Genomic DNA, 72,089 nt, shown 5'->3' with positions numbered 1-72,089 from the left:
GTCTGGCGAAAAGCATCTGGATCTGCAGATCTCCTCTGCTGCAGTGACAGACTCTGCTCTGTACTACTGTGCTGTGAGGCCCACAGTGACAGCAAACCCACAGTCTCTGTACAAAAACAAGCTGACAAGCTGCTGGAAGTTTTTCCACATTGTTGTACTTAACTTTGTACCTCCACTAGAGGACGACATTAACTGCAAAAACCAAAGAACTCATCATAGACTACAGGAGAAAGAAAACAGAGATCCCATAATTAATTGTCAACGGGGACTGTGTGGGTGGCAGACTTCCGCTTCCTGCGAGTCTACATTGAGAAGAGCCTATCCTGGAGCGGGAACATCTCTGAGATGCTGAAAAAGTCCCAACAGAGACTGTACTTCCTGAGAATACTCAAGAGGAATAAAATCACGCAAAGACTGCTGGTGTCCTTTGACCGTGCCTCCATTGAGCGCATACTAACATACTGCATGTGCGTATGGTACACCAGCTGCACAGCAGCATAGAGGAAAATGCTCCATAGGGTCATCAACACCGCCCAATCGATCGTTGGCTGCTTTCTCCCCACACTGGAAGAAGTTCCTGTTGTCTCAAAAAAGCCTGTAACATCATAAAGGACACATATCATCCTGGTCACACCCAGTTTGAACTGCTGCCTTCAGGCAGACAGTACGGATCAATTAATGGAAGGACAAATAGACTCAAACATAGTTTTTATCCCACTGCAATAAATGTGCAATATGGAAGCTGATGTGGAATAGATCTATGCAAATGACAGAAAGTATGCATGTCTGTAGATATGTGCAGTATGTTTATACTGTTTTTATGCAAAGACTGGATGTGTATGACCATGTGTGTTCATGTATACTGCTAATGCTGCTATGTTTTTATTTATTCTTTTTAAATAACATTAGGACTTACATTATATTTATTAGGACTTACATTATATTTTTTATAACTCAATGAATTGATGCACTGACTGGAGAGCACTTTAAATTTCGTTGTACATCTGACAATGACACTAAAGACCTATTCTATTCAAGTAGGCGGGGCACTACTTCTGTACTGTATTCGACCATTCAGTCAATAATAAATGCTGATGTGAAGAGAACAATTCTCAGGCTGAATCAACATATCCACCAGAGGGACACACACACTGTTAAACTTCAATATTTTTCATGATGTAGTGTAGAATCACTTTACCATAGAAGTGTAACTAGGAAAAGTCAAAATACAGAGCTAGGAGGAGACGGAGAGACTCAGGGAGGAGCCGAGCTGTTACTGAACTATAGAAGAGAGAGGAACTTCTATATTCAACAGAGATCAATACACAAACTATCAACATTACCTTTATTCAACATGCTGTCACTGCAGCATTGTGTGTTTTCTATGCTGTTTCTTTCCATTATAACAGGTATGTTAGATTATGCAGCATGAACAAGTTTTATTCCAATAACATCTGCATGTGAATCATTTGAGCATTGTACAACATGAAATAACAGTTATCTCTTCCTTTAGGTATCAGCTGTGAAGAACTAACTCCAGTCCAGAAAGAAGAGAACAGTTTAGAAGGCAGCTCTGTTACTCTGTCCTACAAATACTCCAAAGGTTCTGCTGATTATTTCTTCTGGTATCGACAATATTCTGGAAAGCCACCAGAGTTCCTCATCTCTCATCTGGAATCAGGAGAAATAATGCAAAATACAAACTCTGGACTGTCTGTTTCAGTGAGTGAGGATAAAACCAAAACATATCTTCAGATCTCCTCTGCTGCAGTGACAGACTCTGCTCTGTACTACTGTGCTGTGAGGCCCACAGTGACAGCAAACCCACAGTCTCTGTACAAAAACACAAGCTGACACACTGACAAGCTGCTGGAAGACTTTTTTCTACACTGTTGTACTGAACTTTGTACCTCCACTAGAGGGAGACATTATCAAGTAGGAGGTGAACTACTTCTGCACTGTGTTCAACCATTCAGTCAATAATAAGTGCTGCTGTGAAGAGAACAATTCTCAGACTGAATGTTGAACATCAGCTAGTTTCTCCTGTTGATTTAAACCTTGTTGTAGAGATGGAACATTGGCTGTGGATTATTCTTGCTGCTCTTTTCTTTGGTAAGATACAATGAACAACATGTTTCTTCTTTCAATAATTTTCACAAATAACAGACAAAAAAGCAAAACTGATAATTTTTGTTGGCTTTTAATAACTATTTATTTGGTATATTCTGATATCAGACAGGAGTCAGTGAAAATATGTGTCTGAATGTCTGGCAAGATAAAACTCAAACTGCTGACAGTTCTTCTTTAAACAATTATCTTTATTCATCCATCTCATCTTCTGCATGTTCTCTTCTTCCCCAGAGTGTAAAGGAGAAGACAGAGTGATCCAGCCAACAGGAGATGTCATTACTACTGAAGGAGAGATAGTTACTCTTGACTGTACATTTGAGACAACTTATCCAAGTCCATATTTATTCTGGTACAAACAACAAGTCAGTGATTTCCCAAAGTACATGCTGAAGCGTTTCTCAAAAACAGAAGAAAATGCTCCAGAGTTCCAGATGGACAGATTTGATGCAACAATCAACAAGACATCAGTTCCTCTGAAGATCCAGAAGCTTCAGCTGTCTGACTCTGCTGTGTACTACTGTGCTCTGAGGCCCACAGTGACAGGAAACACCAAAACTCTGTACAAAAACCTTTGGAGCAAAGACAACACAATACTCCACAACATCCACCAGAGGGAGTCACACACTGTTAAACTTCCATCAATATGTAGTCTAGAATCACTTTACAGAGAGACTCAGGGAGGAGCTGAGCTGTTACTGAACTATAGAAGAGAGAGGAACTTCTATATTCAACAGAGATCAATACTACCTTCATTCAACATGCTGTCACTGCAGCATTGTGTGTTTTCTTTGATGTTTCTCTCCATTCTAACAGGTATGTTAGATTATACAGCATGAAAAAGTTTCTGAGTATCTGAATGTGAATCATTTTTTTAGACTTTTACACCTAATAACAGTTATCTCGTCCTCTAGGTATCAGCTGTGAAGAACTCACTCCAGTAGAGACAGAAAAGAACAGTTTAGAAGGCAGCTCTGTTACTCTGTCCTACACATACTCCAAAAAAGCAACTGGTGCTGATTATTTCTTCTGGTATCGACACTATCCAGGAAAACCACCGGAGTTTCTCATCTTTCTCTTGGGAACGAAAAATGCTGCAAAGTCAGGACTGTCTGCTTCAGTAAGTGTGAGGGAGGATAAAACCAAAGTAGATCTGCAGATCTCCTCTGCTGCAGTGTCTGACTCTGCTGTGTACTACTGTGCTCTGAGGCCCACAGTGACAGGAAACACCAAAACTCAGTACAAAACCCTTTGGAGCAAAGACAACACAATACTCCACAACATCCACCAGAGGGAGTCACACACTGTTCAACATTTATATTTTTTATGATATCGAGGAAAATTTTGTTTTTCCTAATCATATTTTTTTGTGATTCCATACCTGTTTAAGGTTAAAAAAAAACATCTTACAATTACATTTTTTTATTTTTATTTATTTAAAGAATGTCCACTGTAGTGGACAACAGGATCATTTGAGTACAAAAAAAAACAAATTTGCTAGATGTGGAGTCATTATTTACATGAAGATAGTCCTGATGTCCACTATAATTGACATTCATAAAATGGCAAATTTTTCAAAAGATACATAATGTAATTTCTATCAGAACTCAATATATGATTCCTAACACCTTAATGAACAAGAAAATATATGATTATCATAGTAACAAAACCATAGACAAATAATATTTGACTCATCTCTTATCTTTCCATAAAATGTGCTTGTTCAACACAGTCTCACTCCCTACTCGTCAAATGTATGACGCATGGTCAAGGACCCTGGCGTCAAGTTTCAACCAAATAGGGGTACCCTTGGTGTTATTTTTCGACGAGGGGGTCCGTCAGATAGACTTCATGTTATTCCCTCACCGTCGGATATCGACGAAAGAAAAAAACACGCCCCCGCCCCTTAACTCAAAATCTGTGACAGTTATTGGTATTTTTAGCCCAATAACCGCTGTTTTAATCAACAATATTCACGAGATAGTATCATGGTTTATATGTATTTCTTTTTATGTTATTATTTCGGTATATTTCGGCCAGGGAAGCAGGATTGCTTTTTTGTTGATTTATATTTTTTAAACTATAATGCTACATCTATCAACATTTATTTAGATGTTATCATTGTATTCATTTCTTTACTTTAATAATATTATTTCGGTCTTATTACCGGTGAAATATTACAGTATATGCTGTAATATAGAACATTACGATATGATCCGATAGGCCTATCCCCCAATGCAATGCGGCCATTCATTTCAAAGAATCGGGCAGCGATCAGCTGGTCTTTAACGTCAGGATCGCTTCAATATACATATATACAGTCAGTGGTCAGTATCTCTTCAATATACATATATACAGTCAGTGGGCAGTATCTCTTCAATATACATATATACAGTCAGTGGTCAGTATCACTTCAATATACATATATACAGTCAGTGGTCAGTATCACTCAATATACAATATATATATATACAGTCAGTGGTCAGTATCTCTTCACAATATACATATATACAGTCAGTATATCAGTCAATATACATATATACAGTCAGTGGTCAGTATCTCTTCAATATACATATATACAGTCAGTGGTCAGTATCACTTCAATATACATATATACAGTCAGTGATCAGTATCACTACAATATACATATATACAGTCAGTGATCAGTATCACTACAATATACATATATACAGTCAGTGGTCAGTATCACTACAATATACATATATACAGTCAGTGGTCAGTATCACTACAATATACATATATACAGTCAGTGGTCAGTACTACAATATACATACAATATCAGTATATACAATATAAATATATACAGTCAGTGGTCAGTATCACTTCAATATACATATATACAGTCAGTGGTCAGTATCACTTCAATATACATATATACAGTCAGTGATCAGTATCACTTCAATATAAATATATACAGTCAGTGGTCAGTATCACTACAATATAAATATATACAGTCAGTGGTCAGTATCACTACAATATACATATATACAGTCAGTGATTGTGTCACCAGCAACAACACGTTGCTCAGTTTTGTTCCAGTAAGTTATGAACCATAATAACGTTTAAACGAATCCGCGGAAAACTCCGGAAGTGACGTAGTACGTCCCACTCAGCGGATACGAAGATAAAAATATATAATATTCGTAATATTGATGTTTTTTTCTAACGTTGTATTTGAGGAGTTAAACAATAAAGATAGTTATAATAATAAAATACAGTTTCATGTATTTGTCTCATATATTGTGTGCTCGGCCGGCCGGCGGGCCATTTCCCGGCAGACAGCAGAAAGAGGAGCCGAACGAGTCCCCCCACCCACCCCGGAAGAACTACAAGTGCTCAAGCTTTGTAACAGCTTCTGTGGCGTTTCTTATGGGAGTTGTAGTTTTAAAGTATGTTGGTATATTTCTCATAAGTAGAAGTTGGCAGTGTATAATTTTGGATACACCCTGGGGTTTTTTGGGATGGAGAACACACTGGTGTCATCAGATTTTAAAAATCAAATCGTTATATAGGTGAATATAGCTTATTACCATATTTGATAGTGCTTACAGTGGATAAACTTTGGTGACCATATCTACATGACAGCTGAGGTCCAGAGCTTTCTATAACAGCTGGTTTTATGTGTGTAGAACCTTCTGTTGCTAAATGACAGGCCTTCATACATGGACTGGGTTCAAGGTTCAGAGGTCAATATTTCAAAGCAGGAGTACTGTATCCTCTTCAGACTGACATATGTTACTCTCCAGGTTGAGACCTTTCCAACGATGTGTTTGCTATAGTCCTATGACAACGTTTTAATTTTTACACATCATGGAGACCACTTAGCAGGAGATACTTTATTGTCCCCAGAGGGATATTTGCCTTGAGTTCAAATGCTTCACAAATAACACTTGACATATTGTTTTATCATACAGCTGACATACTTAAAATAAAAAACAACATGAACTAAGTGATATAGGCTAGACTGAAGCACATCACACAGCAACAATCTATTGCTCATCTTTCACAAACAGTGACAAGAGCAACACAACCATGCTTCATATCATGAAGCTATTGCACACCCTCAATCTCAAGCAACATTATTTAAAGTTTTAATTGAGGTAGGTCCAAATTAGGCCTATATCATCATCAACGTTTTTATAGTTTAGAAATGTTAAGTTTACCCATATCTTCTGCCAGAGGATAAGAGCTCATACTTGGCATGGAGAATAAAGATAGAGCAGACCATATTCTGTGTGCTTGCCTGGAGAGACTGGTTTCTATTCCTCTACACAACCTTCATGAGAGTCATAATAAAATTCTCTGTAATGCAGCCTTGTATAACATAAACCATCTGATTCACCGTGGGTGTCTGCTCTAAATGATAACACACACTTTCAACACGGGCCTTCCAGCCAAAGGTGCATGTTGTCCATATGAACACCATTGGGCCTATAGGAGCAGAGCCGATGGATTGGTTCATCATTTATGACCTCTGATATCCTCTGACCCAGCTCTATCTCCAGAGTTACCTCAACTTCAGTTTCAAAGGGGGGGGCACCAAGGAAAAAAGGTTGGGAACCACTGCTCTGACCCATGTCATGACCCTTTTCTCAGCTTGTGAAATGGTTGAAAGAGATGTGTGAGTTTTGTCTTTGTGCAGTAGTGCTGAGGTAGAAGTGTGCCAAAAATGCCATATATATACAAATGTTGTATATGTATACATACCCAAACAAAGCTATATACATCTTACTCAGTGAACAAAAACCTCGGTAACAATCTGCTTATCCTTTTAATTTCCTGAAAATGCTTCTTAAAACTAGTCCCTTCTTAATTTTGAAAAGGTAGTCTCAGTAAAGGCTACAAAGGTTAGGATGGCTACAAGCTGTAACCACGGTGATTGATATGAGGATCATGTTCTGAATATAATAATTAATATGTTAGGCCTACAATAAATTGATATTTCAAAAAAGTAATTTATTTAAAACAACTAATAATGCAGTGTGATTTTAAATCAAACTAAGTCCCACACATAAATATACTCATGTTTTTCCCCTTTAGTCTTTGCTATTAATATTCATCAACTGCAAAATTAGAAAATTGCGTTTTTAAATAACTATGTATGGAAAATAAAAAAAAAAATGCTTCTCTTTGTATATTGTTTTTCACAACAGTACAATTCAAAACAAATGCAAATTAGTCAAACAAGCCATTAGGCTGTATTTCTAAACACTCAACTGTAGGTTTTTTATATAGTATATATAAGGCAAATCAAAGTGCTAAATATAAAACACAATTTTTTCATTATTAGTATTTTATTGTGTAAATTCTCACGTACAACGTGGAACATTCTTTCACAGACGAGATGTGGAATTTCCACGTCACTTCCGCGGATTCGTTTAAACGTAGACAAATACATGAAACTGTATTTTAATATTATAATTATCTTTATTGTTTAACTCCTCAAATACAACATTAGAAAAAAACATTAATATTACGAATGTTAGGCCTATATATTTTTATCTTCGTATCCGCTGAGCGGGACGTACTACGTCACTTCCGGAGTTTTTCGCGGATTCGTTTAAACATTATTATGGTTCATAACTTACTGGAATAAAACTGAGCAACGTGTTGTTGGTGGTGACACAATCACTGACTGTATATATGTATATTGAAGTGATACTGACCACTGACTGTATATATGTATATTGAAGTGATACTGACCACTGACTGTATATATGTATATTGTAGTGATACTGACCACTGACTGTATATATGTATATTGTAGTGATACTGACCACTGACTGTATATATGTATATTGAAGTGATACTGACCACTGACTGTATATATGTATATTGTAGTAATACTGACCACTGACTGTATATATGTATATTGAAGTGATACTGATCACTGACTGTATATATGTATATTGAGGTGATACTGATCACTGACTGTATATATGTATATTGAAGTAATACTGATCACTGACTGTATATATGTATATTGTAGTGATACTGACCACTGACTGTATATATGTATATTGAAGTAATACTGATCACTGACTGTATATATGTATATTGTAGTGATACTGACCACTGACTGTATATATGTATATTGAAGTGATACTGACCACTGACTGTATATATGTATATTGACTGTATATATGTATATATGTATATTGAAGTGATACTGACCACTGACTGTATATATGTATATTGAAGTGATCCTGACGTTAAAGACCAGCTGATCGCTGCCCGATTCTTTGAAATGAATGGCCACATTGCATTGTGGGATAGGCCTATCGGCTTTGAATGCTTCCTGCTCGGATCATATCGTAATGTTCTGTATTACAGCATATACTGTAATATTTCACCGGTAATAAGACCGAAATAATATTATTAAAGTAAAGAAATGAATACCATGATAACATCTAAATAAATGTTGATAGATGTAGCATTATAGTTTAAAAAATATAAATCAACAAAAAAGCAATCCAGCTTCCCTGGCGAAATATACCGAAATAATAACATAAAAAGAAATACATATAAACCATGATACTATCTCGTGAATAATGTTGATTAAAACAGCGGTTATTGGGCTAAAAATACCAATAACTGTCACAGATTTTGAGTTAAGGGGCGGGGGGCGTGTTTTTTTCTTTCGTCGATATCCGACGGTGAGGGAATAACATGAAGTCTATCTGACGGACCCCCTCGTCGAAAAATAACACCAAGGGTACCCCTATTTGGGTGAAACTTGACGCCAGGGTCCTTGACCATGCGTCATACATTTGACGAGTAGGGAGTGAGACTGTGTTGGCTTGTTCCTATGCTGTCCATTTTGGATTGAAAGATAGAGGCGGTTCCCGGCCTCCCAGCCAATCAAATAACACATCACTGAAAAGCCCAGGATGTCCTCTGTACAGTCCAGCAGGAATTAAGAGACTTGCACAAACGATTCCAAGGAGAGGAATGAAACTCAAATGTCTACTACAGTGGACATAAGTCAATGGGCTGGGTCTCAGGAGGATATCGAATCACTTTACTTTAGTAGTGTAACAGAGAAGTGAAAATACAGAACTATGAGGAGACGGAGAGATTCAGGGAGGAGCTGAGCTGTTACTGAACTATAGAAGAGAGAGGAACTTCTATATTCAACAGAGATCAATACACAAACCATCAACATTACCTTTATTCAACATGCTGTCACTGCAGCATTGTGTGTTTTCTCTGATGTTTCTTTCCATCCTCACAGGTATGTTAGATTATGCAAAAGTTTCACTCCACCTTTTACTGAATGTGTAGTATAAATGAGTTTTAATGGTATAACATTGCTTTCTCTTCCTTTAGATATCAGCTGTGAAGAACTGACTCCATCTGAGAAAGAAAAGTACAGTTTATAAGGCAGCTCTATTACTCTGTCCTATAGATACTCCAAACAAGCAACTGGTAGTGATGGTATCGTCAATATCCAGGAAAACCACCAGAGTTCCTCATTTCTCACATGGGAACACAAAATGAAACAAACTCTGGACTGTCTGTTTATGTAAGTGAGGATGAATCCAAAATGGTTCTTCAGATCTCCTTTTTTCTACACTGTTGTACTGAACATGGTTTTATTCTTTTCTAAAGATTTATATGAACTGCAGTTCAGAGCAGAAATCTCTGAACAGTTGAACTGTGTCTTCTCCTCTCAGCCTCATGAACAGTGTTCGTCTAATGACTTCATTTTCTCTAATTTCCTTTTTTCTAAATTCCTTTTTTTGATGGTTCAAACACAAGACAACATGACAACAAATAAGTGGTCACTGGACACTGAAACACTAACTAGAAAATGCATTTCCTGCAGGAAATGCATGGTGTTGAATAGCTGAATTGCTAAAGTTAAACTGGATGAACAGCTTAAATCCGTAAAAAGGAAATCGGTTTAATAAGTATGAATTTCATTATAAAGTTGAATAACACCACTAATACCAAATAATGTATTTTCTAACTGAAATTATGAGTAAGTATGGAAGACTTACAAATGCTGTGATAAACATTGATGAAAATGCGGACATATGTAACAAATGGTTTGAAAAATCTCAAATGCATTGCACTACACTGCTGAACAACTTGTACGTTGGAAGCTGAACTGCACATAAGTTAAGACCTGAAATACATTTGTAGAAAAGCTGGAAGCTAAACTTTAATACAGTCAAAAGTGGAAGTTTCAATAAATTGACTAAACAATTTATTATCAGCCATATCCATTGCATAGAACAAACAAGCAGAAACAGAAAAACAGAGACAGAGAAAGAGAGAGAAGAGAAGAAAGAGAGGAAAGAGGAGAGAAGGAGAGAAGATAGAAGGAGAGGAAAAAGAGACGAAAGCTAAAAAGAGAGGAAAAAAAGAGAAAATGTAATCAACTTTCAATTTCTATATATGTCAGTGGTAACACGCCTCTGGAGCAAATATGGGTGTAAATGTCTTCCTCAATAAAATTAAAAATAAAGAAAGAATTAATAAAGAACCGAATAACAATAGTTGGAATGCTGCTGAATCAGCATTCCCACTAATAAAACTCTGAAATCACTGGTAGTTTATATTCCATGACATCATAATTCACAGAAGAACTCACTAGAATCACAGTTTTACCACCAAAGTTTTTACCATCTTAAAGGAGAAATCCGGCGCAAAATGAACCTAGGGGTTAATAACATATGTGTACGACTGTTTTCTTGGATCTGTTTTCATGCTAATCGAATGTGTCTCTAGCTTGAAACAACCCTTAGATGCATGACCTACCAATACTTACACTCTTCCATGAGTGGGGTCAAAAATGACCCCTATTAGAATGAATGCGTTTTATGTGGTAAACTTAAGAAATTTCTTTCTTAAGTCAAAAAACTACTTACTACTTAACAATAACAAAAACACACACACACACACACACACACACACACACACACACACTATATTTACATAGTGTGCATGTCTAAGGGCAACACTGTCTCACAGCAGTTCGTGAAATGGTCACGTTATTTTTAATCTATTGATTTGTGTACACGGACACGATTATCTCGTTTATTTTATGTGGTCAGCACATAATGGGAAGGATCTATACGGAGGTTGGGTTTCAGAAAAGAAGCACGGGTAAAGGACACGCCAGGGCGCGATCCCCGGTCTCTGGGATGCCGACACACCACAACAACGGGACGGTTGGGGTTTACGTCCGGGACGAGAATTCTGGTCTCCGGGGTGAAAGTCCTGTGTTGTTTGACCCATCCACTACCCCAAGCACCCTCCTTATGTGGATTTTCGGCATTTCATACTACTTGCTACTGTATTCGTGCTGTGATCACGAAATATGCTTACCATTGAAATTCATTAGTTTAAAAATCGTCCTCACCAACACGAAAAAAAATTAGAAAAATGTGTCCTTGTACACAAATCCATAGATTAAATAATGTGACCATTTCACAAACTACTGTGAAGTGCTGTAAATGCTAGCAGGTTTTAGAGCCACTATGAAAAATAATAAATCATATTGAAATCATTTTTGCTCTACTGAAAGCGCATGAAATCTTGCAAAATGTGCTTGTCTGAATAGCTTGTAACTATTATTTCATTCCATAGACTAAACGTTTAATTGATTAAAAATAACCATAATGTGCAGCCATAATATTTACAGTTTATGGTTGCACCCCAGCTACTGACAGGAAATGTTAACATGCCAATATTTAGTTTCATCAAGGCTGACTGTCATCGTGATATATTGTAATTGACTGACACAATGTTGAGCACTGAAATTAATTTTCAACTGGAAATGTCAAAGTGCCAACAGACCTTTCTGACATGTTGGTGGTTACCGGTTAGATATTATATAACTAACCACATCACTGCCTCTTGAAAAAACTACTTACTACTTAACAATACTTCCAACTTAAACTTCAAAGTATGTGTATAACTTAACTCATGGTAAGGGTATTAAAGTAAAGTAAACATGAAGATATTTTGGTAAGCACTGTTTCAAATAAGAATACACTAATGCACTGTTGGTACCAGTGATCAGATCAGTGATTGGTAGAGAGTATTAAAAATAATGTTAACATTTAGTAAAAAAAAACTTCAGGGTGCTGAGACTGCTAGCATTAGATGTGTGGATCAACAGTAAACATATACCTGACAGTCAGAGTTGATAAAAATCAATGGCTCCTATGGTTAACCTTTGAAATTCCATAGAAAATGCTTGGGATCATTTTTGACCCCATGTATGGAAGGCAAGGCAAGGCAAGGCAATTTTATTTGTATAGCAAAATTCAGCAGCAATGCGATTCAAAGTGCTTTACACAAGACATAAAGACACAGTTAAAAATATCATACAAATTGGTAACAGATGAAGAAACAGTTATAAAAAATAAATGAATAAAAAATAAAAATTTAAATACAAAAATGAATTTGAAAAAAATATAACAATTAGATACAAATCCAAATGGCCTCATGTCAAAGACAACATATTTGAGGAATACATGGAAGATTAAACGATAACAAATTAAAATTACAAAGATATTGCAAAAAAGCATTTAAAGGTTAAAGGGGTACTATGCAGTTTAAGCCATTTCGCTTTTTGCTCGCAGGTTTCTCTATATAGGGTACAAGCGGCCGAAATGGTTTCCTCAGGAGGGTGGCTGGCGTCTCCCTTAGAGATAGGGTGAGAAGCTCAGTCATCCGTGAGGAGCTCGGAGTAGAGCCGCTGCTCCTTTGCGTCGAAAGGAGCCAGTTGAGGTGGTTCGGGCATCTGCTAAGGATGCCCCCTGGGCGCCTCCCTAGGGAGGTGTTCCAGGCACGTCCAGCTGGGAGGAGGACTCGGGGAAGACCCAGGACTAGGTGGAGGGATTATATCTCCAACCTGGCCTGGGAACGCCTCGGGATCCCCCAGTCGGAGCTGGTTAATGTTGCTCGGGAAAGGGAAGTTTGGGGTCCCCTGCTGGAGCTGCTGTCCCCGCATAAGCGGACGAATATGGATGGATGGATGGTTTAGAGCTCCCCCTAAAGGTTTCTCTATAGAGCCCCCCTATAGGTTTCTCTATAGATCCTCCCTACAGGTTTCTCTATGGATCCCCCCTACAGCTTTGGAATAGATATTTGGCAGCTCCGATGTTTACTCATGTCTGACTCCTCGCTCGGTCGTTTTTTTCTGCTCACAGGCGCTAGAGGGGAGAGACCACCATTCAACCCAAAAAAAAGTCATATAACCATTACAATGACTCCAAAGCTGTTCAGGTAAGGTAAATTATGCTAAAAATCTGCATAGTTCTCCCTGAATTGAACAAAAACAGAAGATTCTCCAACAACTCATCTTTGAGTTTGACCTCTTATGGCTGCAGAGGACCAACAGACACTAAACTGTCACTATACATTCAAGAAAAAATTCTCAGTTTACTTTCTAAAAAGAAATATGCAAAGGCATGTACAGGTTCACTACAATTACCACCTTTTATATGTTAGGGAAGAAAGTGAATCTGCACCAGCTGTAAAACAGGAACCATGTCAGCTGAAAACTACAAAGAACACTTCACACAAGACATGTTACACTAGGAAAGGAGAGAGGCACAACACGTGTTAGGTGTAAAGTAGTCAGTAGGGGGAATAACCCAGGGCTGTGATCAGGTTCCTCCTTCTAATCCACCACCTTAGTGTTGATGAAGACTAAACAGAGAGATCACAGCCTTCTTTATACTTGCTGTAGCTCAGAGTTACTCCACACTGCAGATATGAAGCCTCTGTTCATCTCAGTGTTGCTGGCTGCTATGAGCCTTGGTATGAACACAACTCTGTTTCTTTGATATCAATCCAACATTGATATGATTCTTTAACAGCACACTGATTCTGTTTGTTGCTGTTTTACAGAATGCAGAGCACAAAAAGACAACGTGCTGCAACCAGAAGGAGATGTGACTGGTACTGAAGGAGAGGCAGTAACACTTGGCTGTCAATATAACAGCAGTACAACTAATGATTATCTCTACTGGTACAAACAGGATGGAAACAACAGCCCCAAATGCATTCTTATGCGCGTTCAAGGGGATGAAGGGAACACACCAGACGAGTTCAGGGAGAGATTTTCATCCACACTGAATTTCCAGCCTAAGATCAGTTCCTCTGAAGATCCAGAAGCTTCAGCTGTCTGACTCTGCTGTGTACTACTGAACGCTGAGGCTTCTTAAGTAGGGGCCTGACCACAGCATGTTTAAAGGCAGCTGGGACAGAACCTAAACTAAGACAAGAATTTAAAAAAGTAAGAAGACTTGACCCAATGGTGCTATTGAAAACCTCCATCATCCTGGTTGGAACCATGTCTAAGGGACAGTAGGTAGGTTTCATGTGTTGCACTACCTCAGTAAACACAGTCACAGAAACTGGCTTAAATTCCTCAAACACAGCAGAGTGCACAGGAGCAGCAGGTACAAACAATTTAGACATAAAACTTTATGAAAGTATGAGAGTGCAGAGTCAGAGTTAATAAGTTCAGTAGCACTTGATAAAAACATGGTATAAAAATTAATACATGATTGAAAAGGCATTCATGATTTGGGTGAATTTAATTTATTATAACTCTATTTGGAACTTGACTTAGGGTTTCACTCGGTACATCCTTGTCTTGACTTGGGACTTCAGTGAAATAACGTGACACTTAGTTGTGACTTGCAAAACAGTGAGTTGGTCCCACCTCTGCCCTCAACAGATGATGAAGAGGAAGGACCAATGATGTGAAGGCCCAGATCCATCAGAGTATCAATGCTCTTCCTCTCTCTCCTCCCCTCTCACTGCAGACATGAAACACTGGCTGACTAACATCCTGATTCTGACTCTCTGGCTAGGTAACTATTTAAACCTTTTGATTGTTCACGTTAGATCAATCATCTTTATTGATTTATCTCTTCCTCTGCATGTTCTCTTCTTCCCCAGAGTGTAAAGGTGAAGACAGAGTGACCCAGCCAACAAGAGATGTCAGTCCTACTGAAGGAGAGACAGTTACTCTTGACTGTACATTTGAGACCAGTGACACATTTCCCTATTTATTCTGGTACAAACAAGAAGAAAATGATTACCCAAAGTTGCTGCTGCAACGTGTAAAAACTGATAATTCCAAAGCGCAAGAGAGAGTTGATGCAACAATCAAGGATAAGTCCTTTCCTCTGAAGATCCAGAAGCTTCAGCTGTCTGACTCTGCTGTGTACTACTGTGCTCTGAGGCCCACAGTGACAGGAAACACCAAAACTCTGTACAAAAACCTTCGGTGCAAAGACAACACAATACTCCACAACATCCACCAGAGGGAGTCACACACTGTTTAACTTCAGTGTATTTTATGAGACAATCTGGATTCTTTTCACGACTGTGTAATATTATAAACTGCCCAGAAAAGCCCATTGTTACCACCAAGTGAAAACCATCATATACTTTGTTGCTGCATGAATACCACCTGGTGGTACACCAATGTCACATGAATGACGACCTCTCCTGAGTCACTGTAGCATCTAAAACAAGACTGCCCAATTTGGGGCCCTGCGGCAAAGTTTGGCCTAGGCTCCCTTTGTTTTGGCCCACCATGGCATTTGACATGCTCATGCTTATCTCCTCTTATAAATGCTGTAAAATCCTAACCGTAATGATTAGTAATGTCCGATGATTTATTACATAATAAGTGCTGCTGTTCCAGACCTTTCTACAACTAAGTGAGACTAGAACTGAGATTTTTCTTGCCCCTAAACTTTTTGTAAAATAAGTGTAATCAAAAAATGCTAAACCATCGGTTAGGAATACTGCTCAAAGTCAAAGTATAATATTTGATGCCAAGCTTTTCTGTGAATATCAGCTGACTCAAGTTGTACTGTGACTTTTTTCCCATAAAAAAAAATAAATAAAAATTTTACAAAAGGCTGCCACTAGTCTGTTAACAAGGAGGAAGTGTAACTAAGAGGAGTAAAAATACAGAGCACCAACAAGCTGGAGAGACTCAGGGAGGAGCTGAGCTGTTACTGAACTATAGAAGAGAGAGGAACTTCTATATTCAACAGAGATCAATACACAAACCATCAACATTACCTTTATTCAACATGCTGTCACTGCAGCATTGTATGTTTTCTCTACTGTTTCTTTCCATTCTAACAGGTAAATTAGATTAAGAAGCTTGAAAAAGTTATTTATTATGTGTTTTGCAATGTAAACTAATAACGGTTATGTCTTCCTTTAGGTATCAGTTTTGAAGAACTCACTCCAGTCCAGAAAGAAGAGAACAGTTTAGAAGGCAGCTCTGTTACTCTGTCCTACACATACTTGGAATTATCATCTAGTGATTATTTCTTCTGGTACCGACAATATCCAGGAAAACCACCGGAGTTCATCCTCTCACACTCTGCTTCAGGAGGAGTAGTAAACAATTTAATTCCTGGACTGGAGATTAAAGTGAAAGACAAACAAATCCATATGAACATCTCCTCAGCTAAGGTGTCTGACTCTGCTGTGTACTACTGTGCTGTGAAGCCCACAGTGACAGGAAACACCAAAACTCTGTACAAAAACCTTTGGAGCAAAGACAACACAATACTCCACAACATCCACCAGAGGGAGTCACACACTGTTAAACTTCAGTATATTTTATGAGACAGTCTGGATTCTTTTCACTAATGAAACACAGTTGTGATGAAGACTTGAAGAAATTAAACTAATTCAACATCTGAGTCTCCTCCTACTGACTGCAGAGGTGGCTTCATCACAGAGAACTGTTTGATTCCAGCTGGGAACATCAGACCAAACAACTCACAAAACTTATTCATCCTCAACATTCAAAAACAGCATTTCACCTCTACAGACATGGAAACACTCACTGTAATTCTGTTCTGCTTCACTCTCATAGGTACTTATGTTTTTGATTATAAATCCTGAAATACAAAGACATTTTCAAAGTTTTACAGATCCACTTCAGATTTTAAATGGAGTTCAAAGTTAAACATTTCAAAAATGCAAATCTAGATGTCATTACTTTATCACTAATAAGTGTGATGTTTTTCAAATGTTAGATCTGTGACTTTGGAACAGAAGTGTAAATCTAACATGTTGTTTTCCTCACTAGGTAACACGATGGAAGATGATATTACTGCCAGCAGTGCTGAAGAGTTTTCATCAGAGGGCCGTAGTGTTACTCTGTCCTGTACCTATTCAGTTAAAGTCAGAAATCTCCAGTGGTATCGACAAGATCCTGGATCAGCTCCTCAGTTCCTTCTCCTGATCACTGATACAACATCGCCTTCAGTAGTGGAAGCAAAACCTCCTCACCCTCGACTGAAAGCTACACTGAATGAGGAGAGAAATCAAGTTGATCTGCAGATCTCCTCTGCTGAAGTATCTGACTCTGCTGTGTACTACTGTGCTCTGCAGCCCACAGTGACAGGAAACACCAAAACTCTGTACAGAAACCTTTGGAGCAAAGACAACACAACATCCACCAGAGGGAGTCACACACTGTTAAACCTCAATATGATGTAGTCTAGAATTCCTTTACCTTAGAAAAGTAACTGAAAGAAGTGAAAATACAGAGCTACAAGGTGACGGAGAGACTCAGGGAGGAGATGAGCTGTTACTGAACTATAGAAGAGAGAGGAACTTCTATATTCAACAGAGATCAATACACAAACCATCAACATTACCTTTATTCAACATGCTGTCACTGCAGCATTGTGTGCTTCCTCTGCTGTTTCTCTCCATCCTCACAGGTATGCTAGATGATGCAACTTGTAAAATGTTATTCTAATAACAGCTGAATGTTAATTATGTATTAAGTCTTTTATAACATGTAATAACAGAGTTATGTCTTCCTTTAGGTGTCAGTTTTGAAGAACTCACTACAGTTGAGAAAGAAGAGAACAGTTTAGAAGGCAGCTCTGTCCTGCAGATACTTGGAATTGTCACCTGGTGATTATTTCTTCTGGTACCGACAATATTCAGGAAATCCACCAGAGTTCATCATCTCCCACTATGCATCAGGAGAAGTAGGAAATATTGTTATCCCTGGACTGACGATTATGATTAATATGGAGGGCACACAAATCCATATGAACATCTCCTCAGCTAAAGTGACAGACTCTGCTGTGTACTACTGTGCTGTGAGGCCCACAGTGACAGGAAACACCAAAACTAGACTATGGGGTTCCGATTGTGCCAAAATTAAGTCGACATGCAATCTGTCTATGCTGTGTGTCGTCTTCCATGTCTATGTGTCTGTTCACTGTTTATGTCCATGTCTGTCTGTCTGTGCTATGTGTCGTCTTCCATGTCTATGTGATTGCCCACACGACTCAACTTTTGTCTCTGTCAACTCAACTTACTCCTGTCGTCTGTCCTTGTTTCTATGCGTCGTGTCACTCTGTCGTTGCTTTATGTTGTTTCACTCTGTTGTTAGCAAGAGCTAACGTTAGCTAGCAAGAGTTCCGGCAGTTGATGTCACGCAATCCCAGCATGCACCAGTCAATATCAAAACACTGCCATCGGAGCTGAGACAGAGTTAGCTAGCTAGCTACGTTACTAGATAGTTGTATCTATTGTAGATAGTTAGCTAGATAAATAGATAATGTATTGATCCCAAGGGGAAATAATTTGCTGCCTATTTCAATAAACGCCTTGATTCAGCATGGGGGATAGCTGCTGTGCGCCGGGATGCCAGAACCATCGGAAATAAAAAAGATAATAGAAGAAGAAGTAAATGGATTGCTTCCATAAAACGTGCTAGAAGCAGACAGAACCAAACCGAGCGATGGGAGCCCACAAACAATGGATTTTGGTTATGCTGTGACCACTTCATATCAGGTAACGTAACAGAAATATCTTATTTATGTAGCTAGCTAACGTTAGCTAGCAAACAGTCTGAAATGGTTTCTAACGGTTGAGGCTAGTAGGGATACAGCTAGCTAGCTAGCTACGTTCCTTTCCTTTCTAGCCACAACAGTTAGTTATTACGAAAAAGGGGATGTTCTACCTATGCAGTATGGCATGGATTTTGTGTGGATTACAAAGGCTAACGTTAGCTAACCTCAAAGAAGCACTGTATTCATATTTAAATTCTAAAATCTCAGACTATACTGACTGATATTGCACTATTCCTTCCCTCTCTTTTGTATATTTTAAGTTCTATTGTATTTTTATACTGTACACTTAACAGTATTTTTTTATATTTCTTACTGTCCTCTGTTTTTATTCTTTATATGTTAAGTGAGTGTTGTACTTTAGAGCAAAGATTAACCAGAGTCAAATTCCTTATTTGTTTACTCAAAACTGGCCAATAAAGCTGATTCTGATTCATTTGTTGTTTCTATGTACTTATGTTTTAGGGAAAAAGAATGACAACCCTCTGTCACCTGACTACGTTCCTTCAATCTTCAATCATGTTCCATCCCCGGGGAAGAGAAAAAGAAGAATGAGATTAGATTTAGTCAACAGAAGAACAAACTTCAAAGAATAGAGAACGCAGCAAAGCCATCAGCTGCAGCAGTAATGGATCTAACAGATTGTCCTCAAGACAACAGCAAGCATCCTACTGCAGACCAGGTGAAGGAATCTAACATCAACAAAGAACTTGAAAATGAAAATATTCTGCCCTTTCCCCATGAAAATGATGATCCAGCAACTTCACCATGAGAGAGTACCTTTTTTTTAAGAAACACATTCATTCTCTTGAGTTGGAATGCCAAGCTCTGATAAATTAATAGGTTGTTAAAAGAGAAAATGAATACAACTGCACTGAATGAGAATGGAAAACATCCAAAAACTCTGCTGCCTGTCTCCTCATCCACACCCGTTCCCGTGATCACATCACTCCCATCCTTGAGAGCCTCCACTGGCTCCCTGTTTCCCAGCACATCCAGTTTAAAGTCCTCCTCTTCACCCACAAAGCCCTCCATAACCAGGCTCCTTCCTCACAGACCTGCTTCACCGCCACAATCCCCTCGTAACCTCCGCTCCTCTGACACGAACCTCCTCTCTTCACCACTCAGGACCAAGCACCGTACCTGGGGTGACAGAGCTTTGACCATTGCAGCCCCCTCCCTCTGGAACTCCCTACCCATACACATCCGTGTCTGTACTGACCTGGACACATTCAAAACACACCCCTTCAGATTAGCTTTCCACATACTATAGTCTTACATTTCTCACCTGATAGTTACTGGTTTTATTGTTTTTAATTGCTTTTTAATATGCTTGTTTTATATGTTGGGTTTTATTGCTTATCTTTTTTTAATGTGCTATATGTGCTGGTTTTACTGTATGCTATATAAATAAAATGTATTATTATTAGATGAGTCTACAAAACAATGATAAAAAGGTTAATATCCTCACTGGTTTACAAACATATTCACTACTAATGACTGTGTTCATTTTGTAGCTCCCTCTCTCAAATGTAAGTCCACCCTAACATTATTCCAGCAATACATGCTGGCTTTAATTAAGATGAGAATTAATTTGTCTTTTGATTTTTTTTGGCTCATTATTTTGGCGTTAATTTGACCGCTGTTTCAAAGCTTTTCCAACACTGTATTGACGTAATGTATTGCAGATTGGTGCCGATGTGCAACGTGCTGTGTATGCGTATAGCGTAATACTGTGGACTGTTGATTCAGTGTTTGTGAATGTAAAATGCCTAAACCACGGAGGATTCATTGTTCTAGGGCGATTAATGACAACAAATAAGTATTACATTTGTTATATTTAATAGCATTTTTTTTTCCAATCAGATCACCCCTTGATTTCTTCCTGTCATGTCACCAAATGTACAACGTTTTGTCTTGTCCCGCTTGTCTATTTTCACTAATTAAAGATTGTGGGCCAACAAGTTGCAGTCCTTTAAGGTGAATACAGATGTGGTGAGAATGTCAGTGATATGTAGTGTTTGGAGTTACTAAGTGGTGGGTTGGGGTGGGAATGCTGGGATAACCGAGAAGGCCAGGACTGATAGATGGTAGGAGAGTTAAATACAGTGGATCAAGTATATGATGACCGTCTGGCAAAAATGACACAGAAAATAACGAGGTCCCCGGGTCACCCTCTTCAGTTCCCTGTCATGTGACCAAATGTACAACATTTAGTCTTGTCCCGCTTGTCTATTTTCACTAAATAAAAATTTTGGGCCAACTCCTTTTCTAATCCTCTCACGACTAATTCTTTCTTTTTTGTGAATTGATCACTTTTGTGCAGCTACGACATATCCACTGTTAGTGTTTCTTTTAATGCGATGGGAAGTTTGGTGAAAATACACTTAAAATTTGAACTGAACAAAAACCTGACACACAGACCAACATGTTCCGTACTCCGGGCTCACTGCAGTAGCACCACTGTTGACCATGATTTTGAAATATTGCTGCTGGTTTTGGAGCAGAAACATACTTGGCAATTAGCTCTGGAATTATACATTTCTTAAAAAATCTTCTAGCCGCAGTGGCATTAGGGCTTGCCAGTATTATTCCATCCAAAGCAATTACACCTTGCCACATTAATTAGAGCAATCCGAATATCATGAAAGTTGGCTAAAAGTAATCTGGGTTGATTTGAATGGGCTACAGTATAGGCTAACTATAAAAAACAATATTAATGATGAATCTATAGCGTAGGAGTTATTCAAATTGTTTTCACAGAATACATTGAAATAATAGGTCAACAATGTTCATCATAATGTCCATTGTAACAATAGCCCCCAAAAGTCTAAATTTGTTTGTCTCATAACCAAAGTCAAAGTCAAGTTTATTTCATCCATAAAAATGGAAATTACAGTGCTCATACCCGCCTAATACAATACAATAAATACAATACAAAATGTATAAAAATGTATGTTTAAAGTGCTTGTTGTGCTATCTGATAGTCTGTGGTATAAAAGAGAGAGCACACTGCTTAGTTTGTGTCACGGGAGGCCTTAGCCTACCACTACGTTCCATAACCCTGCCAGTCAAATTACCATAAAGAGGGTGACCCGGGGCCCTCGTTATTTTCTGTGTCATCATATACTTGATCCACTGTATTTAACTCTCCTACCATCTAGCAATCCTGGCCTTCTCGGTTATCCCAGCATTCCCACCCCAACCCACCACTTAGTAACTCCAAAACACTACATATCACAAAACAGAGGACAGTAAGAAATATAAAAAAAAATACTGTTAAGAGTACAGTATAAAAATACAATAGAACTTACCATTTTACAAAAAATATACAATAGAGAGGGAAGGAATAATGCAATATCAGTCAGTATAGTCTGAGATTTTAGGATTTAAATATGAATACAGTGGTTTTAGGTTAGCTAACATTAGCCTTTGTAATCCACACAAAATCCATGCCATACTGCATAGGTAGAACATCCCCTTTTCGTAATAACTAATGGTTGTGGCTAGAAAGGAAAGGAACGTAGCTAGCTAGCTGTATCCCTACTAGCCTCAACCATTAGAAACCATTTTAGCCTGTTTGCTAGCTAACGTTAGTTAGCTACATAAATAAGATTTCTGTTACGTTACCTGATATGAAGTGGTCACAGCATAACCAAAATCCATTGTTTGTGGGCTCCCATCGCTCGGTTTGGTTCTGTCTGCTTCTAGCACGTTTTATGGAAGCAATCCATTTACTTCTTCTCTTGGGATCTTTAGCTAGGAATCCTATAAAATGCTATCCCCCATGCTGAATCAAGGCATTTATTGAAATAGGCAGCAAATTATTTCCCCTTGGGATCAATAAATTATCTATTTATCTAGCTAACTATCTACAATAGGTACAACTAGCAAGTAACGTAGCTAGCTAACTGTGGCTCAGCTCCGATGGCAGTGTTTTGATATTGACTGGTGCATGCTGGGATCGCGTGACATCAACTGCTGGAACTCTTGCTAGCTAACATTAGCTCTTGCTAACGACAGAGTGACATGACGCATAGCAACGACACAAAGCAACAAAACGAAGCAAGAGAGAGAAGACGACGCATAGCAACGACGCATAGCAATGACGCATAGCAACGATGCATAGCAACGACGCATAGCAACGACAGAGTGAAACAACAGTCATGACACATGCAGCATTGACACAGCAAGACGACACAGTCAAACGACAAGAACAGACGACAGGAGTAAGTTGAGTTGACACAGACAAAAGTTGAGTCATGTGGGCAATCACATACACATAGACAGTTAATAGACACATAGACATGGAAGACGACACAAAGCATTGACAGACAGCATGTCGACTTAATTTTGGCACAAAAGGAACCCCATAGATTCTGTCACTTCCTGTTCAGCCTGAAGGCCGCTGGAATCAGCTGGAAACTGTCTGACTTGAGAGCGGACTTTTGTCACCGCCGCCAGCTGCTGCCGCCTGCTCTCGTCTACTTTACAGGCGAGGAGCAGTTCATCTCCAACGAGCCTACAGACAAGCTGCTGGAAGACTTTTTTCTACACTGTTGTACTGAACTTTGTACCTCCACTAGAGGGAGACATTATCAAGTAGGAGGTGCACTACTTCTGCACTGTGTTCAACCATTCAGTCAATAATAAGTGCTGCTGTGAAGAGAACAATTCTCAGACTGAATGTTGAACATCAGCTAGTTTCTCCTGTTGATTTAAACCTTGTTGTAGAGATGGAACATTGGCTGTGGATTATTCTTGCTGCTCTTTTCTTTGGTAAGATACAAAGAACAACATGGTTTTATTATTTTCTAAAGATTTATATAAACTGCAGAAATGAAAACTTTTATTTTAATAACATCTGAATTTGTATAAACTGCAGTTCAGAAATCTCTAAATAGTTCAGCTGTTACTGTCCAGTCTAATGGCTTCATTTTCACCACTTTGTTTCAGGAATAATAGCTGGAGACAAAATATATCCTGTAAGAGATGAATTCAGTAAAAGAGAAGGAGAATCTGTTACACTCAGATGTGTGTATGAGACTAATGAAGACTACATTCACCTTCACTGGTACAGACATCATTCTGACCTTAAGGCGCCTCAGTTTATACTCTGGAAAGGAGCAAAAGACTCCGCGTCATACGAATATATCCCAGATAAGCGATATGAATCCAAAACAACAGAGAAAACAACTGAACTGACCATAAAGACACTAACCCTGGCAGACACAGGTCTCTACTACTGTGCTCTAGAAACACAGTGATACAAAGTGTAGAAGAGGTTGTACAAAAACCTGAACACAGATATCTGAATAATCTTCAAAGAGGAGGGAAGTGGTATTCAAACCACAGCTTCATATCAGATGGATTCTGATTATTCCAGTTTTATCAGAGTCCCTGTGGTTACAGCTGCTAATGTAACACTGTGGGAGGATTCACATGAGCAGCAAATCCACATCAATGAGAAACTACTTGGTAAATCTTCTTCATACCCTGCGGATCATTATTCCAGAATGAGGTCTTTCCATTGTTCAACAGGTTCTGCATCCCAAATAGGTCACTGAAACACAAATACAACTCTTTAGTCAGCACTGTGGCCCAATGGTTAGCACTGTTGCCTCACAGTAAGAAGGTACCGGGCCTTTCTGTGTCGAGTTTGCATGGGGTTTTCTCCAGGTACTCCGGTTTTCCCCACCAATAATAAAATATGTTCCCCTCCCTCTCTACCAAGCTAATGTGTGGTGAGCGTCTGGCGTTGTAAGGTGGGTGCTACACATTGGTGGTGTTAGAGAGTCCCCTGCCCCCCGAAGCGCTTTGAGTGTCTATGATAAAGCGTTGATAGATAGATAGATAGATAGATAGATAGATAGATAGATAGATAGATAGATAGATAGATAGATAGATAGATATAGATTAGTCATTAGATTAGTCATTGGTAGTTATTATTTTCAGACATCAAAAAAATTCACTTGATTTTTATTAAAACTTAAGAATTTAATGAAAACAGAAGCTTCACTAACAACTCCACCATATTTGACTTTCACCTGTGACGGCTGCAGAGGACCAAAAGATACTAAACTGTTACTTCATAACCAAGAAACATTCTGAAAAGTGCAAAAAAAGTTGCAAAATTCTCGCAGAATTTATAGCCAAATTCCTTGAGAAGGCCATCTTTTTCCTTGTGTTACCCGATCAAAACAGGATTAATGGAAGATTGACATTCCTTCTCCAACACTCGTTGGCTCTTTGACATAAATTCCAAGTCTTAGACTGACACGCCTGAACTGTTACCCCTAGATGCAGAGAAGCTGTGTGATTGGGTGGAATGGGACTTTAATGTTCAATGTTTTACACAGGTGGGATTTGGGGCTAATTTTATTTTATAGATTAAGGCAGTGGTCATCAATTATTTTTCCAAGGGCAGAAAGTTTCCAGCCAGACACTGTCAGACTTTCAAATGAAGAGAAAAAAATATATTTATGCACAATAAGCCCACCATTTTTTGATATTATTACTTTCTTACTAAATTAATGATGTTCTTATTTACTTGTATCAGTGGGAACAGGCTCAAAATAACTGGAAATCCATAATGATAATTACATACGGTATTTAATTAGGAAAATGATCCCAGAGTATGGCAGTTCACTGAGGAGTGATGGTTACAATCTGTTATGGAAACTGTGTTCAGAGTCCTGATTTGTGGAAAAGGCATCCAGGAAGAAAGTCCTGCTGACAGGTACAAATGTCACTCTCAAAGAGGCTGAAGGGAAAAGTTGACATGGAAAACCCCAGCTGTAGTGAAGAATGGACTGATACGCATTTATATTGCCGATTTTCAGTTTTGCTAAACCTGTGTGCCTAATTTTCAATAAAACAATGACAGATTAAGTCACATATGTTGCAGTTGTGGCTATCTGTACATCTTTGCCAAGCACAAACCGGTACAGAATGCATCAGTAGATTGTTGGGGAGGTTTTTTTCCAAGTCATGTTGGCAAGTCATTCAAAAATGTATTACTGGCGAAGGGAGGGCCAAGTCTATTTTGACTTAAGATATCAAAACTCTGGTTACCGATTAATTAAAAAACGAACAGTTCCTTATAAGACAAGTTAAACTAGGAAAGGAGAGAGGCACAACATGCGTTAGGTGTAAAGTAGTCAGTAGGGGGAATAACCCAGGGCTGTGATCAGGTTCCTCCTTCTAATCCACCACCTTAGTGTTGATGAAGACTAAACAGAGAGATCACAGCCTTCTTTATACTTGCTGTAGCTCAGAGTTACTCCACACTGCAGATATGAAGCCTCTGTTCATCTCAGTGTTGCTGGCTGCTATGAGCCTTGGTATGAACACAACTCTGTTTCTTTGATATCAATCCAACATTGATATGATTCTTTAACAGCACACTGATTCTGTTTGTTGCTGTTTTACAGAATGCAGAGCACAAAAAGACAACGTGCTGCAACCAGAAGGAGATGTGACTGGTACTGAAGGAGAGGCAGTAACACTTGGCTGTCAATGTAACAGCAGTACAACTAATGATTATCTCTTCTGGTACAAACAGGATGGAAACAACAGCCCCAAATTCATTCTGAGCCGCTTTCAAGGGGATGAAGGGAACACACCAGACGAGTTCAGGGAGAGATTTTCATCTACACTGAATTCCAAGTTAAAATCACCAGGAAACACCAAAACTCAACATCCACCAGAGGGAGTCACAAACTGTTAAACTTCAGTATATTTTATGAGACAGTCTGGATTCTTTTTACTCATGAAACACAGTTGTGATGAAGACTTGAAGAAATGAAACTAATTCAACATCTGAGTCTCCTCCTACTGACTGCAGAGGTGGCTTCATCACATCACTTCAATATTTTTCATCATGTAGTCTAGAATCACTTTACAGAGAGACATTCAGGGAGGAGCTGAGCGGTTACTGAACTATAGAAGAGAGAGGAACTTCTATATTCAACAGAGATCAATACACAAACCATCAACATTACCTTTATTCAACATGCTGTCACTGCAGCATTGTGTGTTTTCTCTGATGTTTCTCTCCATTCTAACAGGTATGTTAAAATATACAGCATGAAAAAGTTTCTGAGTATCTGAATGTGAATCATTTTTTTAGACTTTTACACCTATTAACAGTTATGTCTTCCTCTAGGTGTCAGCTGTGAAGAACTCACTCCAGCAGAGACAGAAAAGAACAGTTTAAAAGGCAGCTCTGTTACTTTGTCCTACAGATACTCCAAACAAACGCCTGGTACTGATTATTTCTACTGGTATCGAAAATATCCAGGAAAAACACCAGAGTTTCTCATCTTTCTTGTGGGAACGCAAAATGCTGCAAACTCTGGACTGTCTGCTTCAGTGAGTGTGAGTGAGGATAAAACCAAAATAGATCTGCAGATCTCCTCAGCTAAGGTGTCTGACTCTGCTGTGTACTACTGTGCTCTGCAGCCCACAGTGACAGGAAACACCAAAACTTTGTACAAAAACCTTTGGAGCAAACACAATACTCCACAACATCCACTAGAGGGAGTCCTACACTGTTAAACTTCAATATGATGTAGTCTAGAATCACTTTCCCTTAGAAGAGAAATTGAAATAAGTGAAAATCCAGAGCTACGAGGAGACAGAGAGACTCAGGGAGGAGCTGAGCTGTTACTGAACTATAGAAGAGAGAGGAACTTCTATATTCAACATAATTCAATACACTAACCATCAACATTACCTTTATTTAACATGCTGTCAGATTGCCAAACCCCCGGCCCTTCTAGTGCCCTCTTCTGCCGTACGGACGAACACCCGTCAGTTGGGCGGATGTTTTGACCTATACTAAAAAGGAGTTGCTTTTGACGCTTCCTTGATTAATTGGTTTATAGAGACACACATGCCCTCCGTCCAAGGAGAGACCCTCGCCCAGATCAGGGAACCCGGAGGCGAGGCAAGAGGTTAGATACACACTACACCAGACGTCCCCAAAAACACTGGCTCTTATCCCCCTGTATATGACAAGCACTGCCCGAGGGGATCTTTAGAACCAATGATTTTTCTTTTGTACTTACGGTCTCAGCCGTCCTCCCAGGGTCACTGAAGGTCTCTTCCTTCTCAAGGACGCCCGCCTTGCCCTTCTTGGTCGCCAGACTGAGAGAGGGGTATGCTTAGAGGCTCTGACCAGGACGTGCGGATAGGGAAATGCACTCCCATTAGGAGATTGACAGGAGGTCTGCATTTCCAAGTCGATCCCCACCGGGACGCAACTCTCCACGGGCGGTTAAAGAGGAGTCACTAACCCCCGTGAGGGGGAAACCCTCCCCGCTTTACAGCGGGCAAGATGATCCCAGAGAAAATAAAGAATTGGCAAAACGGACTCAGGTATATAAATATGGGTTTCTTTTTAACCAAATTACAATGTACAAAGTACACTTGCAAGTACTCCATTACTACTTTCACAGAATTTTGGGACTTCAATTTTATAGCATTTGAAAAAATTGAAATGGTTTAAAAAACCTGACTAAACTTTGACATCCACACATCTGTGATTCTCCACCAACATAAGTTCCTCTAAAATTAGTCAAAATCATTCAGAATTTCAAATTTAGGTATAATCTCCTATAAATGAGATTTATTGACAATGAATTCCAAAAATATTTGTAAAACTATTGGTAAAAGGTTGGTGTTTTATCTTTTTACATTTCAACAAAAGGTTATTCTCTGGCCCCGCCCACTGATGTTTAACTCAACCAATGAGATAATTTCTGTCTCCAGAGCAGAAATGTTTGAGGAACTAAAAGCACAATCAGCTTGATGTTGAGAAGAAGGGCTGCACATCAGAGAGGCTGTTTAGTTTCTCATTCTACTGCAGTGGAAGAACATTGCTCATCTGCTGTCTGTTTGGCTTTAACAACTCCAAAGACATGTTGCTTTACCTGTTTTTACTTTTCTCTCCCTTTATAGGTGAGTGTTAGAACTGAGATCAAAGTCTCATATAACCTGCTGTATTAACCAGTTACTTCATAACTAGAGGTTTATCTGTGTACGTTAATGATAACTGACGTTAATAATACTCATTTTGCAGCCCTGGGTTCCATGAACAGCATAAAGCCAAAAAGTACTGAAGAACATGTTGCAGAGGGCAGAAACATCAACCTCACCTGTACATATGAGGGGGATATCTACAGTATCCAGTGGTACCAACAATACCAGAGATCCAGACCAGAGTTCCTGCTCTACATCACAGAGGGAGGGGTGATTCATCCAACTGGTTCTGATTTCTCAGCTCACATTGACAAGTCAAAGAAACGTGTTAAACTGGAGATCTCCTCAGCTAAGGTGTCTGACTCTGCTGTGTACTACTGTGCTCTGCAGCCCACAGTGACAGGAAACACCAAAACTCTGTACAAAAACCTTTGGAGCAAAGACAACACAATACTCCACAACATCCAACAGAGGGAGTCACACACTGTTAAACTACACATTTTTCATGGTGTAGTCTAGAATCAATTTACCTTAGTAGTGTAACTGAGAGAAGTGAAAACAGAGCGACGAGGAGACAAACTACAATATGATGTAATTTAGAATCACTTTACCTTAGATGTGTAAGAGAGAGAGAGAAGTGAACATACAGAGCTACGAGGAGACAGAGAGACTCAGGGAGGAGCTATTTCTAGATCATGCCTGTTAAGGAAGGGCTTAACTTTAGCCAGGAGAGGAAGCTGGAAAAGCTCATTCTGACATTACTGATCTGCTTATCAAATTTCATGCTGAGTAACCCCCAAATTTTTGACAGCCGACTTAGTGTATGAAACCAGAGTTCCCAAACTCAAAGCTGGACCGTTTGGCATGCATGACGTACTGAAGATGATGAACTTCATTCAAATTGAAAAAGTTTTGTGAAAGCCACAACTTAATGTCATTAATACAACTAAACAGGGAGTTTAGTGCGACACTGTCATTCGGTTTCAAAGGCAAACAAATTTGCAAATCATCTGCATAACAATGAAATGGTTGTGCTTACCTATAATATATATAATGCCCATACAGGATGGGGCCAAGTATTGAACCCCTAGGTACAGCACAAGAGAGAAGAGCTGGTGACGAGGAGACGTCACCAATCATGACAGAGAAGTTCCTATTCACCATATAGGAGCTAAACCATTTAAGTGCCGAGCCTTGATCAAAGCGAGAGAGGAGGACTGCATGGTCCACTGTATCAAAAGCCACTGTGAGGTCCAAGAGCACTAAAACAGCAGGATTCCCGGCATCTACAGACAAGACAATATCATTGTGTACTCTCAACAGTGCAGACTCAGTGCTGTGACGTGATCTGAAACCAGATTGAAACTTTTCAAACTCAGAGCTCTGTTGTAAAATGGTTTGTAACTGTATGAAAACAACTTTTTCCAAAACCTTTGAAAGAAAAGGCAGATAAGAGACTGGTTTACAATTGAACAACACTATGGGGTCAAGATTAGGCTTCTTAAGTAGAGGTCTGACCACAGCAGAGTACACAGGAGTAGCAGGTACAAACAATTTAGACATAAAACATTATGAAAGTATGAGAGTGCAGAGTCAGAGTTAATAAGTTCAGTAGCACTTGATTAAAAACATGGTATAAAAAATGAATACATGTTTAAACAGGCATTCATTATTTGGGTAAATGTCATTCATTATAACTCTGTTGTCTACATTTGGTGAAGATTGCATTATGACTTGTTTAGGACAAAGTTAAGGAAATGGAACTCGACTTAGGACTTCACTCGTCACATCCTTGTCTTGACTTCAGTGCAAAGACTTGACACTTAGTTGTGACTTGCAAAACAGTGACTTGGTCCCACCTCTGTCCTCAACAGATGATAAAGAGGAAGGACCAATGATGTCACGGCCCAGATCCATCAGAGTATCAATGCTCTTCCTCTCTCTCCTCCCCTCTCACTGCAGACATGAAACACTGGCTGAATAACATCCTGATTCTGACTCTCTGGCTAGGTAACTATTTAAACTACTGATTGTTCTCCTTTAATCAATCATATTTATTAATTTATCTCTTCCTCTGCATGTTCTCTTCTTCCCCAGAGTGTAAAGGAGAAGACAGTGTGACCCAGCCTACAGGAGATGTGATTACTACTGAAGGAGCGACAGCTACTCTTGACTGTACATTTGAGACCAGTGTCACATTTCCCTATTTATTCTGGTACAAACAAGAAGGAAATGATTACCCAAAGATGATGCTGCAACGTGTAAAAACTGATATTTCTAAAGAGCAAGAGAGAGTTGATGCCACAATCAAGGATAAGTCCTTTCCTCTGAAGATCCAGAAGCTTCAGCTGTCTGACTCTGCTGTGTACTACTGTGCTCTGCAGCCCACAGTGACAGGAAACACCAAAACTCTGTACAAAAACCTTTGGAGCAAAGACAACACAATACTCCACAACATCCACCAGAGGGAGTCACACACTGTTAAACTACAATAGTTTTCATGATGGAGTCTAGAATCACTTTACGGAGAGACTCAGGGAGGAGCTGAGCTGTTACTGAACTATAGAAGAGAGAGGAACTTCTATATTCAACAGAGATCAATACACAAACCATCAACATTACCTTTATTCAACATGCTGTCACTGCAGCATTGTGTGTTTTCTCTGATCTTTCTCTCCATTCTAACAGGTATTTTAGATTATACAGCATGAAAAAGTTATATTCCAATAATATCTGCATGTGAGTCATTTCAGCATTGTACAACACAAAATAACAGAGTTATCTCTTCCTTTAGGTATCAGCTGTGAAGAACTCACTCCAGTCCAGAAAGAAGAGAACAGTTTAGAAGGCAGCTCTGTTACTCTGTCCTGTAGATACTCCAAAGGTTCTGCTGATTATTTCTTCTGGTATCGACAATATTCAGGAAAGCCACCAGAGTTCCTCATCTCTCATTTGGAATCAGGAGAAATAATGCAAAATACAACCTCTGGATTGTCTGTTTATGTAAGTAAGGATGAAAACAAAATGGATCTGCAGATCTCTGCTGCAGTGACAGACTCTGCTCTGTACTACTGTGCTGTGAAGCCCACAGTGACAGCAAACCCACAGTCTCTGTACAAAAACACAAACTGACAAGCTGCTGGAAGACTTTTTTTCTACACTGTTGTACTGAACTTTGTACCTCCACTAGAGGGCGACATTATCAAGTAGGAGGTGCACTACTTCTGCACTGTGTTCAACCATTCAGTCAATAATAAGTGCTGCTGTGAAGAGAACAATTCTCAGACTGAATGTTGAACATCAGCTAGTTTCTCCTGTTGATTTAAACCTTGTTGTAGAGATGAAACATTGGCTGTGGATTATTCTTTCTGCTCTTTTCTTTGGTAAGATACAAAGAACAACATGGTTTTATTATCTTCTAAAGATTTATATGTACTTACAAAATAAGTTTAAATGTTTACAAAACATTGTACAGCATTTTTAAATGTTTGAACAATGTTAGTCTAATGACTTCATTTTCTCTACTTTTCCAGGACTAATAGCTGGAGACAAAATCTCTCCTGTAGGAGATGAAGTCAGTAAAAGAGAAGGAGAATATGTTACACTCAGATGTGAATTTGAGACAACATCAAATGATCCTGAACTCCTGAAATATATTAATTTCCACTGGTACAGACATCATTCTGACATTCAGGCACCTCAGTTTATACTCTGGAAAGGAGCAACAGGCACACCCGAATATATCCCAGATAAGCGATATGAATCCAAAACACCAGGAAAAACAACTTAACTGATCATAAAGAGACTAAACCTGGCAGACACAGGTCTCTACTACTGTGCTCTAGAAACAGTGATATAAAGTGTAGAAGAGGCTGTACAAAAACCTGAACACAGATATCTGACTACTCTTCAAAGAGGAGGGAAGTGGTATTCAAACCACAGCTTCATATCAGATGGACTCTGATTATTCCAGTTTTCTCAGAGTCCCTGTGGTTACAGCTGCTAATGTAACACTGTGGGAGGATTCACATGAGCAGCAAATCCACATCAATGACAAACCAACTGTATGATGGTTCAAACACAAGACACCATGACAACAAATAAATGGACACTGACTTACCTACTAAATCCTCCTCATACCCTGTGGGCCATTAGGCCACAATGAGCTCCTTCCATTGTTCAACATGTTGAGCTGCATCCTAAATAGACACTGAAACATTAACTAATACAACTCCGAAATCAGAAGATCTCAGTAGAATCACATTTTTACCGCCAAAGATTTTAGTAACTTAAGAATTTCATGAAAACAAAAGCTTCTCTGACAACTCCACCCTCTTTGAATTTGACCTCAAATGGCTGCAGAGGACCAAAAGATACTAAACTGTTACTTCATATTCAAGAAACATTCTGAAAAGAGCTTAACATGTAACATGTTGAAATATTAAGTCTCAGTTTACTTTCAGACTTTCTAGAAAGAAATATGGGCGTTTTCACAACTGAAAGTCCAAACCAAGGTCCGGACCAAGGTTCATGTTGTTGTTACATTGTATACATTTGATCTGGTAAGTTTTGGTTTCACACTGCAGTTGTGCAAGCGCACTAAAGATCTATATGTGACAAAACTACGTCCTGTTGTCATCACATACGTGAGCTGCGTCTCCAGATACTTATAATTGATTGGTTTGTAGTAGGGATGCACCGAGTTTGGGTTCGGCCGAACTTTGGGCTTTTTGACGGAGTTCGGGTACTGTCAAACTTTAGAATTTCTTACACCGAACCAAACGCTTCCAACGAGAAGTAACAAGAGGTGAAATTCGAGAAAAAGAGGCGAACGTTGTGTTGAGTTTCTGTTCTTGTCAAAGAGTACAGAAGTAACAAGAGGCGGAACTCAATAGAACGTTGCATTGCAACAAACACACCCATGACCGAGCTGCAGCTCCGCCATCTTGGACTGAACGCTCTTGTTACTTCTATATATCTATTCTCTTTTTGTAGAGTTACGCTTGCACTTCGTACACCACGCTGGTCGACGTAATGATGGTTCATTAGGTGGAGTGTTCAATGCAGCAGGCTGTGAGAAAGTGAAAATGGAACTTGTGCAGTACTTTCAGTCAAAGGAAGGCCATTCAAGTCCAGTTACATGTTCAATTTGCAATGCCGATTGGTCTCGTGGGGGAAAGGGCCCTAAACAATACACAAAATCGCTGCTGTTAAGACATTTGCATATGAGTTGTGCATGAAGGAATCTACAGACAAGAGCCAAAACGCAGCAACTTCAGGTAACAAAAAAACGTGTGTTAACTAGACAGTGCCTCTCCCGGGCTGTCCGCTGTTCTCTCGGCAAATGAGTCTCACTACAGTGGGAGCGGAGCGGAGCGGAGCGGAGCGACTGCTGCTCTTTAGCTAACGCTAGCTTTCTAATTTCACCCCACCAACATGCCTTCATCATACACTTGTTAGCGAAAATTTGCAAAACAAAATTGTCACTCAGTTGGCGATAGCGATGTGCTTTCCAACAATGTGTAAAGAGCGTGTGAATTCAACATTAAGTTGTTACATTTAACTATTTTAGAGGCTGTCGACGGTGTTTACATCATTAATGTGTTTACTAATGGACTGAGGATCAGAATCAGAAAAGCTTTATTGCCAAGTACGTTTTTAACATATACAAGGAATTTGTTTTGGTGTTGTTGGTGCACTTCACACATTCTCTATATAGAATATAAACAATATAAGTAAAGTATATGTATACAGTATGTATTAAATTACAAATAAAATATTACAAATCAAATAAAAAATAAAAGATGGGAGTAGAGGATGGGAGTAGAGTTTGGTTTGGTGTTCGGCAGAATCTTAACCAGTGGGTTTGGTATTCGGCCGAACCCCAAAAATCTGACTGCTGCTCTCTCCTACTGACTGCTACTCTCTCCTACTGACTGCTACTCTCTCCTACTGACTGCTACTCTCTCCTACTGACTGCTACTCTCTCCTACTGACTGCTACTCTCTCCTACTGACTGCTGCTTTCTCCTACTGACTGCTACTCTCTCCTACAACTGCGCCTCTTTTTGTTTTGTTGTGATGTTTAGAAGCGAGACACGGGAACTTTCTTTCTGGACCATTTATTCGGAGAGACCAACGTAAACCTACACTCTACATTTACTACCACTTAAATAAACTGCTGATGTATTCTCAGTTCTGAAAGCTGACAGCTGTCTGCTCTGAGCATATTCACCGTCACTCACTCTCTCATGTACACACTAAGCACCGAGCTATTTCTTAACGGAGCTTTCCCCGGTCGAGGAGAGCCTGCTAGAGCTTCTTGTATTTGGTCTGGAAGTCCGAACAATCCAAAAAATGCTTTCACACTATAAACGAACTGGGCCATTGTTCAGTTTGGTCCGGACCGAGACCACCTCTTTATATTTGACCAAAATTTGGTCTTTTGATCCGGACCGTGGTCCGAGGCACCTTTCTCACCTGCAATTTTGGTGCAGACCAAACTGAAAAGTCTGAAAGTCTGGACCTAATGAGGTAGGTGTGAAAATGCCCTAAAAGGCATGTACAGGTTCACTACAATTACCAGCTTTTATACGTTACAGAACAAAGTGAATCTGCACCAGCTGTAAAACAGGAACCATGTCAGCTGAAAACTATAAAGATCACTTCATACAAGACATGTTACACTAGGAAAAGAGAGAGGGACACAAGTTGTCAGTAGGGGGAATAACCCAGGGCTGTGATCAGGTTCCTCCTTCTAATCCACCACCTTAGTGTTGATGAAGACTAAACAGAGAGATCACAGCCTTCTTTATACTTGCTGTAGCTCAGAGTTACTCCACACTGCAGATATGAAGCCTCTGTTCATCTCAGTGTTGCTGGCTGCTATGAGCCTTGGTATGAACACAACTCTGTTTCTTTGATATCAATCCAACATTGATATGATTCTTTAACAGCACACTGATTGTGTTTGTTGCTGTTTTACAGAATGCAGAGCACAAAAAGACAACGTGCTGCAACCAGAAGGAGATTTGACTGCTACTGAAGGAGAGGCAGTAACACTTGGCTGTCTATATAACAGCAGTTCAACTAATGATTATCTCTTCTGGTACAAACAGGATGGAAACAACAGCCCCAAATTCATTCTGAGCCGCTTTCAAGGGGATGAAGGGAACACACCAGACGAGTTCAAGGAGAGATTTTCATCTACACTGAATTCCAAGTTAAAATCAGTTCCTCTGAAGATCCAGAAGCTTCAGCTGTCTGACTCTGCTGTGTACTACTGTGCTCTGCAGCCCACAGTGACAGGAAACACCAAAACTCTGTACAAAAACCTTTGGAGCAAAGACAACACAATACTCCACAACATCCACTAGAGGGAGTCACACACTGATAAACTACATAGTTTTCATCATGTAGTCTAGAATCACTTTACCTTAGTAGTGTAACTGAGAGAAGTGAAAATCCAGAGCTATAAGGAGATGGAGAGACTCAGGGAGGAGCTGAGCTGTTACTGAACTATAGAAGAGAGAGGAACTTCTATATTCAACAGAGATCAATACACAAACCATCAACATTACCTTTATTCAACATGCTGTCACTGCAGCATTGTGTGTTTTCTCTGCTGTTTCTCTTCATTCTAACAGGTATATTTATACACAGTACAGTTATTTCTTCCTTTAGGTCTCAGTTTTGAAGAACTCACTCCAGTAGAGAAAGAAGACAACAGTTTAGAAGGCAGCTCTGTTACTCTGTCCTACAAATATTTGGAAATGTCATTGGGTGATTATTTCTTCTGGTACCGACAATTTCCAGGAAAACCACCAGAGTTCCTCATCTCCCACTCTGCTTCAGGAGAAGAAGGAATCAACAATAATGTAATACCTGGATTGAAGATTAAAGTGGAGGACAAACAAATCTATATGAACATCCCTTCAGCTAAGGTGTCTGACTCTGCTGTGTACTACTGTGCTGTGAGGCCCACAGTGACAGGAAACACCAAAACTCTGTACAAAAACCTTTGGAGCAAAGACAACACAAAACTCCACAACATCCACCAGAGGGAGTCACACACTGTTAAACTTCAATATGATGTAATTTAGAATCACTTTACCTTAGATGTGTAAGAGAGAGAGAGAAGTGAACATACAGAGCTACGAGGAGACAGAGAGACTCAGGGAGGAGCTATTTCTAGATCATGCCTGTTAAGGAAGGGCTTAACTTTAGCCAGGAGAGGAAGCTGGAAAAAGCTCATTCTGACAACATTGCTGATCTGCTTATCAAATTTCATGCTGAGCAACCCCAACATTTTTGACAGTTGACTTAGTGTATGAAGCCAGAGCTCCCAAACTCAAAGCTGGACCATTTGGCATGCATGACTTACTGAAGATGAACTTCATTCAAATTAAGAAAGTTTTGTGAAAGCCACAACTTAATATCTTTAATATAACTAAACAGGTAGTGTAGTGTGACACTGTCATTCGGTTTCAAAGGCAAACACATTTGCAAACCATCTGCAGAGATGGGAAGTAACGAAGTAAAAATACTTCGTTACAGTACTCAAGTAGATTTTTTAGATATTTTTAGTTTAATATTTATTTTTGTGGCGACTTTTTACTTTTACTCCTTACATTTTAACAAGAATATCGGTACTTTCTACTCCTTACATTTTAGAAAACTGGCTCGTTACTTTAGTTTTGTACAAAAGGTCGTCTATCAGGAGTGATTGTGAGTGCAAGTCGGAAAATAGCGTGGACATGCACCTCACATCGCGAGCCACACGGAGAAAAAAGTGAGAGAAAAGAGGATAAATCAGTTGAGATTGTGTGTGTGTGTCCTTGAGAACTGTAAGTCTTATAACTTATGTTGTCAGTTCATTTAAGCCTGTTGTTGTATTGGTCTATAGCTCTTGCAAACTTAACCTGTTAGCTAGGTTGCACGTTGCTTGATCTTATTAAAGCATCAAAAGAGAGAAGTTGTCTCCGTCCGTGTTTTAGACACACCTGGGGCAAAGTTGGAAACCAGAATCAGCTTTAAATACGGTCCTAATCTAGTCCTCACTAACAAGTTTCAAATAATTTCACTGGAGTTATTGTTATTATTTTTCATGTCATCAATACGAAATTCAATCTAATTGGATGTAATTGGATGGGAATATACTGTACGTTGCACTTGATGCAACGACTCGACAGATTCGGCGGCATTCATTTGCAGCAATTCATTGTGGCTTGATGGTGGTAACGTTAGCACTAGTAGTATGGATGTTTGTTGTCTGTTTAGTAATTCATATTGAATCCTTTATTTTCATTCCAGAAGCCATATTTGAAAACACACACACACACACACACACACACACACACACACACACACACACACACACACACACACACACACACACACACACACACACACACACACACACACACACACACACACACACACACACACACACACACGTAGATTCCTTTAAATGTTAAGGGGAAGATTAAAAAAGAGAAACTGGATCTGTCAGTCTCTGTCACAATAATCATATATGTCATGTTGCCAATTGGCAGACATCCATTTAAAATGTAGGCAATGGCATAAAAAGAGTCCACTGAAGTTTCTCAGCTACCACTCTAGTTAGATTTGTGTGGTCCAGGCAACTTTTCATAAAAAATTGTGTTCATTCGCAAGGCTAAGTAAATTTCCAAGCCTGTACTTTGTTACTTTTACTTGAGTAAAGAAGTTAAATCAGTACTTCTACTTCTACTTGATTACGGGAAGTGAGTACTTTTGCCATCTCTGACCATCTGCATAACAATGAAATGACAGGTTGTGCTTGCCTATAATATATATATAATAGCCCCTAAAGGCAACATATATAAGGAAAACAGGATGGGGCCAAGTATTGAACCCTGAGGTACCCCACAAGAGAGATGAGCTGGTGACGAGGAGAGGTCACCTATCATGACAGAGAAGCTCCTATTTGCCATATAGGATCTAAACCATTTAAGTGCCGAGCCTTGATCAAGGCGAGAGAGGAGGACTGCGTGGTCCATTGTATCAATAGCCACTGTGACGTGATCTGAAACCAGATTGAAACTTTTCAAACAGAGAACTCTGTTGTAAAAAGGTTTGTAACTGTATGAAAACAACTTTTTCCAAAACCTTTGAAAGAAAAGGCAGATAAGAGACTGGTCTAAAATTGGACAACACTGTGGGATCAAGATTAGGCTTCTTAAGTAGGGGCCTGACCACAGCATGTTTAAAGGCAGCTGGGTCAGAACCTAAACTAAGACAAGAATTTTATAAAAAGTAAGTAGACTCGACCCAATGGTGCTATTAAAAACCTCCTTCACCATCCTGGTGGGAACCATGTCTGAGGGACAGTAGGTAGGTTTCATATGTTGCACTACCTCAGTAAACACAGTCAGAGAAACTTTCTTAAATTCCTCAAACACAGCAAAGTGCACAGGAGCAGCAGGTACAAACAATTTAGATATAAAACATTATGAAAGTATGAGAGTGCAGAGTCAGAGTTAGTAAGTTCAGTAGCACTTGATAAAAACATGGTATAAAAATGAATACATGTTTGAAAAGGCATTCATGATTTGGTTAAATTTAATTCATTATAATTCTGTTGTCTACATTTGGTGATGATTGCTTCATGACTTAGGACTCGAAACACAAAGTTAAGGAATTGGAACTTGACTTAGGACTTCACTCTTCACATCCTTGTCTTGACTTGGGACTTAAGTGAAATGACCTGAAACTTAATATGACTTGAAAAACAGTGACTTGGTCCCACCTCTGCCCTCAACAGATGACAAAGAGGAAGGACCAATGATGTGAAGGCCCAGATCCATCAGAGTATCAATGCTCTTCCTCTCTCTCCTCAACTCTCACTGCAGACATGAAACACTGGCTGACTAACATCCTGATTCTGACTCTCTGGCTAGGTAACTATTTAAACCTTTTGATTGTTCACGTTAGATAGAAGACTACTGATGGAAAGATGGTTACTTTTGGCTGTAAATTTGAGACAACTTTGCCAAGTCCCACATTGTTCTGGTACAAACAAGATAAATGATTACCCAAAGATTATGCTGCAACGTTTCTCTGTAAAATCTGACAATTCCAAAGACCAAGAGAGAGTTGATGCAACAATCAAGGATAAGTCAGTTCCTCTGAAGATCCAGAAGCTTCAGATGTCTGACTCTGCTGTGTACTACTGTGCTCTGCAACCCACAGTGACGGAAACGCAAAAACTCTGTACAAAGAGCAAAGACAACACAATACTCCACAACATCCACTAGAGGGAGTCACACACTGTTAAACTTCAATATGTTGTAGTCTAGAATCACTTTACCTTAGTAGAGGAATTGACAGAAGTCAAAATACAGAGCTATGAGGAGACCAAGAGACAGGGAGGAGCTGAGCTGTTACTGAACTATAGAAGAGAGAGGAACTTCTATATTCAACAGAGATCAATACACAAACCATCAACATTACCTTTATTCAACATGCTGTCACTGCAGCATTGTGTGTTTTCTCTGATGTTTCTTTACATTCTAACAGGTATGTTAGACTATGCAGCATGGAAACGTTTATGCAGAAGTTTAATCCTAATAAAATCTGAATATGAATCATTCATTATGTCTTTTACAACATAAAATAAAGTTTTCTCTTCCTTTAGGTGTCAGCTGTGATGAACTCACTCCAGTAGAGAAAGAAGAGAACAGTTTAGAAGGCAGCTTTGTTACTCTGTCCTACAGATACTCCAAACAAGCAACTGGTAGTGATCGATTCTTCTGGTATCGACAACATCCAGGAAAACCACCAGAGTTCCTCATCTTTCACTTGGGAACACAAAATGAAACAAAATCTGGACTGTCTGTTCATGTAAGTGAGGATAAAACCAACATTATTCTTCAGATCTCCTCTGCTGCAGTGACAGACTCTGCTGTGTACTACTGTGCTGTGAAGCCCACAGTGACAGGAAACACCAAAACTCTGTACAAAAACCTTTGGAGGAAAGACAACACAATACTCCACAACATCCACCAGAGGGAGTCATACACTGTTAAACTATACATTTTTCATGATGTAGTCTAGAATCAATTTACCTTAGAAGTGTACTGAGAGAAGTGAAATTACAGAGCTACGAGGAGACGGAGAGACTCAGGGAGGAGCTGAGCTGTTACTGAACTATAGAAGAGAGAGGAACTTCTATATTCAACAGAGATCAATACACAAACCATCAACATTACCTTTATTCAACATGCTGTCACTGCAGCATTGTGTTTTTTCTCTGATGTTTATCTCCATCCTCACAGGTACATTATGTTGGACTATGAAGCTTAAAAAATGTAATCCTAATAAAATCTGATTGTGAATAATTGTTTAAGTCTTTTACCACATGAAATAACAGAGCTGTCTCTTCATTTAGGTATCAGCTGTGAAGAACTCACTCCAATAGAGAAAGAAGAGAACAGTTTAGAAGGCAGCTCTGTTACTCTGTCCTACAGATACTCCAAACAAGCTGGATATAATGATTATTTCTTCTGGTATCGACAATATCCAGGAAAACCACCAGAGTTCATCATCTTTCATTTGGGATCGCAAAATGAAACAAACTCTGGACGGTCTGTTTCAGTGAGTGAGGATAAAACCAAAACGTATCTCCAGATCTCCTCTGCTGCAGTGACAGACTCTGCTCTGTACTACTGTGCTGTGAGGCCCACAGTGACAGCAAACCCACAGTCTCTGTACAAAAACACAAGCTGACACACTGACAAGCTGCTGGAAGACTTTTTTCTACACTGTTGTACTGAACTTTGTACCTCCACTAGAGGGAGACATTATCAAGTAGGAGGTGCACTACTTCTGCACTGTGTTCAACCATTCAGTCAATAATAAGTGCTGCTGTGAAGAGAACAATTCTCAGACTGAATGTTGAACATCAGCTAGTTTCTCCTGTTGATTTAAACCTTGTTGTAGAGATGGAACATTGGCTGTGGATTATTCTTGCTGCTCTTTTCTTTGGTAAAGTGCAAAGAGTGTTTTAATGCACAAAAAAGCAAAACAGATAATTTTTGTTGGTATCTCATATATTCTAAATAACACGTTATATGGTTTTCTCTGACATAAAACAGCAGTAAAGGAAAATCCATATTATTTACTCTTCAAACCTATGGTTTTGCTTTAAATCATCTTCATTGATTCCTCTCTATCTTTGCATGTTCTCTTCTTCCCCAGAGTGTAAAGGAGATGACAGAGTGAACCAGCCAAAAAGAGATGTCATTACTACTGAAGGAGAGACAGTTACTCTTGACTGTACATTTGAGACCAGTATCCCAACTCCCACTTTGTACTGGTACAAACAAGAAGAAAATGATTACCCAAAGATGCTGCTGCAACGTTTCTCTGTAAAAACTGACAATTCTAAAGCGCAAGAGAGAATTGATGCAACAATCAAGGATAAGTCAGTTCCTCTGAAGATCCAGAAGCTTCAGCTGTCTGACTCTGCTGTGTACTACTGTGCTCTGCAGCCCACAGTGACAGGAAACACCAAAACTCTGTACAAAAACCTTTGGAGCAAAGACAACATAATACTCCACAACATCCACCAGAGGAAGTCACACACTGTTAAATGTTGAATAGTATGTTATAATACAGAGTAGATTCTTTGTAGAGGTGACAATAACAGAAAATGAAGCACTAAAGATGAAAGGAAAAGTGTTATTCAACAATAACTGATGATAATGAGGTGCTGTGCGATATTATGTTCATGAACAATACCTCATAACTGATTGTAAAAGCAAATCCCCTGACATCCAACAGAGCTCTATTTCAACTCTGTCATTTCAAAAAGTCATATTGCAGTCTCACTTTTTATTCCGCGTTTAAACGAGCATTTTGGTGGGGAAATCTTCTTTACCGCTCCTGGAGTTCACATATAAAGCTAGACTTTTGAATCGAGCTTTGCAACTGGCTAATGATGCCTCAGGCCATCCAGCAGGGGCTTTCTTTGAGATGCTTCCCTCAGGGAGAAGGTATCGTTCTGCCAAATGTTCTACTGATCATCATTTAAACAGTTTCTTTCCACAAGCTGTGATTGCTTTGAACAAAGCACCTTAAACTAGGCACTTTAAATTTATGATATATTTATAATATTTAGGTTTCATGTGGCTTTGTTTGTCTGTTTTTATGTTGTGTCTTCGTATGTGTTGACTTTGCACTTTGAGCTACTTGCACATTTTTTCCAATGCGGGTTACACTGCAAATAGCTAATGAAGTGAATCTGAATCAGCTTGTATAAAGCCTGACACAACACATTATCTTTGACAGAAACAGTTGAGTTTGGTAGCTCCATCAGAGAGGATGAGACAAAGAGGAGAGAGATCCAGCTGCAGTCAGGTGACAGAGAGAGTGATGCGGGAGGCTGCCACGCAACGGAGGGACAGGCTACCAGTGAGAGAGAAGAGAGAGAGAGAGAGAGTCACAGTAATGTGGGAGGGGCCTGCTGCCCCGTTGGAGAGTCTGAGCATGTGGATCAGAGACTGATTATGAAAACTATTTGACATATTCCACATCCCACAATGGAAGGGAAAACAATTGAAAAGGGACTGGATATTATATAGCAGCTCAAAAAAAGGCCTTATTTTGCCTACCATGCTTGTTGTTCTCCTTTGAAGTAGAGAAAAAGTCAATTAGTGCACTAAATTCCACAGATGGGATGAAAATATTGAATATAAAATTCAAAAAGTTTTAGGAGAGATTTCCAGACCATGAAAGAAACCGTGCACACAAACATTGTTATTGGAAATGGAAGAACCTACAACATTCTGTCCTACAGACTGGAATTGACAGCAAACAACAAAAGTTGATGGAGACAGAAATCTTCTGGATGTAAAACTGTACTTAGCCTTCAGGAATCTGTCATTCAGGGGCAGCACAAATACACTAGATGAGCCAGACAATGGAAATGTTCTTGGCATAATTGAACTGTTGGCAAAGTATGACAGTATCCTAAATGACCATCTACAAAACATTAGAGAGCACCATTGTTGCTGGTGGAAAGAGACTCCAAGTTCATTACCTTTCACCTGACAGCCAAAACAAATTTATTGAACTTTGTGCTCAGCGTGTCCTAAACACTATTTTGAGGGAAAGGCAAGAAACAACATTCTATTCCATAATGTGTGATGCAACCCCTGATGTGTCAAACTTGGAGCAAAATGTACTGTTGCTGAGGTATGTCAGTCAAACTTCCCCCGAGGGTGGATGGGAAATAAACGAACGTTGAATTTAAGGACTTTTCAAAAAAGACAGGAGAGGAAATCACCACAATGGTGGAACAATCACTAGGTGAACATGGGATAGATATAGCTGATTGAAGGGGTCAGTGCTATGATAATTGAGCTAACATGGCAGGAAAAGTGAGAGGGGTGCAAGGTCACATATTGAATAAAAATCCCTTGGCCACATACTCACCATGTGCATCTCACACGTTAAACCTAGTTGGTGTCCATGCAGCCCGGGCCTGCCCAGAAATAGACATTCTTTGGCTTCGTCAATCAGCTGTACAAACTATTCAGTGGCAGCCCTAACTGAAGAGTTTTGGGTTGTTCTCTGTACAGCTTGTCTGACACACAATGGAGTGCGCGGATAGAGGCAGTGCGCCCAGTGGCAAAACATTTGCCTGGTGTGATCCAGGCATTAGACACCTTTACCACTACAGGTAACCTTACCAGTGAAGCCAAAGCTGAAGTACAGGGTCTAAAGACCTACTTTCAGTCAGCTTTGCTCCTCACTTTTTGGGTCAAGGTGTTACAATGCATAGAGGATAGAAACCTTACCAGCCAGTCCTCAGCCATCTCACTTGCTGTGCAAGCTGTCAATATAAAAGGAACTGGAGGAGGAGATTGCCTGCATGTGTGCATCATGGGATAGTTTTCTGACAGAGGCAGCTGCTGTTGCCACGTCCATGGGTATTAAATCCCAGTTAGAAATGAGACAGAGAAAGAGAAAGCGTTTCTTTGATGAGTCAGAAAAGGAAGGGACAGAGGAGCAGAAGCCCAGAGACCCTATTCAGAGATAGAGTGTTTCAGGTTGCAATGGATAGCATAATCTCTCAACTACATGTCCGGTTCTCATCAATGCAGCAGATATGTGACGAGTTCTGCGTCCTGTGGAAATTCAGAGATATGCCACAGGACAGCATCAGTGCATCATGCTCAAAGCTCTCTGAGAAATATAAGAATGACCTCACAGGGTCCCTTGAAGACCAAATTCAGCACTTAGAAAATATATATAGTGCAACTTTTGAAGACAGTCTTGGATCTCTGGACCTACTTAATGCCATATGCACAATGGGACTACAGAGCATTTATGGAGACCTGTGTCGTACTGCATATTTTCCTGTCTCTGCCTGTGACTGTGGCTGGAGGTGAGTGGGCCTTCAGTAAAATGAAGATAATTAAAAAAACTATCTGTGCTATAACATGTTCCAGGAGAGGCTCAATGGTTTGGCAATGCTCTCCATAAAGCGTCAACTTGCCAAGAAACTTGACTTTAAAGACATCATGGATGATTTTGCCACAAGGAAAGTTTGGCGCATGGCATTTGGAGTTCAAATCTAAACATGTCACACCAGCAGTAGCCTAAAATACAATAGTAAAAATTAATTTATTTGCTGCTAGTGTCAGAATTCCAATACATATGAAGAGTGTATTTGGCAATAGCTTATGTGTAGTTTGTTAATGTTAACCATTATTGTCAATGCCTGTCACTTGTCTTTTGCAGAGAGAGATGTGAGGAGAGGAGAAGAGAGGTGAGGAAGAGCAGAGGAGAGGAAAAGATGAGCAGAGGAGAGGAACAGCAGAGGAGAGGAACAAGAGAGGAAGAGGAGAGGAAGAACAAGGGAAAAGAAGAGATCTGGGTGCGGGGGGGCCCATCTAAGATCAGCTGCCCTGGGCGTATGTATAACGTGCCAATTTGTATGCCATTATTGGCATGTTATCAAGACGCATATTCGCTTTTTAGCATGTTTATCAATGCTGTTTGGCCTCCATTGACTTACATTACCTTGCAAATGCGTATGAATTAACACTGTAGCGAGTAGTATGAAAGGGCGAAAATCCACGTAGGGAGGTTGGTTGGGCTGAACGACGGGTCAAACAACATAGGACTTCCACCCAAGAGACCAGGGATCCTGTCCTGCGCGTCACGTTCCCTAAACTCAATTGTCATTTTCTTCTTTTACTAAACCCAACCCGCATGTGACGTTTCCTAAACCCAACCTTAGCCTCGCAATAACACGTTGCCTCGCAGCTTTAGAAAGTGCCACTTGGCGTGTGTTTACACTGTAACCCAAAATTCTGTGAATCAGTTCAAATTAAACTATACTAAGATATTTAGTAATGAAATTATGTTGTTTCAACTTCAACTTCATCCGTCTTGTGTTTGTAAACCCTGAAAAGGTGATCCAAGCATTCAATCATCGCATCTAATTTTATGTAATTCTTGTTTTAGAAGGATCAACAACAAAATGTTACAAAATATTGCCACCAGTCTGTTAACCGGCGGAAGCATAACAGAGAGGTGAAGATACAGAGCTAAGAGGAGAGAGGAACTTCTATATTCAACAGAGTTCAATACACAAACCATCAACATTACCTTTATTCAACATGCTGTCACTGCAGCATTGTGCGTTTTATCGGATGTTTCTCGTCATACTAACAGGTTTGTTAGATTCTGCATTGAGGAAAACTTTAATTTCAATATTTTTTTAATCTGTTGAATCAATGATTTTTATAAAATGCTATGAGAAAATATCTCTTCATTTAGGTATCAGCTGTGAAGAACTCACTCCAGTCGAGAAAGAAGAGAACAGTTTAGAAGGAAGCTCTGTTACTCTGTCCCACAGATACTCCAAACAAACTGATAACAAATGATTTCTTCTGGTATCAACAATATTCAGGAAAACCATCAGAGTTCATCATCTCTCATCTGGTATCAGGAAAAATAATGCAAAATACAAACTCTGGACTGTGTTTCAGTAAGTGAGGATAAAACCAAAATGGATCTGCAGATCTCCTCTGCTGCAGTGACAGACTCCGCTCTGTACTAACCTGACTCCACCAGATGGATCGCTTCGCATTTGCTCGGCCTATCCATCGGTGAACTTTCCGTTGGAGAACTTTTGGGAAAGGGCGAAAATACTGGTTTGCTGACTGGATAAACCAACTGTCTATCACCACCTATGTTGGCGATAGACGCGCCAAATGAACCAATCTGATCAACGAAGTGTATGACGTACCTTTACCATTTTCTTCACAACTAGCGGAGCCAGTTGATATATCAAACTCTTGCCGAAACCAGTCGGGAGAAGAGCAAAAACATCTTTTCCTCAGAGAAAAGCCTCCAGTGCCGTTTTTTGCTCTTCTTTCAATGAAGGAATACTTTCTAATTTGGATAAAACTTGCACGATAGCTACGCTCATCTCATCCTTGTAAGCCGCCATGTTAATGGCCGTTACACACCAACCAGCGTCACACCTAAACCCGCCTCAAAACCAACGCTGATTAGTCGGTCGTTTAGCAAACGGCTCCAAATTTTCTCTACCTCAAGATGCCAGACTGATCTGCGAGTGGAAAACTGGAGCTCACGAGATCAGGACGGTCTCATGAGGCTAGCTCTGTACTACTGTGCTGTGAAGCCCACAGTGACAGCTAACCCAAAGTCTCTGTACAAAAACACAAACTGACACACTGACAAGCTGCTGGAAGACTTTCAACTTTGTACCTCCACTAGAGGGCGACATTATAAAGTAGGCGGTGCACTACTTCTGCACTGTGTTCAACCATTCAGTCAATAATAAGTGCTGCTGTGAAGAGAACAATTCTCAGACTGAATGTTGAACATCAGCTAGTTTCTCCTGTTGATTTAAACCTTGTTGTAGAGATGGAACATTGGCTGTGGATTATTCTTGCTGCTCTTTTCTTTGGTAAGATACAAAGAGCATCATGGTTTTATTATTTTCTATATATTTATATAAACTGCAGTTCAGAGCAGAAATCTCTGAACCGTTGAGCTGTTTCTGTCCAGAGTAACAATGTACAGTTGACATTTTACACTGTCTTCTCCTCTCAGACTCATGAACAATGTTAGTCTAATAGCTTCATTTTCTTTCCTTTTCCAGAATTAATAGCTGGAAACAAAATATATCCTGTAGAAGATGAAGTCAGTAAAAGAGAAGGAGAATCTGTCTCACTCAGATGTGACTATGAGACTACTGAAGAATATATTACACTCCACTGGTACAGACATAATTCTGACATTCAGGCACCTCAGTTTATACTCTGGAAAGGAGAAAAAGGCTACGAAAATAATTACATCCCAGATGTGCGATACGAATCCAAAACATCAGATAAAACAACTGAACTGACCATAAAGACACTAACCCTGGCAGACACAGGTCTCTACTACTGTGCTCTAGAAACACAATGATACAAAGTGTAGAAGAGGCTGTACAAAAACCTGAACACAGATATCTGACTACTCTTCAAAGAGGAGGGAAGTGGTATTCAAACCACAGCTTCATATCAGATGGATTCTGATTATTCCAGTTTTATCAGAGTCCCTGTGGTTACAGCTGCTAATGTAACACTGTGGGAGGATTCACAAGAGCAGCAAATCCACATCAATGACAAACCAACTGTATGATGGTTCAAACACAAGACAACATGACAACAAATAAATGGACACTGACTTACCTACTAAATCCTCTTCATACCATGTGGGCCATTGTTATACATGTTGATCTGCATCCCAAATAGATACTGATACATTAACTGATACAACTCTTAAATCATTGGTAGTTTATGTTCAATGAAAACAGAAGCTTTCCTAACAACTCTTTAAACTCATCTTTAAATTTGACCTCAAACGGCTGCAGATGACCAAAATATACTAAACTATCACTTTCCATTCAAGAAACATTCTGAAAAATTCATAAAACTTAACATGCTGAAATATTAAGTCTCAGTTTACTTTCAAACTTTCTAGAAATAGATACTAAAAAGGCATGTACAGTTTCACTACAATTACCGCCTTTTATCGTTAGAGAACAAAGTGAATCTGCAGCAGCTGTAAAACAGGAACCATGTCAGCTGAAAACTACAAAGATCGGTTCATACAAGACAAGTTACACTAGGAAACGACAGAGGCACAACATGTGTTAGGTGTACAGTTGTCCGTAGGGGGAATGACCCAGGGCTGTGATCAGGTTCCTCCTTCTAATCCACCACCTTAGTGTTGATGAAGACTAAACAGAGAGATCACAGCCTTCTTTATACTTGCTGTAGCTCAGAGTTACTCCACACTGCAGATATGAAGCCTCTGTTCATCTCAGTGTTGCTGGCTGCTATGAGCCTTGGTATGAACACAACTCTGTTTCTTTGATATCAATCCAACATTGATATGATTCTGTAACAGCACACTGATTCTGGTTGTTGCCGTTTTACAGAATGCAGAGCACAAAAAGACAACGTGCTGCAACCAGAAGGAGATGTGACTGCTACTGAAGGAGAGGCAGTAACACTTGGCTGTCAATATAACAGCAGTTCAACTAATAATTATCTCTTCTGGTACAAACAGGATGGAAACAACAGACCCAAATTCATTCTGAGCCGTGTTCAAGGGGATGAAGGGAACACACCAGACGAGTTCAGGGAGAGATTTTCATCTACACACAATTCCAGGTTAAAATCTGTTCAGTTCAACTCTGCTGTGTACTACTGTTCTCTGCAGCCCACAATGAGCAGGATTTTATTTATTTTTTCATCCAAGGTGTAGTCGGAAGAGATGTCTTTTTAGCCTTCGGCGGAAGATGTGTAGGCTTTCGGCCATCCTGATGTCGATGGGGAGCTCGTTCCACCATTTGGGAGCCAGGACAGTGAACAGTCGGGATTTCGTTGAGTGATTAGTTCTCCCTCGCTGTGAGTGGGCAGCAAGCAGTTTGGCTGATGCAGAGCGAAGTGAGCAGGTTGCGGTATAGGGTTTGACCATGTTCTGGATGTAAGCTGGGGCTGATCCGTTCGTGGCCCTGTATGTAAGTACTAGTGTCTTGAAGCGGATGCGGGCAGCAATTGGTAACCAGTGAAGAGAGCGGAGGAGCGGTGTAGTGTGAGAGAACTTGGGGAGGTTGAAGACAAGTCGAGCTGCTGCGTTCTGAATGAGCTGCAGGGGTCGGATGCCACATGCAGGCCGGCCAATCAGGAGGGAGTTGCAGTACTCTAGACGTGAGATAACTAGAGACTGAACCAGAACCTGAGCTGCCTTCTGTGTTAGAAGGGGACATATCCTTCTGACGTTATGTAGCATGTATCTACACGATCGGGTCGTTGCAGCAATGTTAGCAGTGAAGGAGAGTCGGTCGTCAAGTGTCACACCCAGGTTTTTAGCAGTCTGGGTGGGGACTACCACAGAGTTGTCAAATGTTATAGTCAGGTCTTGGGTACGAGAGCCTTTCCCTGGAAGGAAAAGGAGCTCAGTCTTGTCAAGGCAGAGTTTCAGATGGTGTGTGGACATCCAAGAAGAGAGGTCAGTCAGACAGGCCGAGATACGTGCTGCTACTTGAGTTTCAGACTCAGGAAAGGAGAGAATTAGTTGGGTGTCATCTGCGTAGCTGTGATAAGAAAAGCCATGCGACTGAAGGACAGACCCGAGAGAGTTGGTGTACAGAGAGAAGAAGAGGGGACCCAGGACTGATCCCTGAGGAACCCCAGTTTTGAGTGGGCAAGGATCTGAGCTAGATCCTCTCCAAGTTACCTGGTAGGTTCGGTCTTCCAAGTAAGATGTGAGCAATGAGAGCGCAGAGTCTGAGACACCCAGATTCTCGAGTGTCAAAATGAGGATCTGGTGGTTCATTCTGTCAAAGGCAGCAGAAAGGTCCAGAAACAAGATGATGGAAGAGAGAGAGGTTGTTCTAGCGATGTGATGCTGCTCAGTGACAGTTTCTGTTGAGTGACCAGCCTTGAAGCCAGACTGGTGGGGATCAAGAAGGTTGTTCTGGTGGAGATAGGTAGAGAGTTGATTATGAATGTTGGTTTTTTGAGTAGTGGGGTCACTCTTGCCTCTTTGAGAGCGTCGGGGAAACAGCCAGTTGAAAAGGAGATGTTAATGAGATGAGTGAGGAAAGGAAGGAGGTCAAGAGCAATGGACTGGAGAAGGTGAGAAGGGATTGGATCCAGGGGGCAGGTGGTTGGGTGGGCGGAGGTAATCAATGTATGGATTTGATTTGGAGATATAGGGGTGAAATAGGAAAGAGTACTGGATGTGATGGATGGTAAGGTGATTTCAGAAGGTGTGGTGGAGAATGAAGAGCGTATGTCATCTATCTTTTTTACAAAATAGTTGACAAAGTGGGTTGGTAGAAGGGAGGAGGTGGACTGGGGGAATCTAGCAGCTTAGAGAAGATGGAAAAAAGTTTTTTGGGGTTTGAGAAAGAGGATTCAATTTTGGTTTGATAAAAAGAGCTTTTTGCTGCAGAAATAGAGGCAGCGAAGGAGGAAAGAGACAGATAGGTAAGCAGATCATCTGGGTGTTTAGATTTCTGCCATTTCCTTTCCTCTGCCCGTATGGTTGATCTTTCAGCACGTACTGAGTCAGATAACCACGGCGCTGGGGAGGACTTGCGAGCCTGTCGTGAAGTAAGAGGGCAGAGAGAGTCGAGAGAGGAGGATAGAGTAGAGAGGAGAGTGTCAGTGGCAGCGATGGGAGGCATGAGTAAGAAAGAGTCAGATGGAGGGAGGGTTGATAAAGTACATGCCGCCGGAGAAGAAGGAGAGAGTGAACAAATATTAGGGCGGACAGGTATGGTGTCTCTTGCGATATGGTTGTGAGCTTGGGAGAGTGGGAGAGAGTAAGAGATGAAGAAATGGTCTGAGGTATGGAGTGGAGTAACAGTGAGGTTGGATGTAGAGCAGTTTTTGGTGAATATAAGATCTACGTGGTTGCCAGCTTTGTGAGTGGGTGGTGAAGGAGAGAGTGAGAGGGCAAAAGAAAAAAGAAGGTGAAGAAAGGCAACTGACTTCTCTGTCTGGATGTTGAAGTCGCCCAGAAGTACCAGCAGAGGACCAGTTTCAGGGATCTTTGAAAGAAGGACATCCAGCTCCTCCAGAAACTCACCCAGAGGACCTGGTGGACGGTAGATAACAATGATGACTAGTTGTACCGGATGCGTTATGGTGACAGCATAAAGTTCAAAAGAGAGTGGAATGAAATGTGGCAGTGGGTAGAGAGAAAATCTCCACTTGGGGTTAATGAGTAGGCCTGTCCCCCCGCCTCTCCCAGTGGGTCTGGGTGTGTGGGTGAAAAAGTAGGCAGAAGAGAGAGCCGCAGGGGTGGATGTGTTGGTTGGTGTAATCCAGGTCTCAGTGAGAGCAAGGAAGTCAAGGGATTTCAGGCTGGCAAGGCCAGAGATGAACTCAGTCTTGCGAGTGGCAGACTGGCAGTTCCACAGGCCACCTGCAACAAGGTGTTGAGTATGTGTGGAACGGGTGGGATAGGTAAGAGAGTTGGGGTTGCGAGCTAATGCGTGGTTTGTAGTATCTCCGAGAAGAAACACGGACAGGAATGGAGAAGCAGCCCATTTCCGGATAAAGACACCGAGCAGTGTAAGTGAGATATGAGATATCAAGCCCACTTAACTTCCCACTTAGCCTCCCACGAAGACTCCTGCGTAGACTCCTTTGTCTTTGTCCGATGAAGCTGCCACTTCACGCAAATGCAAATATTAAATACAAGGAGGAGATTGGTGTTGGCTACAGGTGGGGAGGCCACACCCTGGCAAATCAGTCAAAAGCACCTGAGAGTCGTTATATTACTGCCAGCAGTTCTGAAGTGTTTTCATCAGAAGGCCCTAGTGTTACTCTGTCCTGTACCTATGCAGTTAAAGCTGATAATCTCGTGTGGTATCGACAGGATCCTGGATCAGCTCCTCATTTCCTTCTCCTGATCACTGATACAAAACCAATCTGAATATCCTCTCTACTGAAGTGACAGTCTGCTGTCTACTACTGTGCTTTGCAGCCCAGAGTGACAGGAAACACTAGACTGGGTAAACCCAACCTGCCGGTGATTTAATTTCACCCTGCAGCTCAGGTTGGAAATTACATACATTTTCCAACCTGCTTCCTTTACGAATATGCGGGGACCAATCACAAACTGGCTCATCCACCTGGCGCGCTATTGGTGGGTTTAACATGATGACGATAGAGAAGCGACCAAGCAGCTTTTTGTTTACATTCAACATGGCGGCCACCGAAGTGTAGCAACCCGTTGATGCCGCAGTCGCTGCTACGTCACCCGGATCGTTGGTCTGATTGGTTGAAGGACTGTCCAATTGCATACTGAGTCATTTGAACTATGCCCTTTGATCACGTCTCTTGTGCAGTAGAAAATACCATGCAGACTCCCCAGACTAATGCTCAATCTTAAATTATTGAGCTTGGTCTGCTGATAGCCAGACTTCAACAATATCCAGGAAAACCACCAGAGTTCCTCATTATTCACTTGGGAACGCAAAATCTAACAAACTCTGGACCGTCGGTTTCAGTGAGTGAGGATAAAACCAAAATTATTCTTCAGATCTCCTCTGCTGCAGTGACAGACTCTGCTGTGTACTACTGTGCTGTGAGGCCCACAGCTACAGGAAACCCACAGTCTCTGTACAAAAACTTTACAGCTCCTCACTGAACATTTACACACTTCAGCTCTTCCTGTTATCGAACAACAGTGCCATCAAATTGAGTACATAATTCACTGAATATATGCAGTATTTCTTTTGTGCTTTTTTTCTTTTGAGTACAACTTCATGAAAAAGATGGAATCCAGAGTCTCGGGTCAGATCACCCCACCGTTTATACCTTGATCTTGAGTCTTCTAGAACCAGTTGATTTGAAGACCGCAATGACCGGTTGTGCCCACACAGGGTCAAAGTCTTGGACAAATACTCTGGGGACAGGCCACTTAAGGAATTTAAAACAAACTAAATCTTTTAATCTTTTCTAAAATGCACAGGGAGCCAATGTAGGGTGTAGAGAATGAGAGTGATGTGTGCACGTCTAGATGTATTTCTCAAAAAGCGAGCAGCAGCATTTTGCACAAGTTGAATTCATGAGATGGAAGTTTGATTCAGACCAACATGAAGAGCATTACAGTAATCCAACCTTGAACTAATAAGAGCATTTTCTAGATCATGCCTGTTAATTAAGGAAGGGCTTAACTTTAGCCAGGAGACGAAGCTGGAAAAAGCACCCCACATGTTTGACAGCTGGCTTAGTGTATGAAGCCAGAGCTCCCAAACACAAAGCTGGACTGTTTGGCATGCATGAAGTAGTGAAAATAATACACTCAGTTTTATCTTCATTCAAATTAAGAAAGTTTTGTGAAAGCCACAAGGTAAATAAATTTGCAAATCATCTGCATAACAATGAAATGACAGGTTGTGCTTGCCTATAATATATATAATAGCCCCTAAAGGCAACATATATAAGGAAAACAGGATGGGGCCAAGTATTAAACCCCTAGGTACAAGACAAGAGAGAGGAGCTGCTGACAAGGAGAGGTCACCAATCATGACAGAGAAGCTCCTATTTACCATATAGGAGCTAAACCATTTAAGTGCCGAGCCTTGATCAAGGCGAGAGAGGAGAACTGCATGGTCCACTGTATGAAAAGCCACTGTGAGGTCCAAGAGCACTAAAACAGCAGGATTCCTGGCATCTACAGACAAGACAATATCATTGTGTACTCTCAGCAGTGCAGACTCAGTGCTGTGAAGTGAACTGAAACCAGATTGAAACTTTTCAAACACAGAGCTTCTTAAGTAGGGGCCTGACCACAGCATGTTTAAAGGCAGCTGGGACAGAACCTAAATTAAGACAAGAATTTAAAAAAGTAAGTAGACTCGACCCAATGGTGCTTTTAAAAACCTCCTTTACCATCCTGGTGGGAACCATGTCTAAGGGAGAGTAGGTAGGTTTCATATGTTGCACTACCTCAATAAGCACAGTCAGAGAAACTGGCTTAAATTCCTCAAACACAGCAGAGTGCACAGGAGCAGCAGGTACAAACAATTTAGACAAAACATTATGAAAGTATGAGAGTGCAGAGTCAGAGTTAATAAGTTCTTTAGCACTTGATAAAAACATCGTATAAAAAATGAATAAATGTTTAAACAGGCATTCATGATTTGGGTAAATTTAATTTATTATAACTCTATTGTCTACATTTGGTGAAGATTGCTTTAGTACTTGTTTAAGACTCAAAACACAAAGTTAAGGAAATGGACCTTGACTTAGAACTTCACTCGTCACATCCTTGTCTTGACTTGAGACTTCAGTGAAAAGACATAACACTTAGTTGTGACTTGCAAAACAGTGACTTGGTCCCACCTCTGTCCTCAACAGATGATAAAGAGGAAGGACCAATGATGTGAAGGCCCAGATCCATCAGAGTATCAATAATCTTCCTCTCTCTCCTCCCCTCTCACTGCAGACATGAAACACTGGCTGACTAACATCCTGATTCTGACTCTCTGGCTAGGTAACTATTTAAAATACTGATTGTTCTCCTTTAATCAGTCATCTTCATTGATTCATCTATTCCTCTGCATGTTCTCTTCTTCCCCAGAGTGTAAAGGAGAAGACAGAGTGACCCAGCCAACAGGAGATGTCATTACTACTGAAGGAGAGACAGCTTCTATTGACTGTACATTTGAGACTGACCGAACTCCCACTATGTACTGGTACAAACAAGAAGAAAATGATTACCCAAAGATGCTGCTGCAACGTTTCTCTGTTAAAACTGAACATTCTAAAGTGCAGGAGAGAGTTGATGCTACAATAAAGGATAAGTCCTTTCCACTGAATATCCAGAAGCTTCAGCTGTCTGACTCTGCTGTGTACTACTGTGCTCTGAGGCCCACAGTGACAGGAAACACCAAAACTCTGTACAAAAACCTTTGGAGCAAAGACAACACAATACTCCACAACATCCACTAGAGGGAGTCACACACTGTTAAACTTCAATATGATATAGTCTAGAATCCCTTTACTTTAGTAATGTAACTGAGAGAAGTGAAAATATAGAGCTACGAGGAGACAGAGACTCAGGGAGGAGCTGAGCTGTTACTGAACTATAGAAGAGAGAGGAACTTCTATATTCAACAGACTCCAATACACAAATCAGCAACATTACCTTTATTCAACATGCTGTCACTGCATTGTATGATTTCTCTTCTGTTTTTTTCCATCCTCACAGGTATGTTAGATTATGCAGCATGAACAAGTTCATGCAGAAGTTTAATCCTAATAACATCTGAATGTGAATCATTCATTATGTCTTTTCCAACATGAAATAAAGTTTTCTCTTCCTTTAGGTGTCAGCTGTGAAGAACTCACTCCAGTCGAGAAAGAAGAGAACAGTTTAGAAGGAAGCTCTGTTACTTTGTCCTGCAGATACTCAAAACAAGCTGATAATGATTATTTCTTCTGGTATCGACAATATTCAGGAAAACCACCAGAGTTCATCATATTCATCTCAGAGATGTACTTTACAAAACAAGCAGAATCTCTGACAAGATTCTATGCTAAATTGTCTGAAGAAAAGCATAGTGTGGATCTTCAGATCTCCTCTGCTGCAGTGACAGACTCTGCTCTGTACTACTGTGCTGTGAGGCCCACAGTGACAGCAAACCCACAGTCTCTGTACAAAAACACAAGCTGACACACTGACAAGCTGCTGGAAGACTTTTTTCTACACTGTTGTACTGAACCTTGTACCTCCAATAGAGGGCGACATTATCAAGTAGGAGGTGCACTACTTCTGCACTGTGTTCAACCATTCAGTCAATAATAAATGCTGCTGTGAAGAGAACAATTCTCAGACTGAATGTTGAACATCAGCTAGTTTCTCCTGTTGATTTAAACCTTGTTGTAGAGATGGAACATTGGCTGTGGATTATTCTTGCTGCTCTTTTTGGTAAAATACAAAGAGCATCATGGTTTTATTATTTTCTAAAGATTTATATAAACTGCAGTTCAGAGCAGAAATCTCTGAACAGTTGAGGTGTTTCTGTCCAGAGTAACAATGTACAGGAAACATTTTCCACTGTCTTCTCCTCTCAGCCTCATGAACAATGTTAGTCTAATGACTTCATTTTCTCTACTTTTTCAGGAATAATAGCTGGAAACAAAATCTCTCCTGTAGAAGATGAAGTCAGTGAAAGAGAAGGAGAATCTGTCACACTCAGATGCAAATATGAGACAACGTATAGTCCTAGACTTTACTGGTACAGACATCATTCTGACCTTCAGGCACCTCAGTTTATACTCTGGAAACAAGCTAGTAGTAATAATAAATATATCCCAGATCCGCGCTATGAATCCAAAACACCAGGGAAAACAACTGAACTGACCATAAAGAGACTAACCCTGGCAGACACAGGTCTCTACTACTGTGCTCTAGAAACACAGTGATACAAAGTGTAGAAGAGACTGTACAAAAACCTGAACACACATATCTGACTACTCTTCAAAGAGGAGGGAAGTGGTATTCAAACCACAGCTTCATATCAGATGGATTCTGATTATTCCAGTTTTATCAGAGTCCCTGTGGTTACAGCTGCTAATGTAACACTGTGGGAGGATTCACATGAGCAGCAAATCCACATCAATGACAAACCAACTGTATGATGGTTCAAACACAAGACACCATGATGACCGATGATAGGCCACAATGAGCTTCTTCCATTGTTCAACATGTACTGCATCCCAAATAGGTAACACACCACCGTAATTTCCCATTTTTTGGGATCTACCTATCTACCTATCTATCTATCTATCTATGAAACACAACTCTTTAAATCAGTGGTAGTAATTATTTTCAGACATCAGAAACCAAAGAATTTTTTTAAAGTTTTTTAAAACTTAAGAATTTCATAAAAACAGATGCTTCTCCAACAACTCCACCATCTTTGAGTTTGACCTCTCATAGCTGCAGAGGACCAAAATATACTAAACTGTCACTTCATAACCAAGAAACATTCTTAAACATGCAAAACAAGCACTGACAAACTGCTGGAAGCCTTTTTTCCAACTTTATACCTCCACTTCAGTAGTGGAGGATTATCAAGTAGGAGGTGCACTACTTCTGCACTGTGTTCAACCATTCAGTCAATAATAAGTGCTGCTGTGAAGAGAACAATTCTCAGACTGAATGTTGAACATCAGCTAGTTTCTCCTGTTGATTTAAACCTTGTTGTAGAGATGGAACATTGGCTGTGGATTATTATTGCTGCTCTTTTCTTTGGTAAGATAAAAAGAGTATTTTAATGAAAAAAAATGGCAAAAATTTCTGTTGGTATCTCATACATTGTAAATAACATGGTAGGCTATATGGTTTTCTCTGACTTAAAAACAGCACTAAGGGAAAATCCATATTATTTACTCTTTAAACCTACTGTTCTGCTTTAAATCAATCACCTTCATTGATTCCTCTCTCTTTGCATGTTCTCTTCTTCCCCAGAGTGTAAAGGAGAAGACAGCGTGAACCAGCCAACAGGAGATGTCATTGCTACTGAAGGAGAGACAGCTACTCTTGGCTGTACATTTGAGACTGCTTCATATCCTTATTTGTTCTGGTACAAACAAGAAGTAAATGGCTTTCTAAAGTATATAGTACACGTCTCCTCTGGAGCAAAAGATGCTGAAGACTTTCAGAAAGAAAGAATTTATGCTACAGTCAACAAGACATCAGTTCCTCTGAAGATCCAGAAGCTTCAGCTGTCTGACTCTGCTGTGTACTACTGTGTTCTGCAGCCCACAGTGACAGGAAACACCAAAACTCTGTACAAAAACCTTTGGAGCAAAGACAACACAATACTCCACAACATCCACCAGAGGGAGTCACACACTGTCAGGGCCCATTCACATTGTATGCGGCATGCGCTGCGCTCGCCGCTAGGTTGTCCTATTCCCAACTAAATGGGCGTTTTCCAATATGTGATCTTCTATTGACTTGTGTTCTTGTGTCCCTGTGAAACGTCATCTCGTGTTGCCAAAGTACTGTCCCAATACACAAGTTTGCATTTCGCCAAGAACAGTTAAAATTCCCGGATCTATTCTTGACACACATTTATTTATTCACAATGTTCATTCACGAAGAAAATTGGTGTCCTTAAAGGTTGGACTTTTACTTTTATTAAGGCGTTAACATCCATTTCCAAAAGATGTTTTAAGATCTTTTTAGTCAACTTTAGAATGGGTGTATTCACTTATGCAAGCCACTGCAAATAAATGAGAGAAAGATATGGTGAACTTGTCACGAAGAAAAGCAGCCGGAGGAAGATGAGCTGACCACGGCTGTGATTGCTGCTGAGGATGCTTAACGTCACCCTGCTGTACATGACATTAGACCGGGGGATCGCACAGCCAGGCCACAGTGGGAGAGTCAGCTGATAGGGGTCCATGCAAGAACTTTAGGCTACTCTTATCTCTGTCTCGTAGAAGAACTTTACAGTAAACATGTTTTACAGAAATGTGAATAAATGGATCACCGAATCTAAAGTTATACAGCGCACTGGACATCGGTTTATTTTTAGCCCAGAAAACATGTTCGCCCTCAGTGGCTTATTTAGATATATTAAGTCACTACAGATGAGAAAACTTTGTGAGGATACATGCACGTGTGTTTTTATGTGTGTGCTTGGCTATGGGTGGTGTATTTGGCCTGCTGCATTACTCTTCTGAGCCACTGTATGAGAGCTGCAGTAATGACTGTTTGAACCAGGCTTGTTGGCTGGTATTTGAAATGTTTGGTGGGCTAATCAGAGTTCTATGGTGCGGTTGTATCGGCAACATTAAATCAATCTCTCTCGTTCGCTCACTTAGTAAACCGCGGCGGAGGTGGCTGGGCATCTGCGCGAGTGTAACGTTAGCTTGTTTGTGTCAAGGGAAACTCAACATTTCAGATCACCCTCACTGAAACGTCCAGCAACCCCAAAGCACCAACAAAAGAACATCTCTGGCGCCGCCACTGAATAGCATTAGATGGTTATATTTCTAATTCTGGTCACTCACTCAAACACCTGACCAATTTGTCCACTGTTTTTCCTCACACCACAACTTCTTGCTAATATTTCTGGCCCATTGGGCCGATTAAATCTATCACACGTAATTTAATTCTTACCAATACAGATTGTGATATAGTAAATAGTTATACAGAGGGCTGGTACTCTGGTACCCGATACCGGCACCAATAACAAATCGGTGACTTTGATACTGGTTCCTTAATGATACAATTTCATAAAATTCTTTAACAAAAAGAAATTACAACATTACGGCACAAACTTTTTATTTATGTTCCATCTCCGACTACGTGAGCCGTCTCTCTGTGTAACGTACATTTTTCCTGCGTGTCTCTACGATGTGTAACGTTAGACGGCCAATCACAGACATTATTAAAGTCCCACTGTGTAACGTGTTTAGTTGTTCATTATCAAAATCTGTGTTGCCCGTTCACCAACTTGTCCTTTTTCATGAATATTGACCACATCCATCAATTCCAAGTATTCCTTTTGGCTTGAAATTTTACATTTGCGCTTGCATGAACTGTGGTAGACGCTCCATATTTATGCTCCATCTTGAAATACGTTAGCCGGTAAGGGACATACAGTTCTGCCTTTCGCGTTTTCGCTGTCACATGATTAACTCACAGGTGCTGCTAATGGGTATCTTAGCTTCCCGGCAACGGTGAGTTTGAAGAAGGAAACATGGAGGACCACACCTATTCAAAATCCAAATTTCAGAAACTGGAGTCTTCCTCTTCGCCCAGAAAAAAGGATAGAGACCGGCATCATCAGAAAAAAAAGAGTGAACATTGGAGCTGCCTTCCAAAGATCGAAAGACCTGATGAAAGAAAAAGGGATCGAAAGGGACGCCGAACGGCTACAGTAGCTGTAATACGTACTATGAACTGCGTGGTGCAAGGGAGTTGATTGCGATTTATGATCTCAATGCTAGATGGGAGAAACTCCTACACATTGGACCTTAAAGTCTTTTTAAAAGCATGTTGCATGCTGATTGGCTCACTGACGCTGATAAGATTTCATTCTTATTGAAATATGGTAGTGAATGACTAAGGAGGCAATTTGGTTAGTGGGTTAAAGCGTATTTAATTCAGGACCCAGCCCTACTTAAAAATCTATTGAGAAATTGTGAAAGGATAAAAACAACTTTTGGGCTATTCTAGTTAATGAAATACCTGCCAAATAAAAATACTTATCATCATTGCAAAAACATACACAGTATATTCTTCGTAACCACCAATGTGTGAAACATTGCTAACATCAGTACACAGGTCAAAAACAAAAATCAAGGGCCTTTCTATTTATTTCTTAGCAAAATAGTAATTAAATATCAGTTCAATATGAAGTGAACGATGAAGTAAAATGCACCTTACAAGTGCGCTCTGTTCCAGTATGAATGAATTCAAGACCTTTATCACAACATCAATTAAGCCCTAAATTATATAAGTTTTGTCAAGCCAAGTATCACTTAACTTGCACTTCCCCAAAAATAAAGAATAAAATATGTTTTAGGTCTGTGTTAGAATTTGAAAGAGACTCACACCAATAACACCAAAGCTGATTGGCTACAATATAAGTTGCATGTCCGTCTCATTTATATATATTGACACATTGAAATTATAGTTGAACAAGCGAAAGAAAGAACTACAACCCCGGAAAAGAAGATTAGAGGAAGGGTTGCATGGATGAAGTAAAGTTAAAAATTGTTTAACATTACTTAAGACCTCAGGTTCAACAATAAGGGTTGCCCGATGGCCGGGGCAACTATAATGCACTTTCCTGTTCGGGCATCATCGTATCATAATCATTTGATTTGAATGTGCCTTTGCCCAATCAAGAAATTATTTGGGTTGTTTACTTTTGACGTTTTCTATGTATTTTTTCCAAAGTCTGGGATTCAAATCTGTTGTTAAATAACTTCATAAAATACTTAATTAAAAAGGTTTTGAATAGTGCACAAAACCACAACACAAGCAACCCAACAACACAAATATTTCTACAAGAAATACAAACGTGAACAACATCACAGTAAATTGTACTTACCTCACAGCTGTCCTCGATGATGAGACAGTCCATTGTTTGTCTTAATCTCTCTCCAGATGGAAATTAGTTGAAATGAACTGAAATGTGAAGTCTAAAAATGTCCAAATCCATTTTTCTGGATGTCATCAACATACAGCGAGTCTTCAACCGACATTTAACCAGAGAATTCAAAGTATAGCTATAAAATTATCATGTTTCTAAATTCCTTATGCTTCCCCAATGTACAGGGTAAAAAGTAAATTATTTCTTCATGATGACGGCAAAAAAAAAAAAAAAAAAAAAAAAAAAAGATTTTTCCAGATAAAACTGAGCTGAAATGTACAAGCAGACATGTTCCTGGTCCCGGCAGAAAAACATCTAATGGCGTTTTTCCATGACATGGTACCTGCTCGACTCACCTCGACTCTACTCGCCTTTTTTTTAGACCACAGAGGTTAAAACAGCCAGCAGTGAAAAGGCATGGCCAAGGGTGAAGGCCTGTTTATACTATGGCCTGCCAATTGGGCCACAGTTGCAAATATGTCCATTTTGGTTTCTTCTGTGTGTATAATTTGGGTTTGGCCAAAGTCCGTTTGTTGAGTTCATATCTTGTTTTGTGGTTGATATTTTTGGGTTAATTTATATTGTGTTGACCTCTTTTATAGGCTTTTATAGTCTGGGATAGTGGAGAAAAAAAAAGCTCTGGGCTGTCAGCATTAATGAGTTAATCGCAATGCGATTAAGGGCCGAGCATAACACCTTTTTTTTTTTTTTTTTTTTTTTTTTAAATTGCATGCCGCCATTTATTAATTTATTTTACACTTCACTCGGCTTTGCGTCATGCCTAAAAGGATACTATTTCGACTCTTAGCCGCACAACGTATCAAGCTGTGATACTTCCTTGTAATAAATCCTACTGCAGCAGGCTGCAGGCATGATGGAGAAAGACAGCTGCAACACAATTCTGAATGGCGCTTTTTATTTTCCAAAACTCCCACACGGCTCAGATGACAAGTCCACACCCGTCGCTATGGGCGGGCCATAGGGGGCCGGGCCCGCCCCCAAAAATGCTTGTGCCCCCCCACTTGAGGCAAAGATCTCTTCTCTTCTAAAAAATGACTTTTATTTTATATTATCATAGTTGCTAATTTTGTGTTGCATTAATGTTGCATTCTTTATCATTAAAACATAAAAAATATAAATAATTGTGTGATTTGTTTGATTGATGGGAATCTACACTGCAACAGCCTATCACGGCCTTACTAAAAAGAAAGTTAGGCTACGACGTGACGTAGCCTACGTCAGTGTAGCCGCTCAACAGTTAGCGCACATTTTTGAAAGCTGGATGAGTTTTTGCCGGCTTACTCGCTTCAGTTAGTCACGGATATCCGTAAGTGGTTGAAAAGCCCACCAACATTCTCCTCTGCCAAATTGGATATGACACCGACGCCTCCTGATGTTGTCGTTGGAGAAGGAGCCCCTGGACGACAGTCTGAGCCTGATGCTAGTAGCTCCGTGGAGCCCGACCCTGGGCCTGGCAGGACCTGCAGGTCAAGTGCAACTGCGACTGGGGCAGCATTTGGGCCACAACTAACTGTTGAATCAGGGGGTGGGACGGACAAACCCAAACAGGTTGTGTTGAGGAAATATCCAGTCAAAATGTTTGGTTAAATAAACCCGATAATTTTCCTCTAGCTGGTATTTGAACAGGGACTGGCTTGCGTAGGCTACTCGGTGGAAAAGGACTCCGCATTGTGTTATGCCTGCAGGAAATTCACATCTGTAACATCGGAGGCCACCTTCTTCATTAAGGGGTTTAAGATTTACAGACAAGGGCTTAAATAAGCATGCAGCTTCAAATGACAGGAGGGACTGGAGAGAGGACAGGCTGCCTCCACTCAAAGTACCGGTAGGTTCAAAGTCTCTGTGCGTGTGCGTGTGCGTGTGCGCGCGTATGTCTCATGGCACATGCATAGCAATGCATTTCCTTCTGTTGACTGCTTTAAAATGCAATGTTTGAGAGATGCTTCTGGTGTTACATCTAATATGTTGTATAGTCAAGTGTTTTATGGATATTCTTAACATTGCTTCTATGTAATGTGTTGTAGGCTATATAGGCTACCTGGTCATATTGCTGTTCGTTGTGTTTAACGTGATGATTACGTACGAATAGTATAACAAGAGTATATGATTATTATAAATATACGTACTGTACGCTAATACTAATTGTGCCCTCCCATGTATTTCATATGCCCCCCTTAAGATTGAGGTCTGGCGACAGGTCTGGACAAGTCGAAAGCCCAACCCGGTCTCACTCAAAAGCGTACAAATAACACGGGTTTACACTTTGAAAAAACGTGCAATGTGTACGCCAAGGTAAAATTCTTCGTGTAGTACATACGTGGGGCGCTCCAATGGAAGTAAGGGAGACCGGTGCGTTTCATATGCACGCGGCTCGCGTCGCCACGTTGGGTTTTATCGAGAGAACAGCGTCACACAAAAACAAAAAACAAAATTGTTTGGGTTTAGGAAAAGAATGCAGGGAAAGGCTTTAGTAACACAAGAAAGTCACAAAAACACGGCACATAACCACAAAAACACGCTAATAAACGGTTGGGTTTAGTGAAGAAACATTGGCGAAGGCTTAACAAAAAAAAAAAAAAAAAAAAAAAAACACACAAGAAAGTCACAAAAAACACGGCACATAACAAAAACACGCTAATAAACAGCCTAACAAAAAAAAAAAAAAAAGGTTGAAAATTGCCACACGCAGGACAAACTCCAATCTTCCACGTGAAAGTCCTGTGTTTTACCCATCCGCCACCCCCAACCTTGTGGTCCGTCGTCCCTTTATATTATAAACACACCGGTCTCCATTACTGTAACTGGAGCGCTCCACGTATCTACTGCACGCACTATTTTACTTTGGCGTTCACATTGCACGTATTTTCGAAGTGTAAACCCGTGTTATTTGTACACTTTTGAGTGAGACTGAGCTCAGAAAGCCATATGCACATTGTTTAAACCTGAATTAAAATATCACCGAAGCACGTCAAGCTTGAGCTACCAGCTACGAGCTAAGCATAGTCCAGTTAACGGGACTCCGGTTAATGCTAGTGGGCTCAGGCAAAGCACTATTTTGGAGAATGCTACTCGCCGACTACAGCTCTTGCAAAATGGGTGGCAACTAACTGCAGAGCTGTCAGCATGGTAGAAGACTCTGGTCTTAAAGACGTACTACGGTTGGCATGTTCTGACCCGTCCCGAGGGGGACAGCAGCACACACAGCCTGTACGACACGGAGAAAGAAGCCCAACTGCTGCAAAGTGCAAACGCTGTCTCATTAACCGGTGATCACTGGACGGCAGGGAGTAATCAAAAGGGATTTAGGAGTTACTAAACCCTATATTGACTCTGGTAAGGGTAGGGATTTTCAGTTTTTTAGTTAGGTACTTGGAGGAATTGTGCAATAATGACACATTCATACTTTTTTCTGTACATGAATAATAAACAATTATAAATCTTAAAAGTCAAGTTCATAAAGTCACTTTCTTTGCATTCATTTGATTCCCAATCAATATACACTGGTAAGAATTGCTTTCCATTGTTAATATGTACTTAAACAGTTCTGAAATGTAAAATAGAATTTTAATCAAGTGATAAAACATGCGATTAATCATGAATCATGATTTTAAAAAAATGAATCATTTAACAGCCCTACTTTAAACCAATCATCTTGGGCAGCGCTAAGCTCCAGACGAAACGATGGTGACTCTGCTAAATAGTCTCAGGAAGGAACTTGGTTTTTGCACCCTGCAAAAAAACAAAAACAAAAAAACAAACTCCATTTACTCTATCTACTCTAAAACACTACACAGTGTACCTTTAACAGAGACTACCTGCTTCATTCAGGGCCTGCTGCTTTGTGTAACAGTTCCTGAGAAAAGCCACAAGATGGTGCTGGTGTCCCATCAAAAAGCAAACAAGAGGCCCACAGTACATCACCTACAGGAGGAGTCCTGTCAGCATCGGATAAGTGTATTGTGCAGAACACTACAAAACTTTACCTTATACTTTTAAATCTTTGTTTTTTTTATTAATACATGTTGTAACAGCATTTCCATCCTATGTCTTATGGGTCTACAGTATTCCCAGTTCCTTGTGTGTGTTCCTAGTTCTTTCCCTTGTATGACTATCAAAGTTTTGCAAATTGTAGAGCACTTCATAACAGATAAACATTACATTTAACAATTACATAAGACATTTTACAATCAATTTTCCACCGTTTTAAATTGTAAAATTTTCCTTCTTTACATTTTCAGCACTTATTTCTACGTCCATTTTCTGATATAAAACAAAAATTGAAAACTGGTCAATTTGACCCGAAGTCAACACAAGGGTTAACGAGGTAGGCTGTTGAGAACAGGTTCTCCTTTGCAATGGCGACCTGGCCTAGAAAAGCATAAGTACAACGTACAGTTTCACATTCAGTACAACAAGAACACAAAATACAATAGGCTACATAAAGTGCAGATTAAGTAAGCATTACAAAGCCGCTGCAAAGTGAGGTGTAAGTAAGACGAAGGATATGTGAAAATGAAGGTAATAACACAATATATGAATAGACAGTCTAACACTGCTGAGATGCAGTGAAGAGCCAAACAAAACAACAACAGTTAGTACAAGTTATGATCTAGTTAGTGGTGTTGAATTAGTTATAAATGCAATATATAGGAATAGGCAGTCTATGTAAATTCCTGAGATATAGTGAAGAGTCAATATACAGTTAGTGCAAATAGTGGACTAGGTAGTGATGTAAATCAGAACTAACACAATATGCATGCATAGACAAGTCTATAAAATGCTGAGATGTAGTAAAGAGTCAATATGCAGTTAGTGCAGATTGTGGTGTACAAAAACATTGTGTGACAACAAAGGTTGGAGGAATGACCGTTGAGGATACCTGGGCGGATGAATAGTGCAAAACGACGTAAACAGAATATGATAGCAATGCAGGTGAAGATGTGCAAATATGCAATGGGGCCTGACTAAGATAATGGATTGCAGTAATGCAATAGGGGGGTGCACTGCGTAATTACACACTTATAGCTGTAGTCTCAAGGCAAACACATTTAGCATTTATCAATATATCTACTGGTCAAACCTTGAATCACATCCAATTTACAAATAACAGTTAAAATAACATGTGAAGAAAGCAGTAAACTCACTTTATCACGCACAACCATAGGATCTTGTCTCTGAATTGTGGGGACATGCTTCCTCATGCTGCTGCCAGACAAAACAAAAGGAAATGCGTGGGAGTTAGAGTAGGCCATGATTAGGAGTGAATGAAGTCAGGTTTGTTTGTATATGTACATGTTTGTTTTGTATGTTCACAAACTTGTGACATGTTAAGCATATGTAGCCTCCTGATCGTTGTTGTCTACACCTGGATCGCAATTATCCAACTCCTGCCAGCCTTGTTGCAATATGAGAGTATACAGTCATGTTGTGTTATCTGGATGACTAAGTAGGCAATAGTGAAGAATGTTGTTGTGATTAGTCTTTAGCAGTACCATAGCCAGAAAAGAGATGTGTGCTTTAGAAAAACTGCCATATTTATTGTCAAATTAATGCGCACCTCTGTAATATCTTTTATTAGGCCTACATCAGTGGTTCCCAACCTTTTTTCCTCAGCGCCCCCCCCACTCATGTCTAAGAAAAGCTGAGCCCCACCCAAAACCTAAGTTGAGGTAACTCTCGAGATAGAGCCTTACTTTCTTTTTTGATACAGAGGAGTTATCAGCACTGTTACGTTTCTCTGCCATGTTTCATTCATAAAATAGTGATGCAGTGGCGGCAGGAGAAAAGAGGATACAACAAAATAATAATAATAAATATTCTAGTGTATTATCAATTTGTTTAACATGTGCAAATATTTTTTTTTTTTTTACCTCAACCTCAAACCAGATGGTTCGCGCCCCCCCTGTGATCTTTGCCGCCCCAGTGGGAACCACTGGCCTACATCATAACTCTCCACTCTGCTGAAACTGGAGGAAGTTAAATTTGAAAATGAACAACTATTGCAAGTCAACACCAGTAGCCAAAGCTTAAAGTGCCCATATTCTGCTCATTTTCAAGTTCATAATTGTATTTTAAGGTTGTACCAGAATAGGTTTACATTGTTTAATTGTTGTTTTTTTAATCTTTTTGTTGTACTGCACAGCTATCTCACTGCTGCAGATCCTCTTTTCACCTGGTTTCTGTTTTAGCTACAGAGTGAGACCTCTTTTTTTTCTTCTTCTGTACCATCTTTGATTGCACTCGCACATGCTCAGTAGCTCAGATGTAGATCATGTCAGTTAGCTCCATAGACAGTAAAAGAAAGGCTGTTTCTCCAACTTCAGTCAGTTGCAAGGCAGGATCAGCTGGGAGACTTCTTCTAAACCAGGGAGCACATGGAAGTAGTTAGTTTGGAGATTAGGGTGAACTTGTGTGTGTGTTGTAGCAGTGCTTTGCTATTGAGAACGAGGTAGCATGCTAGCGTTAGCATTAGCATGGCAACGAGCTAACGGTTGCGGTTAGCCAGCCCGTTTCGGCTTGTGACATCACAAGCCATGCCGATTTTGAACAGCTCACCAGGAGACTGAAGGCAGGACACATTCAGAAACCAGATCTCACTCAGAACACCATGGATGGATTTCTTTTCAAAGTTTGTATGCGTGTGGAAGCACCAGAGACACAAGAACACTCCAAATCCCAGAAAAAAAAAGTGTTTTCATAATATGAGCACTTTAAACCTTTCATATTAAGACTATAAAAAATATTCTGCATCCTAGCTACGCCAATGTCATCTACATATAGTACACAGCCTGACAAATAATTATATTTCTATTTTAAATGCCTACAGATGTATCAAGTTAATCTGAGGGATAACATTTTGCCAAAGCTGACAGCTGTCTCCACACTGCATTCAGTGTGAACACCTCAGACATAGCCTATGTTTTACTTTGGTCTCCAATACACTTACTCTAGTTGTACAGTTCTTAAATTAACTGAAGACTGACAATGTAGGTGACTGTGTTGATGCCTTCTAACAATTGGCTACTGCAAACATCCGTGTCTTTTCCAAAACTCGTATTTGTCCCATGGCGTGATTGAGAATAACTGACAAACACTTCCTGAGGGGTCGTTGTAACGTTGTGGAGATAGCTGTGGCAACGAGTGATGCCCGATTATCTTGTGACACAACTTCTATCTACTGTCAATTGGTTTCATATTGAATTTCACGGACATGCACCTTTCTCATCACATTGGTAGTCTACAATAAACATTGCTACTCATTCAACCAATTTGCTCATGACTGTCAACTCCCATTGTATAACTATTTGGATATTAGTTACTGTCAGGGAAATAGCAAGGCTTGGACCCGAAAATGCAGAGTTGAGGAATTTAATGAACAAAAAAGAAACTTACAAACAAAATGTGTCCAGAGGCAGTCCAAAAGACAATCCAAAAGACTAGAAGACAAGAAAGCTAGATGAGACAGCAAGACAATACATACAATGACCCAACACGAGACAAAGACAGCACAGAGACTAAATACACAAGGTAACGAGGTTGAAACAAGGGACAGGTGACACAAGGACTCAAGAAAAGGTGAAACACATCAGGGCGGGGCAGACAATCAGATAGGTGGGAAAACACAAGGCAGGAAGTCAAACAGGACACAACAGGGGAGAGAGAGAAACTACAAAATAAAATAGGAAAAACTACAACAGAAACTCACAATCGTGACAGTTACACACAGGTGTGGAAAAGTGAATTATCATGTTTGTGCTTGTGTGTCTTTGTTGTGTTAGCTTGTTTGTTATATGTTCAACGCAGTTTTATAACTCAAGCATGTACTATGAATGTCACAAAATAATCTGGGATTGGAGTCTCCGTGGTTTACATTCACAGACAATGGTAGGGACACACAAAGACTTTTTTTATCTTTTATTAAAAGAAAACGGCACATTTGTTCATGTCTGTATGTTGAGTCCAAGGCTAATGTCCCAGCCACCCATTGCTATCATAATGTTTCACAAGGCACTGAATTGTTTTCTGCAGGCCTGCAACACATATCGCCAGTTAATTCAAACACCAGTTCATCTGGAACACCGGATGTGAGGTAATTATCCTGAAAATGTACTGTCGTCCATCATGTATATTACCTCATGTCCATCCAAATGTCGTACATTTACAGCAATATGAAATGCAATTGATGGCTCTTCCATTTAACTTTAGTCAAAATAATTTAAAGTGAATTGAGGAGTGCATTCTGCAGTCACTTTGCATATTAAATTATCAAATGCAAAATTCATTGTCATTTAAATAAAGAGCACAAACAACTTCCACACCTTGGTGTTGTGTTACAGCAGTTTCAGAGTAAAAAAAAGCAAAGGAAAGAAGTAACTGAGCGATATATAAAAATTCACTGATGCAGATATATACATGATGGATACATTTAATACACACATGATGTTCTAGAAAAATACAAAGATTTATAAATATAATGGCGCATTGTTACATTATTATAATAATTTATTTTCTTACATTTAACAAAACCATCGTCTAATTGAGGCTAATACGCTAATGCTCATCCACATTCCTGTTTTGTTTGAAGGATTTTATTTCAGCGAACAAAGCTTCAGAAAGAAAGAAACAAAGAGCCTCCTCACATCACAAGACTACTAGATATAGAATCACAGCACGGTTTGGCAACTTAACAGTGCAGCTGAGCAGCAGGCTGGTCAGCACACACAAGACAGCTATGAGGACAAGATGGAGGAAAGAGTACAAACCCACACAGAGCCTGTATGAGGAAGCAGTCAGAAAACAAGCCGAAAGAATCACAGCAGACTCTCTACACCTTCTCTTTCCTGAATATGAACTTCTGAAAACAGGCACAAGAGTCTGTGTGCCAAGATGTAAAACAAACAGAATTAAGCTATCATTCATCCCAACGTCTATCAAGCTGCTCAACTCAAACAGTAAATCTTAGCACAACAGGGCAAAAGTGCAATAAATACACCAGCACTTTTTGCACATTGCACTTTAATTATTAAAATTACTATTTAAGATGTCATATTGTCTGTACAGTCATGTGTGTCCTTTTATGTCCAAAGATGTTTCGTTGATCTGATGTTTTTGTTTTTATGTTGATTTTTTTTCTGTTACATGTTTGTGTTGTGAACAGATTGTAGCACTATGCCTAAAACAAATTTCCCCTCAGGGACAATAAAGTCTATTCTATCTATCTACCTGCTTCATTCAGGACTTGTTGATTTGAGAGCAGCAGTTCATGAGAAAAGTCACAAGATGGCGCTGTCGTCTCATGGAAAAGCAAACAGAAAGCCTGCAGAACACCACCTACTGGACAAGACACGACTCTCCTTACAAACATGTCATCTGAGCTGGATATTATAACTGCAGAGAATAGGGAGCATGGCCTCAAAAATTACAGGAAGCCACAGAAGCATGTAAGCAGTATTTATGAGGCAGGCATTACAAACAAAGCTGAGAAAATTATTATTGACCCCTCCCAACCATTACACAGCGAATTTGAACTCCTACCATCAGGGAGGTGTTTTAGAGTACCAACAGCAAATAGAAACATCTTTAAGAAATCTTTCGTCCCCAATGCTGTGAAGGTGCTAAATAACAATGGGAACCGTACTTAAGAATGGAACGTAGGACGAGGCAGACTTCCAGGTTGCAGGTTTTATGCACAGCAAGCATTTTTAGTAGGCTATATTTATCTATTAATTTACTTATTTACTTTTGTATATGTAACCTTTGTAAAGTCACTTTTTATGAAATGTATTGTGTGTTTTGTCCGTCTTGCCATTTTGGCTATGTAGTGTTTGTAAT

At 40.0% G+C, this 72,089-nt stretch overlaps 1 protein-coding gene, 1 long non-coding RNA gene, 1 pseudogene and 4 gene segments (V, D, J or C); all 7 read left to right on the top strand.

Moving 5' to 3' along the window:
* LOC114566047 (T-cell receptor alpha chain V region CTL-F3-like) overlaps window positions 1–3,071 on the top strand; it is a 5,288-nt gene extending 2,217 nt beyond the window's left edge. Inside the window, 2 exon segments of the V gene segment in view lie at window positions 2,362–2,756; window positions 3,042–3,071. Coding sequence covers window positions 2,362–2,756; window positions 3,042–3,071 — 425 coding nt within the window.
* Window positions 3,072–13,787: 10,716 nt separating this feature from the next.
* Window positions 13,788–14,319, top strand: LOC114565011 (T cell receptor alpha variable 38-1-like; annotated as a pseudogene).
* A 17,089-nt stretch (window positions 14,320–31,408) lies between these two features.
* LOC114565012 (uncharacterized) lies at window positions 31,409–31,879 on the top strand. Its single transcript, XR_003693875.1, has 2 exons — window positions 31,409–31,703; window positions 31,810–31,879. It is a non-coding gene; the product is annotated as an uncharacterized LOC114565012 (long non-coding RNA).
* Window positions 31,880–35,770: 3,891 nt separating this feature from the next.
* LOC114565324 (T cell receptor alpha variable 38-1-like) lies at window positions 35,771–36,336 on the top strand (the record flags this gene model as incomplete). The annotated part of the segment is given in 2 exon segments: window positions 35,771–35,911; window positions 36,002–36,336. Coding segments are annotated over 2 exon segments (453 nt in total), but the record flags the coding sequence as incomplete, so codon positions are not given.
* A 5,448-nt stretch (window positions 36,337–41,784) lies between these two features.
* LOC114566046 (T cell receptor alpha variable 38-1-like) lies at window positions 41,785–42,654 on the top strand. The segment is given in 2 exon segments: window positions 41,785–42,040; window positions 42,254–42,654. Coding segments are annotated over 2 exon segments (444 nt in total).
* An 8,532-nt stretch (window positions 42,655–51,186) lies between these two features.
* LOC114566045 (uncharacterized) lies at window positions 51,187–56,791 on the top strand. Its single transcript, XM_028594390.1, has 4 exons — window positions 51,187–51,231; window positions 52,772–52,996; window positions 56,155–56,326; window positions 56,445–56,791. Exons 1-4 carry the CDS (start codon window positions 51,187–51,189, stop codon window positions 56,789–56,791), a joined length of 789 nt encoding a protein of 262 aa, XP_028450191.1.
* A 1,413-nt stretch (window positions 56,792–58,204) lies between these two features.
* LOC114565401 (T-cell receptor alpha chain V region CTL-F3-like) lies at window positions 58,205–58,902 on the top strand (the record flags this gene model as incomplete). The annotated part of the segment is given in 2 exon segments: window positions 58,205–58,375; window positions 58,592–58,902. Coding segments are annotated over 2 exon segments (354 nt in total), but the record flags the coding sequence as incomplete, so codon positions are not given.
* Window positions 58,903–72,089: the final 13,187 nt, after the last annotated feature.

This window comes from Perca flavescens, chromosome 12, assembly GCF_004354835.1.
Source record: "Perca flavescens isolate YP-PL-M2 chromosome 12, PFLA_1.0, whole genome shotgun sequence".
Taxonomy (NCBI): Eukaryota; Metazoa; Chordata; class Actinopteri; order Perciformes; family Percidae; genus Perca; species Perca flavescens.
The sequence above is the reverse complement of the archived record's forward strand: the minus strand, read 5'-3'. Positions and strand labels throughout refer to the sequence as shown.

Excerpts from the sequence above, each read along its gene's own strand:
- LOC114566045 (XM_028594390.1), top strand. The coding sequence starts at position 51,187 with ATGAGTGAGGAAAGGAAGGAGGTCAAGAGCAATGGACTGGAGAAG. Across the intron at positions 52,997-56,154 it reads ATCGACAGGATCCTGGATCA|AGCTACGAGGAGACAGAGAC; the intron begins GCTCCTCATTTC and ends GTGAAAATATAG. Across the intron at positions 56,327-56,444 it reads GTTTTTTTCCATCCTCACAG|GTGTCAGCTGTGAAGAACTC; the intron begins GTATGTTAGATT and ends CTCTTCCTTTAG.